The sequence below is a fragment of the Coregonus lavaretus genome (assembly GCF_964263955.1).
Source record: "Coregonus lavaretus genome assembly, contig: HAP1_SCAFFOLD_922, whole genome shotgun sequence".
Classification (NCBI taxonomy): domain Eukaryota; kingdom Metazoa; phylum Chordata; class Actinopteri; order Salmoniformes; family Salmonidae; genus Coregonus; species Coregonus lavaretus.
The window spans coordinates 1-57,500 of NW_028156249.1; the positions used below are offsets into that span (position 1 = coordinate 1).

Consider the following 57,500-nt stretch of genomic DNA (forward strand, 5'->3'; position numbering starts at 1 on the left):
TACAAAATGGGGTGTCCCTCTCATATGCACGCACAACGCCCTCTACAACCAGCAGGAGGGTACTGGAATGGGTTAGGGGAAACACACCATGCATGCATTCACATGCACGCACACACACACATGCGCACACACACGCACACACACACACACACACACACACACACACACACACACAATGGGCTACTTTAAACACCTTCTCACGTGATAAGAGGCCAGACAGAAGTCAAGTGGTCGAAGGGTACATTTACAAGAATACACACACTGGGTACAAAACACAAACACAACAACACACAAACTCAGAATAGCAAACAAGCATAGACTTCACACGACTTGGTGAATTCCAAAGTGATGGCAGAGCGTGGTCTGGATTTTTCTCTTAGACTTTGTCTTAGTGTTGAATGGAATCATACTTTAAAAATAGAAGACCTTGCTGTGTCTCATTCAACTGTTAAGTGAGACATGTTTCTGTGGGCACACACGTACACTCCCCTGGACCAGGTCCAAATATGACGCTTTGCCTTGCACAACCTCTTCTTCCACCCTTTTGCCTCTAAAAATGACACGTTCCTTAAAATAGGGCAGAACAAGTCTTCCGGTGGAACTTTTATGGGGTGCCTCCTCTCCCCTAACAGCTTGGTGGAATAAGGTAATTCCCTGGAGGCAGCAGCAACGACAATTGGAGGACACTTTGGACTCGCGGCCCAGTGTGGTCGCGCGGTTACTGTGGTGACAGAGCGGAGGTATAATGGCCGTTGTGTTGCTGCTGTCTGTGTTTGGTGACCCTTGTCATCGGCAGTTTGGCAGTGGTCTGGTCTGGGGCGGGCAGCGAGATGGCGTGAAGCAGTGTGTGTGTGTGTGTGTGTCTCACCTCGATGTCTCGGATCAGGAGCTGAGTGGGCGTCTCCACGGGTGCTTTGGTGTCGATGACCTTCTGGACAGCGCAGGCCCAGTGCACAGCCTCGTTGAAGTGCTTGGTGTACAACCTGTAGCAGTGCTTACGCCCATACACTGTGATGCACCAGTAGCCTGAACACACACAGGCACAGGGAAGTCAGTCATCAGTGTATCGTGCAATGAATGCATGAATAAACATGAAAAAACTGAAACTGAACTTTCAAAGAACAAGAAAGCTATAGAGAGGTCCTAAGTGGTCCTCTGTAGCTCAGCTGGTAGAGCACGGCGCTTGCAACGCCAAGGTAGTGGGTTCGATCCCCGGGACCACCCATACGCAAAAATGTATGCACGCATGACTGTAAGTCGCTTTGGATAAAAGCGTCTGCTAAATGGCATATTATTATTATTATTAAGAGAGCAGAATCCAAGGCCTATACTTATGTAATAACTGTGGTTTCAGAAAATAAGGAAGCCTGCTCCACTCTCTCTCTCTCATGTGGTCTGGACATGGGACACTCCACATATCTGGTGTGACTCCTGCTCACTCACTTCTTCTCTGGGTTTCACTGAGGTCAGCGGTCATCCCGAGAGGGGCTCCCAACTTTATTAGCCACTAAGCCCAACCAAAACACAATGACTACAACCAAGTCAGGACAGAAGGGAAGTGCTAATCCTTCGGTGTGTGTGTCCTCTCCTGGCACAACAACCTGGCCTCCTGTAAGAATAGAGAAAGCCCTCTCTCTAACTGTACTAGACATGCTATAGGCAGTGTGGACCCCCAGGCCAATCATAACCTGAGTTTGTTACCATGTGATCTCCTGCTAGCTACGTGACTTGGCATACTGATTTACTTTTGTTTAGCCAAGTGAGGCTAAAGTGTGTGTGTTTGTGTGTGTTTGACCCCATTCACTGCTATCGCACAAGTGAACATATGTGAGATAGAAAGGTGGAAGTAGATATTGGGTCAAAAAGGGGAACTCTCCCCCCGCCCCAACTCCCCTGGTAAGGAGATAAGGTGGAAGCCGTTAGGTCCATACCACTCTGCCGGGACAGATTTACTCAGTGGCTCATAGAGAAACACAGACAGAACACACAGCCACCAGTGAGCTGTACTTAAGACTGAGGGCAAGACAAAACAGGCCAAAAAGCAAAACAGAGTACACACTTCTCTGCAGGAAAGTCCCAGAGCAGATTTAGGGGAATAGTTGGGTTAGGTTTTTTTTCTCCTGGAGGTTTTAAGTGGTTGTCTAAAGTCAGCAGGCGAAGGTACAATCCCCTCCATACAGACACAGAGGGCCCTGTGTGTGAGTGTGCGTGCGTATATCGTGGGTGATTAACAGAAAAACTCCTAGTCCGAGTCATCCCCCTCTCTCTCTCTCTCTTCACACAACAATAGCCTTTCACCTGTACTTCCTCTCCGATTCCTGTCATTCAGGGTGTTAAATGGTAAAGGGCCATTCTGGTGCTGATGACTCAAAGCAGAGGGTTCCAGACAAACCCAAGTTGTGGAGAGAAAAGTGGACTGGGATTTCCAGACTTCCTCTGGGTGTACTGGGCTCACAGGAACTGAGAGGAGACCGTAAATCCTCACATTACGACCGCTTTGAGATCTTTACCAATATTTGATAATTGAACCGCATAAGGATAGGGGACCAATCAGGGAATTTGGGATGGCATGGAGTTGGTGTGTATGAATCAGAGAGAGAGAGAGAGAGTGTGTGTGTGTGTCTATACACGCCAGAATGCATGTGTCTGTCTGTGTATTCATGCTCATGTGTCTGTCTGTGTGTATGCGTGTTCATGCTCATGTTTCAGTGTGTGCGTGTGTGAGTGGCACTCACCCGTCTCCTTGAAGGTCTGTTTGTCTGGCCAGATGACAGAGCAGAGGTTGGTGAGTACCAGTGTTCCCAGTCTGCGGGCTCCTCTCTCTGAGCTGCTGTAGTAGTCTAAGGAGTCCTGGCTCAGTACAAACCAGTAGCACCGCTGCTTGATCCAGCTTCCACGCACCTCCCGGAACAGCCAGCCTACACACACACACACACACACACACACAAAGAAAGGGGACATTTCTTGGATATTACATGACTAGGTTCCCACACAGTTGACGTCAGAACATGATTTACATTTACGTCATTTAGCAGACGCTCTTATCCAGAGCGACTTACAGTTAGTGAATACATATATATTTTTTTAGTATTTTTTTTTTTTCAAACTGGTCCCCCGTGGGAATCGAACCCACAACCCTGGCGTTGCAAACGCCATGCTCTATCAACTGAGCTACATCACTGCCGGCCATTCCCTCCCCTACCCTGGACAACGCTAGGCCAATTGTGCGCCGCCCATGAGTCTCCCGGTCGCGGCCGGCTGCGACAGAGCCTGGATTCGAACCAGGATCTCTAGTGGCACAGCTAGCACTGCGATGCAGTGCCTTAGACCACTGCGCCACTCAGGAGACTGATTATTTCAGTGTGTGAATGTGTGTGAGAAAGAAAGATGTTATCAAAACGGTAGCCTAATAATAAAAGATCTGCACATGATAGTGTGTGTGTGTGTGTGTGTGTATGTGTATGTGTGTGTGTGTTTGCGCATGTGCACCTGTGCACCTGTGCACCTGTGTGTGTGTGTGTGTGTGTGTGTGTGTGTGTTTGCGTGTGTGCACCTGTGTGTGTGTGTGTCTTATTGGGTTGAATTGAAGGGTTAATTAGTCTGGGCTGAACATAATCACTAAGAGGTTGAACCCATCAGACATCAAATATGTATATAATATGCAGAACAGGTTAAAAATAACAGCTAATGGTATAGTCAGACATTAAGGCCTGGATAATTACAGCTGGAAGAAAGACTGAAGGAAGAAAGCCGGGAGGTTAGAGAACAGTTCTGGTGGTGGAGTAGCAGGAAGAGATCTTACATTAACGCCCAGAGAAGGAGGGAGGGAGGGAGAGAGAGAGAGAGAGAGAAAGAGAGGCTGATACATTCTCCTGGCTCCCTTCACCTCCATTCCACCCCTATCACATAAACATCGCCCTCAGAACTGGGTGGTGTTCAGTAGGCACAGAACGAGACAAAACGGTTTGAAACTTACCTGAATAACTGTTTGTGTTTGGTCACTACTGAACAGGACCCTGGTCTGCAGTGTCCAGCTTTACATGAAGTGGATGTACACTACATGGCTCGTCGAACATCTCATTCCAAAATAATGGATATTAATATGGAGTTGGTCCCCCTTTTGCTGCTATAACAGCCTCCACTCTTCTGGTAAGGCTTTCCACTAGATGTTGGAACATTGCTACGGGGTCTTGCTTCCATTCAGCCACAAGAGCATTATTGAGGTCAGGCACTGATGTTGTGCAATTAGGCCTGGCTCGCAGTCAGCGTTCCAATTCATCCCAAAGGTGTTAGATGGGATTGAGGTCAGGTCAGGGCTCTGTACCACTTCGCGGCTGAGCCGTTGTTGCTCCTAGACGTTTCCACTTCACAATAACAGAATTTACAGTTGACCGGGGCAGCTCTAACAGGACAGAGATATGATGAACTGACTTGTTGGAAAGGTGGCATCCTATAACGGTGCCACGTTGAAAGTCACTGAGCTCTTCAATAAGGCCATTCTACTGTCAATGTTTGTCTATGGAGATTGCATGGCTGTGTGCTCGATTTTATAAACCTGTCAGCAAAGGGTGTGGCTGAAGTATCTGAATCCACTCATTTAAAGGGGTGTCCACATACTTTTGTATATATAGTGTACTACCCATGTCCAGAAGGGGAAGCAGCTGTAGTGTTACCAAACACCAGGCATGTAGCACCACACTGATTGTGTCCCAAATGGAACACTATTCCCTATGTTGTACACTACTTTTGACCAGGGACCATAGGTCTCTGGTCAAAAGTAGTGCATTATATAGAGAATAGTGTGACATTTGGGACGCGGCCTATGTGTACAAATTGTTCCCTCTAAATATTTAATCTCACAGAGCTGAGGGTAAATAAACCGGTTTGGCCAAGCTCCAGCTAGGGGCTGCCCGAAGAGAGAGAGGGACAGAAAGCGAGCGGGGAAGAGAGAGAGAGGGATGGAGAGAGAGGTGGCAGTGAGAGGGAGGGGTAAAATGAGAGAGCAGTCATGGTCAGAGGTCAGAGTTCACAGTGAGGGCTGATGGATAGGCTGGCAGAGGGCCCTGGCTGGTCACCTGGCCCAAACCTGGAGCAGGGAGCTATGGTGAGGGCGGGGAAAGGGTTATGTGGCTGTGCCATCCGTTGAATGTGTGTGTGTGTGCATGTGTGTGTGTGTGTTTATGGGTACAGCAGTGCCATGTTCATTGGGCTAACTTCTTAGATCAGCGTCACAGCTTCCTCTGTGGTTAGCAAGCTGCATGCCACCTGTCAGATCTCCCTCGCTTTCCCTACAGCTCTTTTCTCTCCGCTCAGTCTCTCCCTCTTTCATCTCTCCCCCCGCCCCAACTCCCCTTTTTCTTTCTCTTCTCTCTGCTCCCTTTCTTCCTGCCTTAAAGTGGGTTTCCCTACATGCAGAGCCCCCATTGCTACCATCCCCCATGTTACAACCCATAGACCTGGAGGGGGCCAGTCAGAGTGGGAGTCTACACACGTCTCATTCTGTTTCCCCTTTCAGAGTGGCTCAATATGATCTTAGTGGCAGCCTGGAACACACTATAAACCCACCCAATATAGTCCTGAGCACAGGACTCTGAGGTAATTAACACCACATCAACAGGAGCATAAAAACCAACATGAAATGGATAAATAAAACTATGAGGTAAGACAGGACGGGATTGGGTGGGGATGATGACGGATTGGGTAGGGGGTTGGAGGGGTCTGGGTGGACTGGTTAGCGGAGAGACACCTTTGTCAGTCACACAGGATGTCCTGCTGCTGCTCTTTTTGAGACAGTGAGATAGAGAGACGGCCTACTTTGGAGGGAGGGAGAGAGGAAGGAGAGAGAGAAGGAAAGAAAGAGAGAGAGAGTGAGAGAGAGAGAGAGAGAGAGAGAGAGTGAGAGGAAGAGGGACAGAGGGAGTGAGAAAAGTAGAGAAAGAGAAGGAAAGGCAGTGAGGAGAAGAGAGAGAAAGACATCGCAAGAGAGAGAGAGAGAAAGGGTGAAAGAAGAGTCCCGGTCAGGACCCTCTACCTACCCCTCCCCCCCACGGTCCTCCATCTGGATCCCATCTCTCTGGCCTGCTAATGCGTCTCATGGGGGCCACGGCTCGCCCTTAATTTGTTTCATTTGTGACCCCAGACCCCTAACACTGGCCCTGTCCCCTTAAACGCAGACTGAGCAAACACTGGAGTCTGTCTCTCTATGGTAGTGTTCTGTCCTTCTATCTCTGTGTATACTTTCTGTTTGTTTTAGAGATTTGGGGGAGATTAAAAAGTATCTGATAACAAACAGTCATCAATAAGGGCACAGAGCTTTAATGAGCTTCAACACTAGGATTATGGGCTGAACAGAATTAGACAGAGATCCAAACAGAAAAGGAAACGATTGCAATGGAGTAGACTGAATCACTTTCCAAATTACTGGAGTACTGGCCACTCTAATGTCATATGTAGCTAAAATTGTTCAGTTTGACTGTGCATTAAAAAACAGGGGAATGTAATTAATGCTCATTACTGCATTCTGTCTAGGAGTTTCTCGCTCCCTCGCTCCGTCAATCTCTCTCTCTATATATTTTCCTCTCTGTCTCTCTCTCTCTGTCTCTGCACGGTTGGTGGCCTATTTTAGACAGCGAGGCAACACTTGGCCCCAGTTGCCTGAGGATGTCCCATTGAAAACCACACCAAATAGCCAGGGACACCCTTAATGGAGGGAGCATTTGAAAATGTATCCGTGCACACAACAAGGGCACGGGGAAAGATAACAGAACAAGGCCTTCACATGTCCTGGAGCGTCTACAGTCTACACAGTGGTGGTGGAGATGGCGGGGGTTGGTGGGGAGGATGGCCCGACTGAAGAGAAGGAATGCCAAGGCACATAGCCACCCCAGGGGCCCAGGGGAAGTATCCATCCTCCGATTGGGAAGGAATGCACCCCCCGGTCTCAGACATCGGAACAGAGGGAGGAGGGGTGCAGCCAGCCAGCCAGGGGTGCTGCATGGTAACTGCTGTCAGAATTAGCCGATCAGGCTGCCGCCATCCCAAAGAGGACGTAACTTATCCAAGCGCTGGCATTTTACTGCAACCGCTTCAGTAGCAGGAAAAGCACACATGAATAGCCTGTGAGATCACTCCTTGAAAAGCGTTAGACACGCAAGGCTCTTAATTCTGCTGATGGTCATCATTACATGATTACTGGGGGCAGAGTGATGTGTGTGTGCGTGTGAGGGCTCAGCTGTGGACCGTGAAGTGTACAGTACAGTAGTACAGTATGGTCTACTTATTCAGCGATAACACCTCAAACATGCACTGAGCTAAAGCTTGGCTAATGCTCTTGGATGAGTGAACGTTATCATCACACACACACAACTGTTATTACTGTACATGCAAATCACTAGAACTGGAACACGACAGCTACACAAAGAGAAAAGAGAGAGAGAATAGAGGGATGGTGTAGAAGTGTGTCAGGCAGGCAGGCAGGCTCACCTTTGACCAGCAGCTCAGGGTCTTCCTCCAGGCCCATCTTGCTCTTCTCTATGATCAGACTCTTCATCTCATCAGGAACCTCTGACAAACTGTGTCTGGGTGAGACAGACAGAGGTGGTAAATAACTGCATCGTACACCCCCACAGTCAAGGCTGCACCCCCCCCCCCCCCCATACCCTATTGGCTCTGAGTCGAGGGGAGGAGGGTAACCACACACACCCAACCCCAAAATGACTCTCTGCCAACACTAAGCCTCTCTGACACTCTAAGTGAGAGAGGAGAGGGGGACAAGTTGAAGTGCTGTGAATATCCTTCTCTGCATGCATACCACGCCACTGTGGACAGCTCGTCTCTTTTATATTGGTTGGGCTGGCGGGCATAGCGGAGTGGAGAGAAGCGGAGGACTGAAAATAAACGTGACAGAGCGACGCCGGACTGACTCAAAGCCAGCCAGGCAGTCCCAGGCCAGAGAGAGAGAGAGAGAGAGAGAGAGAGTTCAAAAGGTCACACTGTTGTCAGCTAATCAGCTAATCAAACACATAACGAACATCAAAAACATCTGGGAATTATGGGAAACTGTTGTGAAATGCTCTCTCTCCTCTCTCTCTTTCTCAAGGGCCACTGTCGAAGAAGCCTTGTAAAAAGAAAAGCCACCACATGGTGGTGGCGAGGACTTTGGACTGTAAAGTGACATTAGTTTCAGACATCTGGCCAGGCAGGCAATGTTTTGGACGACTGAGAGCTCTGCTTGTAATCGCTGGCCAAGGCCCATTTCCAGCCCATTCAATTGTTTATAAAGGTTTATCTATGCTCATTTATTTATCTAATTACTTGTTTATTTTCTCTATTTCCTGCGTCAAACCAGCGTGTGAGGTATGAAGGGACAAACCCGCCTTCCTTCCTCTGAAAACACCAGGCAGGAAATGAGTTCTAGCAGGCGGCCCTCCATCCCCCCATGTACAGTCTTAGATAGCGTTTCTCTGGGCTGTAATTATTGATCAGATGATTGTGGAAGGTTATTCCTTATGGAAGGCATACCTAATCAATGAGTCTGAATATATCCTATCCTGCTCAACTCAGCTTACAGGACTGTGCTGACTGTTCATCTAGAATACATGACACCTGCTCAAAGTGTCTCACTATCCCACTATCCACTAGTTGATTCTTGTGTCAATACGTTTGCCTGTTTCAGACTGTACAGCAGTTGGAAAATCTGTGTGTGTATCAGTCTCTAATTTAGGCTGATGCTCAGACACACAGGGAAACACTATACCACACTGGCCCTGACAGTGTATGACTGATTCAGCAGGGGAAATATCAGAGAGACATCAGAGGGTCAGAGCCCTGTCATACTACACCCAGTCTACCTCTGCAGCTAAGCCCAAGAGCGACTGCAGCATTCAAACAGTAACGCAGTCCCGTGTATCGGAGCATATCCCTCTTCTCTTAAATACATAAAAATACATCCAGAAATCTGAGGACGGCTCTTTTTGAGCTCTTTTTGAGTCTGCGAATAACCCTTGCTGCAGAAACAGATGCAGACAGACCTATATACAGTCATTTAAATGGAGAACTCAATGCACTGATTTGGATCTATAGAAAAAGCCAACGCAGCCAGCTAGGGGATAGCGTGTTGGTATGTGGGGGTCTTGATATCAAAGCCTAGGATCATTTTGTGCTATTGTCTGCATGGGGGCAAACGTACAAACTCTGGAAAGCACCGGTACAAACCAGCCCTGGATTGGTACCTCTATAGTTTTGGCCTTGCTCAAGGGTACAAAAGCAATATGTTAGCTATGTTCCTCCCAAAACATAAACCAGCAACCTTCTAGCCTTGAAATGGGTCAATTCCCTAAAGCTATAGGCTACTGTATGTATGCACCAGGGTTTCCGTTAGGAAATAGTGGCGCCGGACAACGTGACTGGGAAGATTTTAATTTACCGGCTATTTGAGAAATATAAAGGACACATATGCATTGGGTGTTTAACCCATTAGGGCATCCACCCACATGCTCAGATTGACAGAAATCATATTTATATTATGGTAATTCATCTTAACAAAACATGCAACTCCTGTAATGAAGCAGCCAATAAAACGTCATTTTCAAACATTTGCCAAAATGCAATTTGCGGGAAAAAGGGAAAACACCATTCTAAACAGTGCACCTGATGCAAGCGGTGTATGACAGAAATGAAAATCTCAGTTAGAAACTTAGAAAGAGTGTGAATCTAAAGATGCAACAAATAGGATGGGTTGCTAATATGACTAGGACTGTCTATGACTAGGACCACTTAAAAAGATGAGAGAGGCCTGTAATTTTCATCATAGGTACACGTCAACTATGACAGACAAATTGAGAAAAATAAATCCAGAAAATCACATTGTAGGATTTTTAATGAATTTATTTGCAAATTATGGTGGAAAATAAGTATTTGGTCACCTACAAACAAGCAAGATTTCTGGCTCTCACAGACCTGTAACTTCTTCTTTAAGAGGCTCCTCTGTCCACTCGTTACCTGTATTAATGGCACCTGTTTGAACTTGTTATCAGTATAAAAGACACCTGTCCACAACCTCAAACAGTCACACTCCAAACTCCACTATGGCCAAGACCAAAGAGCTGTCAAAGGACACCAGAAACAAAATTGTAGACCTGCACCAGGCTGGGAAGACTGAATCTGCAATAGGTAAGCAGCTTGGTTTGAAGAAATCAACTGTGGGAGCAATTATTAGGAAATGGAAGACATACAAGACCACTGATAATCTCCCTCGATCTGGGGCTCCACGCAAGATCTCACCCCGCGGGGTCAAAATGATCACAAGAACGGTGAGCAAAAATCCCAGAACCACACGGGGGGACCTAGTGAATGACCTGCAGAGAGCTGGGACCAAAGTAACAAAGCCTACCATCAGTAACACACTACGCCGCCAGGGACTCAAATCCTGCAGTGCCAGACGTGTCCCCCTGCTTAAGCCAGTACATGTCCAGGCCCATCTGAAGTTTGCTAGAGTGCATTTGGATGATCCAGAAGAGGATTGGGAGAATGTCATATGGTCAGATGAAACCAAAATAGAACTTTATGGTAAAAACTCAACTCGTCGTGTTTGGAGGACAAAGAATGCTGAGTTGCATCCAAAGAACACCATACCTACTGTGAAGCATGGGGGTGGAAACATCATGCTTTGGGGCTGTTTTTCTGCAAAGGGACCAGGACGACTGATCTGTGTAAAGGAAAGAATGAATGGGGCCATGTATCGTGAGATTTTGAGTGAAAACCTCCTTCCATCAGCAAGGGCATTGAAGATGAAACGTGGCTGGGTCTTTCAGCATGACAATGATCCCAAACACACCGCCCGGGCAACGAAGGAGTGGCTTCGTAAGAAGCATTTCAAGGTCCTGGAGTGGCCTAGCCAGTCTCCAGATCTCAACCCCATAGAAAATCTTTGGAGGGAGTTGAAAGTCCGTGTTGCCCAGCGACAGCCCCAAAACATCACTGCTCTAGAGGAGATCTGCATGGAGGAATGGGCCAATTACCAGCAACAGTGTGTGAAAACCTTGTGAAGACTTACAGAAAACGTTTGACCTGTGTCATTGCCAACAAAGGGTATATAACAAAGTATTGAGAAACTTTTGTTATTGACCAAATACTTATTTTCCACCATAATTTGCAAATAAATTCATTAAAAATCCTACATTGTGATTTTCTGGAATTTTTTTTTCTCATTTTGTCTGTCATAGTTGACGTGTACCTATGATGAAAATTACAGGCCTCTCTCATCTTTTTAAGTGGGAGAACTTGCACAATTGGTGGCTGACTAAATACCCCCCCCCCCCCCCCCCACTGTATAGAAAGGGAGGCAGACAGGTGGAGTAGAGAGATTAATGTTATTGAAAGAACCTGAATTTTCATCAGTATATTTTCTACAATTTTTAATGTATTTTTACTTTGTTGACAATGGAAGTTATAGGCCAACAGCTGCATTGGCCATCTCTGAGTTCCATGCTCTCATTTAGGCTATTTAGCCTCCAATGATCACGGTGTATCAATGTGTCATATGGCAGAGGCTGGTCCTCTTGCATTAGTTGAATTTTAACTTTTATAATTTTGTTTTTGTTTGTTTGTTTGTTTTTTCACCTTTATTTAACCAGGTGAGCCAGTTGAGAACAAGTTTAGGTTTATTTCACATCCATCATTTACGAGTTGTCCATTTTTTCCTTGTCTTTTGTTTGGAGTGATCCATGTGAGCAATGAGCATGGGTCTGTTTTTTTGGTCTTGTTAATGTTGAGGGAGCTCAAAAATTAAGATTTTTATGATCCACGTGACAATGATTTAGAGAACCGAAAACATTATTATTGAAATGAAACTGTTCCATGAAAATGCACATATGAAAATCATAACTGACCAACAGATTGGTATAAATGGTAGGATAAATTGTAGGCCTATGCTTCCCCAAACTTTAAACTCACGCACTGCCTATAAAGTCTTTATCAAATAATTGCCTCCACCTTTCTATGGTCAGATTTTCAAGCAAGGTAAGACATGCCTCATAATATGAAGTAAGACATTCAGGTTTCAAACAATTAAGTATGTTTTCAAAATGCATACTGCCTCCAGCTCACATTGTAAAGTGGTGGGTGACACGCTGATAGCCTTCCTACCGTTGTTTTTTCTCCCGGTCAATTTGGCCAGCAACAATTTTATTTATCTGCTTTTTAAAATGTATTACATAACAACCCTGAGGAACAATATTGTGTGGGAGGATAACCCTAACCACTAACCAGATATGGAAAATTACTCATTTCAAAACTAGCACGAGGCAGGTTTCAAGAGAGATCATTTGAAAGATTTAAGTTGAGGGAAACGAGGGAAAAGTGGAGGGAAATGGGAGAAAGAAAGGAGAGGGGCGGGCTCAAACCCTCCAGAAAACCTTTTACTCTGTCTCTGTCCAAACAAGCCTGACCTTCAACTTCAATCTGGGTCCCCAGGCCAATCTGCCTTTGTGACTTACTGTAGACACAGGCATTGCCACATCAAAGTCCAGAAGACACAGGGGCTTGTTATAACGTTGAAGCCCATATGCTATAGGTTTGGGAGGTAGGCAACTTTGTGTCGAGGACAATAAGTTGGGTGGGTGGGTGTGAGTCTATGACATTTTGGTAAGCAGAGGAGGCTATCCAACACATTTCTGTTAGAAGTTCAAACATGGGCCACCCGAGTGGCGCAGCGGTCTAAGGCACTGCATCGCAGTGTTGAGGCGTCATTACAGTCTGGGGTTCGATCCCAGGCTGTGTCACAGCCGGCCGTGACCGGGAGTCCCATAGGGCTGCGCACAATTGGCCCATCGTCGTCCGGGTTAGGGGAGGGTTTGGCCGGGGGGCTTTCTTTGGCTCATCGCGCTCTAGTGACTCCTTGTGGCGGGCCAGGCGCCTGCAAGATAACTTCAGTCGTCAGTTGAACAGCGTTTCCTCTGACACATTGGTGTGGCTGGCTTCCGGGTTAAGCGAGCGGGTGTTAAGAAGCAGCGTGGCTTGGCGGGCCATGTTTCGGAGGACGCATGACTCGAAATTGGGGAGAAAAAGTGGGTAGAAAATAGATAAAAATAGCTAAATGATCCATGGTATGACCATCTTAAAACAATTCCATATGTTAGCTCAGTAGAACCCCCGCCCCAAAAAAGCTTAGACTTTTAGAGGTTTTAACAGGCAGATCTGCGCCCAGCTGCCCACACTGTCCCAAAGTAGTGCTTAAACTCTGCTAATGGACTAAAGAGGGGCTTGTGAATGAGTGGTGTGAACCAACTATCCAAAACAAGCTTCCATGGCTGGATGGAGGGGGGAGTCGGGGCTCAGGTGTGGGGGGTTAGTGGCCCAGGCTGGTTTCATTTCACGGGAGAGAGCCCTGGTGGTGGGTGGGTGCTAGTTGGGTGGGTTGGTGGGTGGAGGGTAGAGGGGGTTGGGTGTATAGCTGTAGTGCAGCTGGGGGCACATGTTGGCACTCTGACAGATGAGGCTCTGTGGTTTCCACAGCTGTCCAGTAGCCCCTCTCCTCCTTCTCCCCCCACCACCGCGTTCCCAGAAGCCCCGGCTGAGGCCGTGACGGAGGGGCCTTGAGTGCTGACTTCCTGTGGAGGCCAGGAAACAATTTGACACAGGGATTAGACAGCATGGAGGGAGAGCAGACGAACAGAACCCCCCCCCCCCCAACACTACAATACACCCCCGTGGAGAGAACAAGACACGGTCAGGGAGGGCTGAAGGTGGGAGAAGAGACTAGGAGACAAGACACTCCCATATTAACCTGCTCATGTTTCAGGTTTTTCAATTGATTTGTTGTTGTGAGTAAGCAAACTATGGTCTGACGTGTAAGGCACCACTCCAGCATTGTCCTGAGGAGGGTTTTGTGTTTGAGATGTCAGGAATTTGGTAAGAGAAGGAAAAATACCCTTGTGGTGCTTTGTTTACGGAAGTGTAAGGGAACACATGGAAAAGTCCTGCAGCTCAGATGGCATATATCTCTCTCTCTTTAAATCTCTCTCTCTTTCTTTCTTTTTCTCCCCCTCTCCACTCCGGTCTCTCCACTGTAGGCCAAACACCAGCACGCTAAGCAAAGCCATCTGTTTGCCCCACATAAACGGGAAGCTAACTAAAGAAAGAGAGAAAGGGAAGAGAGAGGCGTAAGTAGAAAGAGTAGGAGAGAGGGGGAGAGAGGGGGGGAGAGAGAGGGGGACTGAGGGAGATGGAAATTAATAATTATCTTTTGGGTGAATGCAAATATGCACATTCCCCCATATACTGTACTTCTGATACACAACTTAACAGCACACATTTCTTATCTCTGTGTATTTGTGTGTCTGTGTGTAAATACTTTATGTGTGTGTGTGTATGTGTGTGTTGTCTCATGTGGCTGAGTAAGAGTGGGCGGACAAATATAAGTCTGATTGACTGCTCAACATTCTATTTGATCAGTGATTATCACCACCACTGGGCTCTCTCTCGCTCTCTCTCTGTGTGGCCTAGTTTCAATCTCACGCTGCCACTCTCTTTCACAATCACTCAACAGGAAGGAAATAAAGCAACTGATCAGATCCAGCTGACAAGGCATCCTCAATCCTGATCTGAGTGGACAATATACATCTCTGTTATGCTTCATATTGATGGAAGACACACTAATATATACGGAAGTCCAGAGAGGCCATATTATAATTTTTTTTAATGATCTCGTTATGTTGAGATTACAATTTATTTATCTCATGATCACAACATAACAAAAGTTGTTTTGCCGAGATCACAAGATAATTTTCTCATAATCATGACATAACAAAAATGGTTTTGTTGAGATCACGAGATAAACTCTATAAATAGGAGGGGACGTATTGATGATAGAGTAAGAGTGTGGCTGAGGCGGCAGAGCCCACAGTGGATCAGCGCATACGTTTTTATTGATTGCTACACTAAGGTATGGTACATTTCATGCTATCATGCTTTCATTTGTGTTTGGAGCTTATTATCATTTTATAAATTAGAATGTTAACGAGCTAAATGTCCCTTACCTTGAGCTAAGAGCTAACTAGCTAGCTCACAAGACAAGCCAAATTAGCTGTGTTGTTCCTTGCATGCGATTGGCTGTGGTCTTGGGTGCGGCACGCAGCCTGGGAGACAGTGCTACCTGTCAGGCATCGTTCAGGGCTTAAATGCCCCACGAGTGCATTGCGATCAACGCAGTCACAGGGCTCCTTGATGAGGTGGTTATCGTGCATCTGAACAAATTAATGGATGATGCTTGGTACTTTTGATTATCTCGTGAAAATAACTTTTGTTATGTCGTGATCATGAGATAAATACGATGTGATCTCGACATAACAAGGGGATCTTGTTTTTTTCATGTCCTCTCTGGACTAAATATTTGAGCAGAGGGATTGGGCGTTCTGAGTCTGTTGAGTCTACCATTCAGTCAGACTCGTGGAGGCCTGAGTAGCCGAGCTGATGAGTAATTGATTTTGGTTCAGATCAAATTAAAGCAACGAGATGTTAATTAAAGTTGTAAAAACATAGTGTCCTTGCTCTGGGGCTTGGAGGCCAGTGGTCAGAGCCAGACTGCTGGTCTGCTCCGCTCCGGAATACAAAGTGCATCCTTATGAACATGGCTTGCGTCCCAAATGGCACCCTATTCCTTATGTAGTGCACATCTTTTAACCAGGGCCCATAAGGCTGTTCAAAAGTAGTGTACTATATAGGGAATATGGTGCCATTTGGGACTAACCACGGTTGCCCGATCAAAGCCCTCTCATGCAGGGTTATGTTACATCAGTCGCTGAGTAACCAGCCCAGGAAATGACATGGGAGTTGAGATTTGTGATCCGAGGGGTCAAACGTCCAGATAAGGCTAAATGGGGGTGTAAAACAGCCGCAGTGCACAACACACACGGCTATGATGAGCTCAACCAGGAGGTCAATGTCCAGCTTTAAACCATGGCTCATATACAGTAGTGAAAGCGATGCAAGTTACCCAGACTTTTTTAGACATCTGAACAAACACATGAGCAACTGTCAAATAACACAGAGGCTTTTTAGACAAACACTGGTCTCTGGGGAAACCTTCAAATACAGTAAGGGAAAAAAGTATTTGATCCCCTGCTGATTTTGTACGTTTGCCCACTGACAAAGACATGAGCAGTCTATAATTTTAATGGTAGGTTTATTTGAACAGTGAGAGACAGAATAACAACTAAAATATCCAGAAAAACGAATGTCAAAAATGTTATAAATTGATTTGCATTTGAATGAGGGAAATAAGTATTTGACCACTCTGCAAAACATGACTTAGTACTTGGTGGCAAAACCCTTGTTGGCAATCACAGAGGTCAGACGTTTCTTGTAGTTGGCCACCAGGTTTACACACATCTCAGGAGGGATTTTGTCCCACTCCTCTTTGCAGATCTTCCCTCCAGGACCTTAATGTGCTTCTTCTTGAGCCACTCCTTTGTTGCCTTGGCCGTGTGTTTTGGGTCATTGTCATGCTGGAATACCCATCCACGACCCATTTTCAATGCCCTGGCTGAGGGAAGGAGGTTCTCACCCAAGATTTGACGGTACATGGCCCCGTCCATCGTCCCTTTGATGCGGTGAAGTTGTCCTGTCCCCTTAGCAGAAAAACACCCCAAAGCATAATGTTTCCACCTCCATGTTTGACGGTGGGGATGGTGTTCTTGGGGTCATAGGCAGCATTCCTCCTCCTCCAAACACGGCGAGTTGAGTTGATGCCAAAGACCTCGATTTTGGTCTCATCTGACCACAACACTTTCACCCAGTTCTCCTCTGAATCATTCAGGTGTTCATTGGCAAACTTCAGACGGCCCTGTATATGTGCTTTCTTGAGCAGGGGGACCTTGCAGGCGCTGCAGGATTTCAGTCCTTCACAGCGTAGTGTGTTACCAATTGTTTTCTTGGTGACTATGGTCCCAGCTGCCTTGAGATCATTGACAAGATCCTCCCGTGTAGTTCTAGGCTGATTCCTCACCGTTCTCATGATCATTGCAACTCCACGAGGTGAGATCTTGCATGGAGCCCCAGGCCAAGGGAGATTGACAGTTCTTTTGTGTTTCTTCCATTTGCGAATAATCACACCAACTGTTTTCACCTTCTCACCAAGCTGCTTGGCGATGGTCTTGTAGCCCATTCCAGCCTTGTGTAGGTCTACAATCTTGTCCCTGACATCCTGATAGATGAATTTGTATGTTTATTTTAATGACTAAAGTGTTCCACCCCGATAGTGTATAACTGTGTAAACTGTGTTAGAGTTATAAGACAATAGAACCACTAACAGGGAAGATGTTAGAAACTGTTGGAGACGAGCATTCCATAGTAAGGGGACCTAGAAACTGTTGAAACATTCTATACTGTGGAAAGTTACAGGCCGCCTAAAGGTGGGCGGAGCAAAGTCCTTTTTGTGGACGCGTATAAAAAGGCTGTGTGTGTTTTTAGCGCCAGAGCGCTCTCATGAATAAAATGGCTGATCCCTTGCAGACTGGAGAATTTGTTTAATTCATTCTTATCTAGAGTCTTACACCCTCTGGGGATTATTTAAAGTTAGAAATTCTCGTGACACATCCTTGGATAGCTCTTTGGTCTTGGCCATGGTGGAGAGTTTGGAATCTGATTGATTGATTGCTTCTGTGGACAGGTGTCTTTTATACAGGTAACAAGCTAAGCTTAGGAGCACTCCCTTTAAGAGTGTGCTCCTAATCTCAGCTCGTTACCTGTATAAAAGACACCTGGGAGCCAGAAATCTTTCTGATTGAGAGGGGGTCAAATACTTATTTCCCTCATTAAAATGCAAATCAATTTATAACATTTTTCACATGCGTTTTTCTGTTTTTTGTTGTTGTTGTTATTCTGTCTCTCACTGTTCAAATAAACCTACCATTAAAATTATAGACTGATCATTTCTTTGTCAGTGGGCAAACGTACAAAATCAGCAGGGAATCAAATACTTTTTTCCCTCACTGTACAACACATACTGTAGGTAGGTAATGAGCAATCACAGATAGTCTCTTTGTGGTATCTGTGGAGGGAGGGAAGAGGCCCATCTTTCTCTCAAGTCCCCATCCTATCCTCCTCCCCTCTCCATCTCCAGTGTGCATTGCTGGGCCTCTGTCTGAGCTGAGACGGAGGGGGCTGGTGGGAAAATGGGAATGTGGTGATTAAGAGTGGGCCTATATGACCTCCCAGCTCTAAAAATACACTGTTTACTCAAGACCACTGCCAAGGAATTCTGGACTAGGCAGAGGGGAGTGCATAAACGTGTTTCGGGGGAAAACCGGAGGGAGAGGACAGGAAGTGTGTGTGTGTGTGTTGTGTGTTTGTGTGCTTGTGAGGGCATGCATGCGTGTATGTGACATTGACAATGTGCATGTGAAGGAAGGGGATGTCTTGAAAGGAGGAAAACAATGCATTTCAGGAGCATGAATAAGCTGCATTAACAAAGCCTTGATAACTTGGCACTTGAAGCTGCACTGCCGGTCAACTTAATAAACCTGTCATGGTTAGATTAGTGGAGAGCTGACATAAGAGCTCCTAGTTCTGTCTGAGTACTGACACACACAGGCAATTACCACACAGACCACATCCAAGGACTTCTTGGAACACACAGATACACACACACACACACACTTCCAAAGACAGTCGTAAACACTGTCTCTTTCAGTCTCTTCAAGCCATCATTGTCTGGCATCCCACAGCAAGAGTCATGCTCTTGACAGAGAGAGTGTGTTTCATTGAAGGGAGAACAAAGAGAGGGACAGAGAGAAAGAAACCGAGACAGAGAGAGAGAGAGTGGGGTAAAAAAGCTAGCGAGAGCTGCCCTCAGTGGTCCCACTGTGTTCTGCCTCCTGTGTGTCTCCTAGCCTCCCACTCCTCTGTCTGTCTCTGGGCTGCCAACGAGGGGCTCAGTTGAGGCGGGAGAGGGAAGTAGTGGGGAGAAAATAGAGATGATGTGAGACAGATATGGATGCATGTGAGCGAGAGGCTCCTGTCCTGTTTGATGGGCAGGCAGTAGGCTGATAGGCACATTTAGGCCATGGAGGCATTTCATAAAGGCACCAGACAGACTGTATGGGTTAAGGTTGTATGACAGGCCTCTGTTAGACATCATGGGCCTGACTGCTGCTGACACTGAGCTTGGCACCACATGCTGGAATAAGGGGGTGTCTACGGTCTGTCTACTGTCTATCTACTGACTCTCTACTGTTTGTCTACTGTCTCTACAGTTTGTCTACTGTTTGTCTATTGTCTGTCTACTGTTTGTCTACCGTCTGTCTACTCTGTACTAGACAGGCACCATGGGTGAGCTGCCACTCTGGGACAGTAGGGCAATGCAATGGGAAACTAACACACAACACCTAACCTGATATACAGTACCAGTCAAAAGTTTGGACACACCTACTCATTCCAGGGTTTTTCTTTATGTTTACTATTTTCTACATCGTAGAATAATAGTGAAGACATCAAAACTATGAAATAACACATATGGAATCATGTAGTAACCAAAAAAGTGTTAAACAAATCAAAATATAATTTATATTTTAGATTCCTTTGCCTTGATGACAGCTTTGCACACTCTTGGCATTCTCTCAACCAGCTTCACCTGGAATGCTTTTCCAACAGTCTTGAAGAAGTTCCCACATATGCTGAGCATTTGTTGGCTGCTTTTCCTTTAATCTGCGGTCCAACAGACAGTGTCACCAGCAAAGCACCCCCACACCATCACACCTCCTCCTCCATGCTTTACGGTGGGAACTACACAGGCGGAGATCATCTGTTCACCCACACCGCGTCTCACAAAGACACAGCGGTTGGAACCAAAAATCTCAAATTTGGACTCCAGACCAAAGGACACATTTCCACCGGTCTAATGTCCATTGCTCATGTTTCTTGGCCCAAGCAGGTCTCTTCTTCTTATTGGTGTCCTTTAGTAGTGGTTTCTTTGCAGCAATTCGACCATGAAGGCCTGATTCACACAGTCCCCTCTGAACAGTTGATGTTGAGATGTGTCTGTGACTTGAACACTGTGAAGCATTTATTTGGCCTGCAATCTCAGATACAGGTAACTCTAATGAACTTATCCTCTGCAGCAGAGGTAACTCTGGATCTTCCTTTCCTGTGGCGGTCCTCATGAAAGCCAGTTTCATCATAGCGCTTGATGGTTTTTGCGACTGCACTTGAAGAAACTTTCAAAGTTCTTGAAATGTCTTAAAGTATTGATGGACTGTCGTTTCTCTTTGCTTATGTGAGCTGTTCTTGCCATAATATGGACTTGGTCTTTTACCAAATAGGGCTATCTTCTGTATACCCCCCTACCTTGTCACAACACAACTGATTGGCTCAAACGCATTAAGAAGGAATGAAATTCCACAAATTAACTTTTAAGAAGGCACACCTGTTAATTACATTTTTACATTTTAGTCATTTAGCAGACGCTCTTATCCAGAGCGACTTACAGTTAGTGAGTTCATTCATTAAAAAATAAATACAAAATCATACTGGCCCCCCATGGGAATCGAACCCACAACCCTGGCGTTGCAAACGCCATGCTCTACCAACTGAGCTACATCCCTGCCGACCAGTCCCTCCCCTACCCTGGATGACGCTGGGCCAATTGTGTGCCGGCCCATGGGTCTCCCGGTCGCGGCCGGCTACGACAGAGCCTGGATTTGAACCAGGATCTCTAGTGGCACAGCTAGCATTGCGATGCAGTGCCTTAGACCACTGCGCCACTCGGGGAAATGCATTCCAGGTGACTACCTCATGAAGCTGGTTGAGAGAATGCCAAGAGTGTGCAAAGCTGTCATCAAGGCAAAGGGTGGCTATTTGAAGAAATGAATGAGTAGGTGTGTCCAAACCTTTGACTGGTAGTGTAGACCTATGTTGCCCATATGGGCACATGCCAGCCTTCCCATCTGATCCCACACCTGTCTCCTCTCTCTCTGCGGTATCACAACTCAATCAACCTAGCGAACCACAGGCTTTGTTCACTTCACACTAGACACTGTGGACGTGAATACACATGTAACTACGCCCACTGAGCTGCTCTGGAGAAGCTTTCTAACCGCAGAACAGAACATGCTCACAGTGAAGCCTGCAGGGCTCGTAATGAGTAATAACGACTACATGACATGACTAATCATGTTCAAATTGAGGTGCTATAAAGGTTACTGCACACAGACGGAGGTGTGGGATGTCCTGTTGGAGCCTATACTTTTCATATTCCGGATGACCATAAATCTATGACGCTCACTTGCAGAATAGTACAAACCCTCCACATCCCTTCAATATTACAGTGCTTTTCAATACAGATGTATTCTGCTTAGTCTACATTCACTTGTGACTGAAATTTCTAAATTCACTCTCAATGGGCCCCTAAAAAACAAATTAAACTGGTCTAATCTGTATGAATAAATGTGAGATAAATCTGACTATATGTCACAGTGTCTCCTGCCTGCTTTGAAATGGGCCATTAGATAGGTGTGGCCAGTGGCCAGGTAATGGTTGAGTACCACATCACATTATTCTTAGTGTGAAGATTATAGTCAGTCAGTTATTTAACACACTCCCTACAGAGCCAGCAGTAAATCACCTGTGTGACAGCTCTGAGGCCTCCCGCTCTTCTCTGCTCTGTGGAGGTGGCAACACACACACACACACACGCTTGCGCCAGCCTCGCCCCTCCAGGGTGTGTTCCTGAAGTGAGATTGAGTCACCTCGCTCACCCTGTCTTCCCTCCCCCTCTCGCTCCCTCAGGAGGTTGCATGTCCCGTCTGACTCGAGGCTCACCGCTCCCTCAGCCCTCCTCCCTCTCCCTTTCCTGTTTGAGTTGTCCTCTTGTAGCGAGTTGTGACATTATCAGGCATGTATACTGTTCATCAGCTATGTTATACAGTTGAAGTCGGAAGTTTACATACACTTAGGTTGGAGTCATTAAAACTAGTTTTTCAACCACTCCACAAATTTCTTGTTAACAAACTATATTTTTGGCAAGTCGGTTAGGACATCTACTTTGTGCATGACACAAGTAATTTTTCCAACAATTATTTACAGACAGATTATTTCACTTATAATTCACTGTATCACAATTCCAGTGGGTCAGAAGTTTACATACACTAAGTTGACTGTGCCTTTAAACAGCTTGGAAAATTCCAGAAAATTATGTCATGGCTTTAGAAGCTTCTGATAGGCTAATTGACATCATTTGAGTCAATTGGAGGTGTACCTGTGGATGTACAGTGAGGGAAAAAAGTATTTGATCCCCTGCTGATTTTGTACGCTTGCCCACTGACAAAGACATGATCAGGTTTATTTGAACAGTGAGAGACAGAATAACAACAGAAAAATCCAGAAAAACGCATGTCAAAAATGTTATAAATTGATTTGCATTTGAATGAGGGAAATAAGTATTTGACCCCTCTGCAAAACATGACTTAGTACTTGGTGGCAAAACTCTTGTTGGCAATCCCAGAGGTCAGACGTTTCTTGTAGTTGGCCACCAGGTTTGCACACATCTCAGGAGGGATTTTGTCCCACTCCTCTTTGCAGATCTTCTCCAAGTCATTAAGGTTTCGAGGCTGACGTTTGGCAACTCGAACCTTCAGCTCCCTCCACAGATTTTCTATGGGATTAAGGTCTGGAGACTGGCTAGGCCACTCCAGGACCTTAATGTGCTTCTTCTTGAGCCACTCCTTTGTTGCCATGGCCGTGTGTTTTTGGGTCATTGTCATGCTGGAATACCCATCCACGACCCATTTTCAATGCCCTGGCTGAGGGAAGGAGGTTCTCACCCAAGATTTGACGGTACATGGCCCCGTCCATCGTCCCTTTGATGCGGTGAAGTTGTCCTGTCCCCTTAGCAGAAAAACACCCCCAAAGCATAATGTTTCCACCTCCATGTTTGACGGTGGGGATGGTGTTCTTGGGGTCATAGGCAGCATTCCTCCTCCTCCAAACACGGCGAGTTGAGTTGATGCCAAAGAGCTCGATTTTGGTCTCATCTGACCACAACACTTTCACCCAGTTCTCCTCTGAATCATTCAGATGTTCATTGGCAAACTTCAGATGGGCCTGTATATGTGCTTTCTTGAGCAGGGGGACCTTGCGGGCGCTGCAGGATTTCAGTCCTTCACGGCGTAGTGTGTTACCAATTGGTTTCTTGGTGACTATGGTCCCAGCTACCTTGAGATCATTGACAAGATCCTCCCGTGTAGTTCTGGGCTGATTCCTCACCGTTCTCATGATCGTTGCAACTCCACGAGGTGAGATCTTGCATGGAGCCCCAGGCCGAGGGAGATTGACAGTTATTTTGTGTTTCTTCCATTTGCGAATAATCGCACCAACTGCTGTCACCTTCTCACCAAGCTGCTTGGCGATGGTCTTGTAGCCCATTCCAGCCTTGTGTAGGTCTACAATCTTGTCCCTGACATCCTTGGAGAGCTCTTTGGTCTTGGCCATGGTGGAGAGTTTGGAATCTGATTGATTGATTGCTTCTGTGGACAGGTGTCTTTTATACAGGTAACAAGCTGAGATTAGGAGCACTCCCTTTAAGAGTGTGCTCCTAATCTCAGCTCGTTACCTGTATAAAAGACACCTGGGAGCCAGAAATCTTTCTGATTGTGAGGGGGTCAAATACGTATTTCCCTCATTAAAATGCAAATCAATTTATAACATTTTTGACATGCGTTTTTCTGGATTTTTTTGTTGTTATTCTGTCACTCACTGTTCAAATAAACCTACCATAAAAATTATAGACTGATAATTTATTTGTCAGTGGGCAAATGTACAAAATCAGCAGGGGATCAAATACTTTTTTCCCTCACTGTATTTCAAGGCCTACCTTCAAACTCAGTGCCTCTTTGCTTGACATCATGGGAAAATCAAAAGAAATCAGCCAAGACCTCAGAAAAAAGATTGTAGACCTCCACAAGTCTGGTTCATCCTTGGGAGCAATTTCCAAACGCCTGAAAGTACCACGTTCATCTGTACAAACAATAGTACGCAAGTGTAAACACCATGGGACCACGCAGCTGTCATACCGCTCAGGAATGAGACGCGTTCTGTCTCCTAGAGATGAACGTACTTTAGTGCGAAAAGTGCAAATCAATCCCAGAACAACAGCAAAGGGCCTTGTGAAGATGCTGGAGGAAACAGGTACAAAAGTATCTATATCCACAGTAAAACGAGTCCTATATCGACATAACCTGAAAGGCCGCTCAGCAAGGAAGAAGCCACCGTTATGTTTGGAGGAAAAATGGAGTTGCTTGCAAGCCAGAGAACACCATCCCAAACGTGAAGCATGGGGGTGGGAGCATCATGCTGTGGGGGGTGCTTTGCTGCAGGAGGGACTGGTGCACTTCACAAAATAGATGGCATCATGAGGAAGGAACATTATTTGGATATATTGAAGCAACATCTCAAGACATCAGTCAGGAAGTTAAAACTTGGTCGCAAATGGGTCTTCCAAATGACCCCAAGCATACTTCCAAAGTTGTGGCAAAATGGCTTAAGGACAACAAAGTCAAGGTATTGGAGTGGCCATCACAAAGCCCTGACCTCAATCCTATAGAAGATTTGTGGGCAGAACCGAAAAAGCGTGTGTGAGCAAGGAGGCCTACAAACCTGACTCAGTTACACCACCTCTGTCAGGAGGAATGAGCCAAAATTTACCCAACTTATTGTGGGAAGCTTGTGGAAGGCTACCTGAAAAGTTTGACCCAAGTTAAACAATTTAAAGGCAATGCTACCAAATACTAATTGAGTGTATGTAAACTTCTGACCCACTGGGAATGTGATTAAAGAAATAAAAGCTGAAATAAATCATTCTCTCTACTATTATTCTGACATTTCACAAAGTGGTGATCCTAACTGACCTAAAACAGGGAATGTTTACTAGGATTAAATGTCAGGAATTGTGAAAAACTGAGTTTAAATGTATTTGGCTAAGGTGTATGTAAATATCCGACTTCAACTGTATAATTCTAGGGCTTTTCACTCACTCCAAACTGTCTGTGCTCTGAGAGGCCTGAGATTGAGATTGTCTGGGAGTGAGGTGGAAGTGGGGAGGGGGTAGATATGGATGTGATGCCTGACTGATAGTGTGGTGCAGGCCTGAGGACTGACATCCCTCATCTCCCCCTCCACCACCACCATCCCACACTGACGTCACGTCTTCAGACCGCCACGACCTCTGCTGCTGGTGGAGGTCAAGTGGTCCGTGTGTGTTTGTCTTATCTTGCACCCGGGTGTGAGAGTCACCCTGTCTCATGCTGACACATGGCCTGCAAATCTGGTAGTGGCGCGTACTACAGATATAGAATCTTAATTTGATCACCCTGTTGCAGGAGAACTTGTAGTGTATTTGAGGTTTAAAAGGCTTCTGAAGTCTGTAATTTCCACTTTGAGACTTGATTTTCCCTTACGAAAAATGTATCAACCCCTACAGAAATGACCATTCATTATAATCCACATAATAATTCACATTTCTTGTTGCTGCAGGATCATAATAATAATAATAATATAATATGCCATTTAGCAGATGCTTATATCCAAAGCGACTTACAGTCATGCGTGCATACATTTTTGTGTATGGGTGGTCCCAGAGATCGAACCCACTACCTTGGCGTTACAAGCGCCGTGCTCTACCAGCTGAGCTACAGAGGATCATCTTTCTGCTGTAGCAAATTGGCTCAAATTAAGATCCTACGTGTACTTCTGCATGTGTGTGTGTGTGTGTGCGTGTGTGGTCAGGCATACTATATGAGAAACCCCATGAACCAAGCTCTGTAGAGGGAAGTAAAAAATAAAGAGATTGGGTACTAATGATGTCTGTGCTTGGTGACGGATCATTCTACACAGAATCATACACCAACATCAAGAGCTATAGAGGAACTTCTGACGTAAACGTTCTGAAAAACTGGAACACTGACTTCCTAAAAGCAGCACAACATGTGCTCACTCAGGCATACACAAACACACAAACACACACACAAACAACTTACCCGTTTGTCCCATTGGCTGTGCGAGTCGGCTGAGAGAGAGTCACCTCAAGTGGACCCTGTGAAAAAAAAAAAAAAAAACACTTAACCCAGCTAGCACATTTGGTTCCTTGAAAGTTGTGGACACGTACGTTTTTAGTTTCCCATTGGTTCTGGGAACGAAGTCATACGTTTCCTGACCGGTAAAACTGATGTTTTTTAACGTTCTGAGAACGGATGTGAACATTTCGCCTGTTCTGGTGGGAACATTCATATTTAGGTTGCAGGGAGGTTCTGAGAATGTTTTACCATGGTTCCCTGAACATTTTCCTGAGAGGTTTTATTAATGTTCTGAGAACGGAAATTATAGGTTGTTTGAAGGTAATAAAAATAATGTTCTGAGAACATGTTTTAATAAGACTTTTAATAACCCTGATAGCTTAGTTTGGGTTAACTGTCCCACAGAAGAACGTTGTTTCTTAACATTCTCAGAACAATGTGAGAACATTACTTTAAATAGAACCATGAGGAAACCTGTAGGAAACATTAATGCTGAAGTACTGAAATTCCCACAGAAGAACGTTGTTTCTTAACGTTCCCGGAACAATGTGAGAACATTACTTTAAATAGAACCATGATTCCTAATGTAGGAAACGTTATTATGAAACTACTGAAAATCCCACAGAAGAACGTTGTTTCTTAATGTTCTCTGAACATTCCTAGAACATTACCAACATTTAAATTAAATGTAACCATGTTTAAACTTTTAGGAAATTAAATACCAAGATTCCTGTAGATTTTTTAAAGTTCCTTAAATGTGCTTAGAATGTTCCAAAGCCAAGCAATTATCCTGCACCATTCAAATAAGGTTTTGGGAAGGTTGTATGCAAAATAACCATAGGGCAACCACCCTCTCACCAAGATCTAAGAAACATTTGGATCTCATAACGTTATGTGCTAGCTGGGAAGAGTCTGCATTCTGATTACAACATACATGTTTAATGAGGGGTGATCTGAGAGAGCTACAGACCCATCAGTTCAAGGTAGATAACCCTGTAGAGAGTTGATGTAGGCTAGTTAATGTGCTATGACAGTTAGCATGGTAGGCAAATCATGCTCCCCACAAAAAAAGTAGTTCACAGGTCAGTTCTGAGGTAGTCTAGGTCTAGATGTGGTGATTGCCCACCTGAAGGTTTTCCCCCCAGACAGCCCTGTGTGTTACAGTATAGCATGCAGCCTGCCTTTCCTGGCAGCCACACCAGGCACATAGCTGCTCTGTTCTTGTAATGGTTGGCTTTCACATGCAAGTGTGAGATGGTGGGGAGAAATATGGCATGCAAAAGAGGCTCATTTAACAGGAGCCAGAAACAGAGGATGATGTTGTGCTTTAGCTCAACACACACCCTACACCCTTTTATACACATCCAGCCGTTTCTGTGAAAAAGGCGACTAACATAAAATGTTATTTGTGGTCGGTCGCACTCCTATCTCACACAGCTGTATGAGTCTTTCTTTGTTTAACCTCTGAATTATTGTTATATAAACACACAAATGAGAAAATGATATATTCAAGTTCCATAAGACTAATGTTGGTACAGTGTCAAAGTAAACCAACAGAAATAAATCACTTTTCTGCTTAGCAAACACTTCTAGCCAGAGCACTTGAACCTTTAGGTCACTTGACCAGCCAAGGCTGTAACACAGTATAGCCTACCCTCACATGCTAATGGCACTCCTCTGTCAGAGATAGACAGAGAGACAGACAGACAGAGACCGAGAGAGAGAGAGAGGCCAGACCAGGGAGACAAACAGACTAGGCCCATAAATGAGGGTGTAGACAGACTCCTGTTTCTACTTTAACTGCACTGATGATTAAGCAGAGAGCTTTTTTTCATTTCCTGGAAAATCACAATGAGGGGCCAACATCATTTCACTGTACAGTACTTTTCCTCTTAAACAGCCGTATATCCTCACCCCTCTCTCTGCCTTGCACTGAGAGACATGGCTGTTTTACAGTACATTGTTGCAGTGGCTACTAGCTTGTTGTTTAGGAAAGAAACAGCTGGACATCGATCACAACTTATACCCACATTGAATGATATACAAAATCCAATCCGTCTGTAAAGTAACACTCCTCTCACCAAGTTGGTCTTATGGGAGTTGAGGTGGGCTGTGTCAACTGAATACACGGAGCCCCTGCTAGCAATCAAGTTAAATCAATTTTCACGGTGGAATAGTGGACTTTAAATTCTGGTGTGCCCTGTGAAGCAGCCATTTTTTTTTTACTGCGTATGGGCCCTTAGGATTCCTAGCCTGACCTTGGAAAACCTCATCAGAGCTAGCCTGTGATCCAGTTGGCCCGTGTCCGTGGTGCGCTGTGTGTTTCTGTGGCCTGTGTTGTTGTCTCTGAGGAGTCACAGCCTTGAGGGAGGCCCTGCGGCGGCCCGGGGTTCTGGCCTACCTGAAACACTATCCAGGTCAGCTCTGGGCCCCTCGCTGTTCAAACACCACATTTTACTGCTGGGTCTGTTAAGTTTAGGACTCTGCCTCTGCAAACACACGCTGCAAAGTGCTTCAGAAAGAATGACAAAAAATGGGTAAAGAAAAACCCAACTACTACTTTACAGTACTACTACTACTCTGTATGAGGGTACTTTACAGTACTACTACTACTCTGTATGAGGGTACTTTACAGTACGCGCTCTGTATGAGGGTACTTTACAGTACGCACTCTGTATGAGGGTACTTTACAGTACTACTACTACTCTGTATGAGGGTACTTTACAGTACGCGCTCTGTATGAGGGTACTTTACAGTACGCGCTCTGTATGAGGGTACTTTACAGTACTACTACTACTACTCTGTATGAGGGTAGACGCCGGGCGGAGGGCCGGAGGTCAAATGAAAGGATAAGAAAAAGGTGTGGGTAATATGACTGAGTTAAAGTTTAACCCAGGGAGAGGTACCGTAAACGTCAGACGAGCCCGACAGAAATGACTGAATGGTGTCGTAAAGCAATTTGTGAATGAGGCTTGAGCGGGCTGTGGCCCTCCCCTGCTCCTGGCTCTGCTTGGCCCTCTTGTCGACCCTCAACTGTCTGGCCAAGTCCCGTTCTCTAGACATTCTGCTCACACCATGGCACAGCCTGAGCCTGCCATGTCTGACAGAGAGAGAACTGGTGTCTGAACTGATTGAAGTCACTGTTTGTCAATTGCCATATGGCAAGTCTGCTTATAAATCCAATAAATAAATCCTCCACAGTCTTATTTTGAGTAGGTACTCTCTAAGAAAAGAACACTGTCACTGAACATTATTACCCCTGTCTGTTTAACTAGGCCAGAGGCTCCCAAACTTTTTCACTCAGGAAGATTCTGCAGTTTTAAAGCTCATTTTCATGCCATTCAATACATTTTGCCATGTCTAATGTGTATTCATGTGATATTGGAGTGACTCTAACATTACAACAAAATCTATGGGCTAAAAACCATAGCTAAAAAACGTTAGCTGACATGGGCTAGTTGATCTGGATATTTCTGACAAGTTAGAGATAGCTCTCTAAGGTATGCAATGACTGACATGACAAGAGGAAAACTGATGATGCATTATCCAATTTCGAAATTGCACCTTGTGCATTCCACTATTACAACTTTCAAGAGTAAGTTGAAAGCGTCCCCCCCTGTCGATCCTTTGTGCACCCCCCCAGTTTGGGAGCCACTGATCTAGGCTACCTCTTTAAATGCATAGTCCCAAAAATGATAGAAGGAGAAAAAAAGGAGGGAATGGCTATTCAGAAGTCTGGCAGAGTTGATCTCGCTGGAGAGAGTAGACAGAGTGGAAGAGAGGGCAGGCAGGGGATGAATCATCCGGACTGGAGCGGGGCCGGGAAGGAGGGAGGGAGAGATGCTGTGATGTATTCGTTCCGTGGCTCACTTCCGCTCTCCTCTGGCCCCCCTCCACCACCAGCCCCTCCTCCCTCCTCCCCCTGCAGCTCTCCTGGGAGGCTGAGTAACCAGGATGAAATGTTCGGGCTCTGCCAACGCCAGCCTGAGGACCAGATGTGTGGCCTGAAGGTGGTGAGGCCGCGACGCAACGGAAACCAAATATAAACCAGTGTACCGTAACACCTCTGAAGACTCTTTTTTAATAAAGAGGGGGGAGGGGAGGGCAGGGGCATCGCCGTAGCCCGGTTAACGGGACCCACATTCGGGCAAGCCAGGGCCTGTTTCTTCCCGGTAACGCTGGCAGCTGTCGTAGACGGGCGCGTTGCCCGGTGGCAAACATAGCTAGGCCTAACTTCACATTGCATCTAGCAGAATGCTGAGATTTAAGTGGAAACCTGGAAGGGAGAAAGAATGACGGATGTCCTCTCCTTAGTGCCCTGGCTATCTCAACACTGGATGCATTCAGCTCAGTCTGCCTGACTGTTTGGGCAGCTGTTGGGAGAGCAATTTCTTTGAATCCGGATTGTAAACATGCAGGGGAAAGGTTCTGAACTGGTCCAGGCAGGGACCGCTCTGCCAGCCAAGCCTGCACAAGCGTCACAACTGACTCATGCCTCCAACCTCAGCTGGAGCAAAGGCCGGGTACAGCGCGTCACTCCATGGTTTCAGTATTACGGCTTTTACACTTCACAGCCCTTCTTGGCACCACAGAGGAAAACGCCGACGTAGGAGATGGTGGTGGTGGTGAAGATGTTGGATGGATGTATCTGGAGCGGAGGGGAGACTCCTCACTCCTCCACCAGGCCTGTGGGTAGCTGTGGTCATCCCTGGCAGCAGCAGGGACCATTTAGCTAACAGGCTTTTACAGAGAAAACGTTCCAACACACACACACAGGGAGGCCTGGGAGGTCTGACCTCCTGTCTCAAAGTGCGGCTTGTCAAACGCTGGACGTAACTGAGGCCACTGTGTAAACAGTGGAACTTCCCTGTAGGGCTTTCCCCAGACCAGGACTCATCTACAACACCCACCCTCCGACCCCACCCCCAAAACCACCTTTGGAAAGTGTGCTGTAGTGGTGCATGCTTAGTCTGTGTCAGCTGAGGTCTAATGGTTGGCTCAGCAGGTAATATTGACTGGTCGTTTCTATATCCAGCACACATCAGTGAGAGGGGGCAGGCCGGGAGGAAACAGGATTAGGAGTAGGCAGGAAATCAATAATCAATATTTTCTAGGAAGTTGTGTCCGGTTGTAGTTAAGGAGCTGATAAAATCCCAAGTGGGAGGTTAGGGCTACTGTTGTAGAAAAGGGTATGAACACACGATAACCTATGACCACACAATAAACTATGACCACACAATAACCTAAGTCACTGGAGCAAACCAAAGGCAGTGGTATGTACAATAGGCCAAACCCCCATCACCACTCATTCACATAGCCTATGCTCACTGTAGTCCAGATAATACAATATGGATGGCGACACAATTAATGTGAAATTAGATCATTATTGATTTGAACAGGGATGTTCTTTAGAGGGTACTCTCTTTCTTCTCTTTTGGGAAAGGAAGTGTGCAGCGCACTATTGGTGTCACGCCCTGACGTATGGAACTCTTGTTTGTGGAGTCAGGGTGTGTGAATCTATGTTTTCTATGTTTAGGATCTAGAGTTGTGTTTCTATGTTTGGCCGGGTGTGATTCCCAATCAGAGACAGCTGTCGCTCGTTGTCTCTGATTGGGGATCATACTTAGGTAGCCCAGTTGCCTACTATGTTTGTGGGATCTTGTTCTGTGTATAGGCTTGTATTGTGTATAGCCTTGGACGTCACGTCACGTCACGTCGGTTTGTTTTGTTTTGTGTTTAGTATTAATAAACATGTTCGCATACCACGCTGCACCTTGGTCTGACCCGTCTCTCAACGATCGTGACAATTGGGTAAATCCATATGACAGGGTTGTCAAACAGGGTTGTCAAAATATTTAATGATTAATTGCACAAAAATGTTTTGAATAGACATTTTCTTTTAGCTTGAATGTAAATGATCTAAAAACGCGTAAACTCCGATTTTTTTCATATTCGCATATGTTGTAGCTTAGACGCAACTTTACATAATCTGAGGTTTTAGTGTTGTGCCCGCCATCGGCTGAGACACAACACGCTGTTGAATACAGGGTGGGTGTCATTTCAATAATATAATTTTAAGTTCTAATAACTACCACAAAGATGGCCGTCGGTCCACCTACCATCGAATGTCAACTGGTCATGTATATACTATTATCTATCCTTCAATGATTTCAACAGATTTCCTATGGAGGATTGACAGTAGGCTCAAATGTAAAACAACATATTCCCATTCAAGTCAACATTCTCTGATGTGTGGACCTCCAACCATCTTTGTGGTATTATATGAATGTTAAAATGTCTATTTGATTCCCATTTTAGTACATTTATCAGCCAAAACATTACACCCACCCTGTATTCAAGAGCATGTTGTGTCTCAACCGATGGCCGGCACAACACAAATACCTCAGATGATGTAAAATAGGGTCTAAGCTACAACATATGCGAATATGTAAAAAAAAAATCAGTTTTGAGATAATTGACGATTAAGGTTAAAAAATGACTTCTTCTTTTTTTTACAGATATTAGAAAACAGTTTGACAAACCTGTTTGCAAGCTTTTACATGATATCAATCTCAACCATTGATATTTTCCAGTTATGAAGACATGGATGTCTCATGGTATGGTGGGATATGCAAAATAAGTCATTTTGAGCACCTCTTGAATGTTTTGGGATTCAGGTCCAAAAAGTCACTTTCTGAGTACTTCTACAATGGGCAAATATGTATGGAAGGTTTCATTCAAATCAAAAGGGATGCTGTCAAAAAGTGAGAACTCAAATGGATTTACCCTCCTGTAAGTCACAAGTCACAAAGGGGTAAAGTGAGAAGGCATGATTGAGGGGCTAAGGGGTGGTGACAATTTTTGGGCTGGAGATGCATGGCTAGGTTTGGATGGGGGGGTTATGCTACATGGTGGGAGGTGGAGCACAGGAGGTTGGTGGCACCTTAATTGGGGAGGACAGGCTTGTGGTAATGGCTGGAGCGGGATTAGTGGAATGGTATCAAATACATCAAACATGGGTTCCATGTGTTTGATGCCATTCCATTCGCTCCTTTCCAGCCATTATTGTGAGCCGCCCTCCCCTCAGCAGCCTCCACTGAGGTGGAGAGTGTCTTACTTTAAGCCCATCAGGCGGACTTAACTGAGACATACTACTATAACCCTGCATTGATTGAGGAAATGGACCATGGTTGGAGTTTTATTAGCTATCACTGCCAGACAGATGGTGTATAATGATCAAGACATGGGATGTTTGCCAAGAAGAACAACTCTCCAGTACTGACACCTCTCTGGATCCCCCTGAGCACCAGATGTTCCTCTTATCTCCAGACCAGACGTCTGTTAGTGCAGTTGGACTGCTGGGAAGAGACCTGCCTATCCATCGCAATTCAAGACCATTTTCATAAAAACTTATCTCTCTCAAGTTTCTAAAACAAAAGTGTGTAACAGCTGGCAGACAGAAGGGATGATATGAATGGATATAGACTTTCACTCATAGCATCTTCAGAGGTGAACAGGAGGGGAGAGTGGACTATTCTGCTGGATGGGTGTTTCAGTTTGTGATAGATGGGAACATTTTCAAACCATGTTCTTGGAGTGGTTAGCTAATGTTGTGCAAGAAGATATGCTGCCCAAGTCAAGCTAAGCACTGCAAGCAACACAGAAAATATGACTGAAAGCGTAACATGAAGAAATATTGAATTAGGCCTACAACTATATGGCTTGCTAAGCTGCGGTCAATAATATTGACTTTGACAATAAATTCTAGGTAAAGCTCCTTTTTAATGGACATGTGAGGGTACAGTACATTGTGTCCTAGATTGACGTAAAGAGGTTACCTCAATACAAGGCAACAATGACCCCTCACAAGTGGGCGGACAATGCTGAACTCTCTGTGCCCGATTAGATGACTAACATTACTGAGAGAAGACAAGGCCACAGTCTTGTTTGCCATAGAGTGGACGGACGCCACAGGATCGATTCCATCCAACACTGGGCTTTATTGGTTGCATCACACTGTGTGGGATTGCTCAATGTTGCCCAGGCTTCAAAGAACAGGCCAAATACAGGGATCAACACACATTATGTCTGTCTGTGTGCACTGTATCCATGACAGTGGGATTGTATTTTATTGTGATGGAGGGAGCAGATCACATGAATGACCTGACACACTCCCTGTATCCTGGAAAAGGAATCTGTCAGGTCAGCATGATGGTAGTGGTACCACTTCAAAACTGTAAATGTGGGCTCTGTGACAAGGCTGACCTACTACAACCTCTAGGCTAGGCCTATCTTTATGCACATAGGCTGCTCATTCCTGCCTATGTCTGTATGTTACCATGTGTATCAATCTTGGATAGGATTCTAACGTGGAATATGGTTCTAATCAAATGTTTTTTTTGCATGGATAGACCTTGCCCTGGCCCAACTCTGCTTCCTTTTCCTGCTGCTGAATCCATAGCCAGCAGTGAGTGTATTCATGAGCTGGTGCTCAGGGCAAAATTAGGAGGGTGGGTAACTAGGGTGACGAAGAGTAATGTAGCCAGCTATACCTCTCTGTGTTGAGGAATGAAATTGGTTCATCAACTTATAGCTGCCACTTATGTGTTGTCCTTCAAAGCAAGATGCACCATGATTTATGCTGGCTATGTAGCCTATGCTTAGTTATAACTATGTTATACAATTTACAGGTGTCAGTAAGCAATGAGATTAAAATACAATTTCTACTTTGTGTACTCTCAAACATGTTCCATACAGGTTAAATGCTTGATTACATTTTATAAACATGTAGCGTCAGCCTTTATGGTGTGTTATTATAAGGCATTTAATATGTTAACTCTCCCTATGTAGCAAATTCCCAACTGACTGACATATTGGCTGTTATTTAGTAGTCAGGAAGATGGAAAAAATACATTATAAGGTGGTCATAGGCTATGCATAGATGTGTATGACAAGTCTTAACAACGCAGTATAACTGCATCATAGGGGAGGAGGGGGCATACAAATAATATTAACATGGTAATACTAATTATGCATGCAGATAAGGTTACTTACACGTCTGTTGCAAGTCAGGTCCTCCTTGTTGCGCAACTCAAAAGATTCTTCCTCCTCTTTCTCCCCATAGTCCCGTCCGAGCAAATTGAAACCCTGCCTGCAGCACAGAAACCAGCTAAATCCTTGCAAAGGCATTCAAATCGGGTAAAGTTAGGTGTTTTCGACTATTCTTGTCGTAAAGTCAACATTCAACGTCTGGCCTCTGAGGGTACGCTTGTACGTCTCACAGTACGTAACTAAATCCAGAGTCGCGTGAGGATAACATCCAAGTTGAACAGCTTCTCTCCATAGACTTCCAGAGAGGGAATATGAGAAACAGACTCAGACGCCAAGACAACAGTCCAAAACTAGCCTATAGAAGAAACATAGAAGCTATCCAAGAGTTCAACCTGGTGAAAATTAGTCTGAAAGTTGTGTCAAATCTGTCCTTCCAAAATTATAGTTGTTGCCTTGTCCCAACACCTTGCTCGTATCTGAAGTCGTCGCGCACGTTTTCACAAGCTAACTAAAATGCCAATGTATTTACTCTTCAAACGTAAATACAACTACTGGCTGACAAAACCATGAACATTGTAAATAAGAGCCGTCTAAAGAAATCAATATGAAGAGCGAAATTCTTGTTGTCTGCTGCTATTCACATATTACAGTGTAGTAGCTAAAGGGTAGGCAGGCGATTATGACTGACTTGATTTGAGTTTGAACAAAAGCGTGCAAGAGATCAGCCAGCCTTGAATGGGCGGGGCGAGCCGTCCCCTCATGTCCAATGCGAAATATTACCGGCTGGACTCTAACACGCCCAGGCAAGGCACGCCCATCTTGTCACATGCACGCGCACACACATACACACGCACACCCCAACAGACTATTGCGTCACATGCCTCTTTGATGACCTACCACTTTAGCATCCTTGCCCATCATTCTTGAGAAAATAACTTTCGGCAGAGTAAGTGGGATTGCATATTTCATAGAAAATGCTTGAAACACATCCTACAACAACCCAAACTCCATGAAACATTCGCTATGCCTTCTTGATGAAGAGATTCCATAAAAACAAGCCACTTTGATACAGCTAGGACTGTTTCCTATCAGGTTAGGAGAATTAGATTAAGGTTGGGAAAACAGTTAGGGTTAGCAAAAATGCTCTCCTAACCTGCTACGAAAAGTCACTTGTATCAAAGTGGCATGTTTTTAGGGAGTCCCTATGTTTTCTTACCACATATCTACTTCATGTTTGTGTGAAGGCTACTGTAAATACTGTGTATGGCAGGCCTAAGCCAGTGCTTGTGTAATTGTGTATTTTCTGGCTGTTTTTTCTGGTTGATTTAGTGTGTGAGTGTGTGTGTGTGTGTGCGCGCCTGAGGGTGATGTTAATACAGGCATTTGCTCTCGGAAACACAGGAAATGCCTCGATAGGAAGCAGATGGACTCTCTCCCTTTATTCTCTATTCCAGGAAACTCCTTTCAATTACTTCACAGACAGTTATGGTGATCACTGATCACTAATAGACAGAGCTCGTCTTCCCAAATGTTGTTAACAAAGGTAAGCCTGTCTGTGACTTTGTTTGGGTTTGTACTACAAGAAAGCATTTTTCTCTACTTGTGATATCAGATGGAACTCATGAGTATTACTTTGTGATCGGAACTTCTTTATCATGACTACCAGATTTAATCAATTATATCTAGATGTGTTTTTAGCCAATATGAATTTGGCAAATTATACTTGGTGTTTTGTTCCAGAGTGAATATTGATCAGTAATTACCAGACAATATAGCTTTGACATTAGACTAATAATATACTAGACTAGTTTATGAAATTAGCTTTTAGAGCAATTCAGGAGAACTAGAAAACAACCAAAACCTCAAAAAGTCTATCCACATTCCCCTCACTTACATAGGCCTACAACCTCTTACAATGGTCCACACACACACAGTCGTGAAGAAGACGCGACAGTGCCTCTCCCCCTCAGGAGGTTGAAAATATTTGGCATGGGACCTGAAATCCTCAAAAAGTTATACGGCTGCACCATTAAGAGCATCTTGACTGGCTGTAACTGCTTGGCATGGCAACTGCACCGCCCTCCATCACATGGCGCTACAGAGGGTGGTGCGGAGAGCCGAGTACATCACTCCCTGCCATCCAGGACCTCTGTATCAGGCGATGTGAAAGGAAGGCCCGGAAAATTGTTAAAGACCCCAGCCATCCAAGCCATAGACTGTTCTCTCTGCTTCCACACGGCAAGCGGTACCGAGCAACAATTCTGATACCAACAGGCTCCTGAACAGTTTCTATCCCCAGCCATAAGACTGCAAAATAGCTAACAAAATGGCTGCGCAGACTATCTACATTGACCCTTTAATTTTATTTTTATTTTTGCACTGACTCTATGCACGCCCACAGGACTCCACACACCCACTCACACACACACACACACACAAACACACTTCATTGGTTCACACACATAACACGCACACACATTCATACTGACTCTACACACACGCACGCACACACACTCACATACAATCATTATATACGCTGCTGGTACTCTGTTTCTCATATATCCTAATGCCTAGTCACCTTACCCCTATACATATCTACCTCTACCACTCCAGTATCCCTGCACACTGTAAATATGGGACTGGCACTGACCCTGGAACTGACCCTGTATATAGCTACTGACCCAGGAACTGACCCTTTATATAGCTACTGACCCTGGAACTGACCCTGTAAATAGCTACTGACCTAGGAACTGACCCTGGAACTGACCCTGTATATAGCTACTGACCCTGGAATTGACCCTGGAACTGATTTGACCCTGTATATAGCTACTGACCCTGGAACTGACCCTGGAACTGACCCTGGAACTGATTTGACCCTGTATATAGCTACTGACCCTGGAACTGACCCTGGAACTGACCCTATATATAGCTACTGACCCTGGAACTGACCCTGGAACTGATTTGACCCTGTATATAGCTACTGACCCTGGAACTGACCCTGGAACTGATTTGATCCTGTATATAGCTACTGACCCTGGAACTGACCCTGTATATAGCTACTTACTTTCTCGTGTTCTTCTTATTTCTATTTCTCGTGTGTTTTTGTCCTACTTTACTTAATTTTATAGTACTACGGATATTGATTTCTTAATTGTTGGGAAAGAGGTTGTAAGAAAGGTATTTCACTGTACTTGTGCAAGTGACAATAAAACATTAAAATCTTTCTACACCATAACACTCCACCACTGTCCAACCCAAACTCTAACTCTTATACTGTCCTTTTGATGCCCTCAAACACACACAGAGACACACACACACACACGCACGCACCCGCGCACACATGCACGCGCACACACATACACACACACACACACACACACACACACACACACACACACACACACACACACTCCACAATCCTCCCCCACCTTTCCCTCTTCCACTTTGCTGAGCACTCTGTAAAGGTGCAATGGTAGGAGGCAGAGTGACTGGTGCTAAATCCAGACACGTGATATCTCTCTAGACCCCTCGGCGCTCACTCTCATTTCTCCCTTAATATCCCTTCATTTCCCCTGCGCTGCTTGGAGCAAACTCCCCCATGCACATACACACACACACACACACACACACACACACTTCTGTCACCCCAATGCTCTGTGAACCCCCCACCCCTTCTATAACCCACAGGGCTGTGAGGGATGAACTCTCATTATTGTGTGCAGCACAGCAGCTCAATAAAAGCCTATGGGCGCCAGGGCCACGCTGCACAGTGTCATGGACCATAAGCTCTCTGTCTGCCTCCCTCCCTCAGCTCCCCAGGCCACCCCCAGCCCAGTACTATGAGAGGGGAGAGGAGAGGAGCTGCTCACTGTTTTACAACAACTGTACCATGACACAGACAGAGCGAGAGAGTGGGGGGATGGCTTAAAATGCGGGTGTGAAGTTTTTGTTCTGTTTATAGTGAGTATATACAGTGGGGAAAAAAAGTATTTAGTCAGCCACCAATTGTGTAAGTTCTCCCACTTAAAAAGATGAGAGAGGCCTGTAATTTTCATCATAGGTAAACGTCAACTATGACAGACAAATTGAGAAAATTTTTTCCAGAAAATCCCATTGTAGGATTTTTAATGGTCCCATGCCAAATATGGTGGAAAATAAGTATTTGGTCACCTACAAACAAGCAATATTTCTGGCTCTCACAGACCTGTAACTTCTTCTTTAAGAGGCTCCTCTGTCCTCCACTCGTTACCTGTATTAATGGCACCTGTTTGAACTTGTTATCAGTATAAAAGACACCTGTCCACAACCTCAAACAGTCACACTCCAAACTCCACAATGGCCAAGACCAAAGAGCTGTCAAAGGACACCAGAAACAAAATTGTAGACTTGCACCAGGCTGGGAAGACTGAATCTGCAATAGGTAAGCAGCTTGGTTTGAAGAAATCAACTGTGGGAGAAATTATTAGGAAATGGAAGACATACAAGACCACTGATAATCTCCCTCAATCTGGGGCTCCACGCAAGATCTCACCCCGTGGGGTCAAAATGATCACAAGAACGGTGAGCAAAAATCCCAGAACCACACGGGGGGACCTAGTGAATGACCTGCAGAGAGCTGGGACCAAAGTAACAAAGCCTACCATCAGTAACACACTACGCCGCCAGGGACTCAAATCCTGCAGTGCGAGACGTGTCCCCCTGCTTAAGCCAGTACATGTCCAGGCCCGTCTGAAGTGCATTTGGATGATCCAGAAGAGGATTGGGAGAATGTCATATGGTCAGATGAAACCAAAATATAACTTTTTGGTAAAAACTCAACTCGTCGTGTTTGGAGGACAAAGAATGCTGAGTTGCATCCAAAGAACACCATACCTACTGTGAAGCATGGGGGTGGAAACATCATGCTTTGGGGCTGTTTTTCTGCAAAGGGACCAGGACGACTGATCCGTGTAAAGGAAAGAATGAATGGGGCCATGTATCGTGAGATTTTGAGTGAAAACCTCCTTCCATCAGCAAGGGCATTGAAGATGAAACATGGCTGGGTCTTTCAGCATGACAATGATCCCAAACACACCGCCCGGGCAACGAAGGAGTGGCTTCGTAAGAAGCATTTCAAGGTCCTGGAGTGGCCTAGCCAGTCTCCAGATCTCAACCCCATAGAAAATCTTTGGAGGGAGTTGAAAGTCCATGTTGCCCAGCGACAGCCCCAAAACATCACTGCTCTAGAGGAGATCTGCATGGAGGAATGGGCCAAAATACCAGCAACAGTGTGTGAAAACCTTGTGAATACTTACAGAAAACGTTTGACCTGTGTCATTGCCAACAAAGGGTATATAACAAAGTATTGAGAAACTTTTGTTATTGACCAAATACTTATTTTCCACCATAATTTGCAAATAAATTCATTAAAAATCCTACAATGTGATTTTCTGGATTTCTTTTTCTCATTTTGTCTGTCATAGTTGACGTGTACCTATGATGAAAATTACAGGCCTCTCTCATCTTTTTAAGTGGGAGAACTTGCACAATTGGTGGCTGACTAAATACTTTTTCCCCCCACTGTATGTCAATGTATGGATGTGTTTTTTTCGGAGTATTTTTTCGGAGTATTTCCCCAGCAGCTCTCCTCAGTAATTCTCTCCTTGTCTCAAGTGAAAGGCCCTCCCCCACTTCCCCTCTATCTGTATCCATTCTCAGTTGTCTCTATCTTTCTCTCTCTCTCTCTCTCTCTCTCTCTCTCTCTCTCTCTCTCTCTCTCTCTCTCTCTCTCTCTCTCTCTCTCTCTCTCTCTCTCTCTCTCTCTCTCTCTCTCTCTCTCTCTCTCTCTCTCTCTCTCTCTCTGGGGAGGACAGATCCTCCCCATCCTCCCCCATCTCCCAAAACAATACCCCAGAGGCCCAGCTCCCACAGAACTGCAGGAACATATGTTTTATTTTTAGAGCTCACTCGCTCAGCCCACGCCAACGCAATAAAACTGAAAGAAATAAAGGCCTCTCCCTCCAATAATGGTTTAAGAGAGTTGAAGTTTCACAGAAAGTGAATGGCTGTTATTATGATTACCCTCATAGAGCAAGATAATTCATAGTCAGAGTGTCTGATTTGTTTTTCTTTGTTTGCCGAAGGAAGGAGCATCCAAAATATTCAATATTCCTCTTTCTCTGTTTGCGCCAACACAAAGAGATTGATCCCATTCATTTGCAGTCTCTTTCCAAACTGTTACTCTCACCCAGCCCCCCTCTTTCTTTCTTTCTTTCTTTCTTTCTTTCTTTCTTTCTTTCTTTCTTTCTTTCTTTCTTTCTTTCTTTCTTTCTTTCTTTCTTTCTTTCTTTCTTTCTTTCTTTCTTTCTTTCTTTCTTTCTTTCTTTCTTTCTCTCGCTTCCCCCATCTCTCCCCTTCCCCCTTCTGTCTTCCTCTCCTCCTGCTCTCCTCCTTCAAGCCCCCCTCTCTCCTGCCTCTCAGTTTCCCGCAGTTGAGATATGATGCTCCATTAACACATGCACACACAGTCACTCACACAGGCTAATCTGATACAGTGTGTCAGGCTCAGGCACCGGATCAGGAGCAGGGGGTGGATGAGGGGGTTAGTTAGCAGGCTAACCTGATACAGCGTGTCAGGCTGAGGCACCGGATCAGGAGCAGGGGGTGGATGAGGGGGTTAGTTAGCAGGCTAACCTGATACAGCGTGTCAGGCTGAGGCACCGGATCAGGAGCAGGGTGTGGATGAGGGGGTTAGTTAGCAGGCTAACCTGATACGGCGTGTCAGGCTGAGGCACCGGATCAGGAGCAGGGGGTGGATGAGGGGGTTAGTTAGCAGGCTAACCTGATACAGTGTGTCAGGCTGAGGCACCGGATCAGGAGCAGGGGGTGTATGAGGGGGTTAGTTAGCAGGCTAACCTGATACAGTGTGTCAGGCTGAGGCACCGGATCAGGAGCAGGGGGTGGATGAGGGGGTTAGTTAGCAGGTTAACCTGATACAGCGTGTCAGGTTGAGGCACCGGATCAGGAGCAGGGGGTGGATGAGGGGGTTAGTTAGCAGGCTAATCTGATACAGTGTGTCAGGCTCAGGCACCGGATCAGGAGCAGGGGGTGTATGAGGGGGTTAGTTAGCAGGTTAACCTGATACATCGTGTCAGGCTGAGGCACCGGATCAGGAGCAGGGGGGTGGATGAGGGGGTTAGTTAGCAGGCTAATCTGATACATCGTGTCAGGCTGAGGCACCGGATCAGGAGCAGGGGTTGGATGAGGGGGTTAGTTAGCAGGCTAATCTGATACAGCGTGTCAGGCTGAGGCACCGGATCAGGAGCAGGGGGGTGGATGGGGGGTTAGTTAGCAGGCTAATCTGATACAGCGTGTCAGGCTGAGGCACCAGATCAGGAGCAGGGGGTGAATGAGGGGGTTAATTAGTAGAGAGTTAGAGTGGGCTTGTGGATGTGGTAGTGGGCCCCCTAGTGCAAACACAGGCCAGCCCTGCTCCTCTCCTCTCTAGCCTGGTGAGTGGAGAACCATGTCTGTGACCCCACTCTCCAAGGGTGCCTCAGGGGGAGTGGGATATGCATTTTCATTATGGGATATTTCCATTTCACACACTTGTACAGCTTACACACTTGTACATGTGTGAAACAGGACAAATATAACCACCCTCTATCTGACCTTTTTGATGTGTGTCCCTGTAGTGAGAGATCAGAGAGGGGGGGGGGGGGGGGGGGCTCTGTGATGATGGGCTGGGGGTGCTACTTGTTTGGTATGTATGAGATTGGGATAGCCACTGCTATCCCTGGAAAAAGACCATAGCTGTGTAGGAGAGATTGCCCTAGTATTCATAGTCATTTCTGGGGAGGAGGTCCACACAGGGAGACAGACAGGGTAGGGGTCGTCTTCTAAAGCCTATAAGAGTCTCACATAAAGACATTCTGAGATGTCTCTTACTCTTGTTTCCACTCGTTCTTCCACCCACTCACTAACTCTCTCTCTCCTGGTGGGGTATTAATAAAATACTTTCCCCAAGCCTTTCTGTTGGCTGATCCCACCCACTTCCTGTCTTCCTACCTCTCCGCTCCTGTCTTTTTCTCTCCACGGCCGCCCCAGCCCATTTGTTGACATTGGTGGTTTGGTGTTTCCAAGGGAGACGTTTTGTAGAATAGACCCAAGTCACATATGTCAGGCTGATGGGAGACAGAGCAGAGCAGGCCCTGTTGTTCACAGTCTCTCTGTGCACCATCCAGTTACATGTAGGATTACTGCACAAGTCTTATGGGGGTGTACTTGACTGATTATTAACATGAATGTTTCCGTGAAGCTTTAAAAGTCAGTGTAAGTTAGTGGACCCTACGGTCTTGTAAGGGATTGGAGCGGTTGGTAGGTTAGGATTGGAGAAGGGTAGGCATATTTATTTATTGGTGCAAAATGGTGGTATTTACTTACAGGTGCAGAAGTTGAATAAAGTTGGATCCATTTAGATTTTCAACAACAAACAATAAATGGCCAATAGCTGAAGCTACGACTGGTTGATGCTGTGAGAGGGGGGAGGGGGGTTCCTTTGGAAGGAGATCTATCTTTGAAGAGTTAACTACAACCATCATCTTACAGATGCAGTCACAGTGTTCAAAGGTCAGGGGTCATCTCATTCCTCTGAAATAGGGATTTAGACGATCTACTTTACCCTATTGACCTCTCAACCCAGTCTCCCACAGGATTTCCTGAGTACCCACTGGGTCAAGCATTGAACTTAACTCCCATCTCATCCCTCCACCCCTCACCCCACTGCTGTTAGGTATGGTGGAGGTTTACGCTATGAGGCTACAGTTAGTTGGTGAATAGAGGGCTGTTGGGCTATTGGCCCAACATGTACTGGATAGTGGATAGTGGAGCCCTTTAACTACAGTACCTGACCTGAAGTTCCCTCTGAGGAATATCTTGCTTTATAAATGAATACTTTGTGACAGAAAGGCCATGTAATGGAATAAAAGATCATTAAAGGAATGACGATGTGGACTGTGAGTATAATCAGCTCTTGTCTCGTGTATTTTGTGTGTGTTGTGTGTGTGTGTGTGCATGTGTGTGTGTGTGTGTGTGTGTGTGCATGTGCGTGTGTATGTGCATGTGTAACGCATGCTTGTACGTGTGTGTGTACTGCAGGTCTCCCTGGACAGCCTGAGGGGTCATGTTAACTAGCAGTGGAGGATCATGGTGTTTTGAACCGTCGCCGCGGGCACATCTGTTCCCAGAGAGAAAGGGAGACCAGAGGGACTGGTGTCAGGGCCAGGGCAGGGCAGGCAAGGGAAAACATTCCCAGTTTAAACTTCTGACCCCCTCGCCCCCTCGCCCCCGTTAACCCACAACCCCTCTCTGGCTCCAGTACAGTATTAATACCCCTAGCACTACCATCCTGTTACACTGAGCACACCTGCCTGTCACACTAGTATACTCCTCAATCTGGACTGGGAGAGACTTTGTGTTATACTGTGTTACTGGTACACTGGTAGTGTTGTGTTGAGAGATGGGAGTTTACTGCGTGAGGAATGTTTTGTTTTAAAGAGCCTCTTCTGTTTTAGCAGGCCACTGTCGTGTATGTGTGTGCACAGGAGGTCAGGAGCTGAACTGACTGGCTGTGTGCGTATTGACTGAGCATACACAAACTAACCAAGCGTTGTGCTACCTCACTCTCTGGACAATAAAACAAGGGACAGTTTAGAACTTATAATAGAAATCTCTGACCCCACCCTCCGCTCCTTCAGTCAGAGTAGGGAACATTTAATACTTTTCACTGGGTTCTGTTTAGCTCTTTTAGGAGTCTGGAGACATTGATTTATCTCCTTTTAAACTATATTCTCCTGTAAAATAAAAAAGCGAATCTGAGTTTACAAAACATATGCTTCTCTGAGCTGAGTTACATATGCCTATATGTATACAGTGCTGTATGTCTTTCGGATGAAGTATAAGGTTATACCTAGGACACTAGATGAACCGAAGACGTTCCCTCAGTAGAATGACATAAAGGACTTTACACCATTACCGTCCGTTACTCATAGATAGATGAATATTCCATAGGCACTAATTCCTCAACTGACCAAAAAATGAAAACAGGACAAGAAACAACATCTTTCATCTTTAAACCAAACAACAGGCAGGAAAGAACTTCACAGTCCTGAGATGAAACGAGGGAGAAAAAACAGGGAGATAGGAGATGGGGAAGGAGGGATAACGGGATAGGAGATAGGGAAGGAGGGATAAGGGGATAGGAGATAGGAAGGAGGGATAATGGGATAGGAGACAGGAGATAGGAGATAAGGAAGGAGGGATAAGCAGATAGGAGATAGGAGATAGGGAAGGAGGGATAACGGGATAGGAGATGGGGAAGGAGGGATAAGTGGATAGGAGATAGGAGATAGGGAAGGAGGGATAACGGGATAGGAGATAGGAGATAGGAGATAGGGAAGGAGGGATAACGGGATAGGAGATAGGAGATAGGAGATAGGGAAGGAGGGATAAGGGGATAGGACAGATGAGGGGCTTGCGATGAAGCAGTAGAAGACAAAACAAGGATAAAGACAAACAAACAGTGAGGAGAGACAGAGGCCAGACACCCTCATTTACATTACATTTACATTTACATTTACGTAATTTAGCAGACGCTCTTATCCAGAGCGACTTACAAATTGCCTGGTATTTTCACATTAAAGGGGAAAGGCAGGAGAGATAAGGCTTGATGGAATGCAAACTGCGCAGTTCAATACAGTTACTCTCCGTCTGTTATGTCCTCGGGCAAGGCTCACTGCTCAAAAGCCAAAATGGCATTTTGAATCGTTTTTGGAGTTAGTGTGCTTGCATTACCACTCTTCCGTGCATGGTGGACATTGGAGAGGTAGAAAGAGGCAGTAAAACTGAGATTTTTTGAGAATCAAGGGAGGGTAAAAGGCTCAGTGTTTGGGAGAGAGGAGAGAGGAGAGAGGAGAGAGGAGAGAGGATAACTTATCGAGAGTTAAGGGACTGGGCAGAGGGCCAGGGTCCTAGAACTATTTTTAGCTCTTCGACTGTGTTCAAGTACTCAGAATACAGAATGTGTGGTACTTTGCCAAACTAAAACTCTGGACCGACCTGTGTGTGTGTGTTTGTGTGTGTGTGTGTGTGTGTGTGTGCATGTGTGTGTGTGAGCATGCATATGTGCGTGTGTATACTGTAAGCGTGTGCATGACTGTGTGTGTGTTTGCGTCTGCATGTATACGCTGTGGGGGAATGTGTTGACTGGCAGTCACAACAGGGCGTTGCTGGAAGATGGACATGGCAGAAACATTGGCAGAGTCAGTGGAAACCCTAATACGATGCCTGTGTGTCTCTAGTTGGTTTTGCCCTAGTTTCCTGTGTTTAGATATCAGCCTTGAGAAGGCCTCTTAGCAATACAAGCAGTATAATTATTGAATGTGGGAAAAAAAGTGGCCACTGCTGTACCTCAAACTTGACAAAGAACCTTCACAGAGGACCTTTGTAAACTTCTGCTCCTTTGATTTGACTCTGCCTGTAGGAGTGTTTAGCTTAATGTATCTTAGTGTAGGTTTCAACATGAGGCGGGTAGTAAGGTTGAAAGGCACGTCAGCATGTCTTCCATCTGTATACTGTAAGTGTGTGTGTGTTGTCTCAGCTCTTCTGAGGCCCAGATCCAGACTGTTGCTCGGTGCCGTGACCTCCAAAAGCAACAGTTTCCTGGGCGGAGGGTGAACCCTGCTATGTGCGGGACAGTATTTTATTACTGCACCCTCCTCCAAACACACACACACCACACACCACTGCCATCTCCTTCAGGAACCGCTCATGGGTTAATTCTGTAAATGCTAGGACCAACATCCATCTCATAACGTCCCCACCAATCAATGCTGATGACCTTATTTCTCTTTGGTTGACCAGAAGAGTCAGAATGACCTCAGTTCACTGTGAGGTCTCTCTCTCTCTCTCTCTCTCTCTCTCTCTCTCTATCTCTCTCTCTCTCTCTCTCTCTCTCTCTCTCTCTCTCTCTCTCTCTCTCTCTCTCTCTCTCTCATTCTCTCTCTCTATCAATCTCTCCCTCTCTCTCTCTCTCTCTCTCTCTATGTCTGTCTGTCTCTCTCTCTCTCTCTCTCTCTCTCTCTCTCTCTCTCTCTCTCTCTCTCTCTCTCTCTCTCTCTCTCTCTCTCTCTCTCTCTCTCTCTCTCTCTCTCTCTCTCTCTCTCTATCATGCAGGAACACAGACTGTAATGTCAGACATTTAACACAAACTCAATGTGGGTTTGATCTCCGAACAACTGGTGCATCACAAGCCTGCTTGGATTAGAGAAACATCACATGATTACTTTCCATTTAAAATCATATTCTGCCACTAGTCTGCCTGCCCTGCTAGGCCTGATAGAGGAAAAGCAGCTGATCTAGAGAAGTACTCCCCACTCCCTACACACACACACACCCTGACCCCCACCCGTGTGCTCTGGGCTCAGTGGGAGCCATCTGCAGCACTGAGAGGACAGGCCGTACTGCCAGAGGTACTTTGCTGGAGCTCAGCTCTCAGCTCCAAGGAAAAGGAATCAGCACCGGCCCAGGGGGAATGAGAAAAGGGCTGTAGGACTGTCTGGCCAACTCTGTGTGTGTGTCAGTGTCTGTGTTTGTGTATGTGTGTGTGTGTGTGTGTGTGTGTGTGTGTGTGTGTGTGTGTGTGTGTGTGTGTGTGTGTGTGTGTGTGTATGTGTGTGTGTGTGTGTGTGTGTGTGTGTGTGTGTGTGTGTGTGTGTGTGTGTGTGTGTGTGTGTGTGTGTGTGTGTGTGTGTGTGTGTGTGTGTGTGTGTGTGTGTGTGTGTGTGTGTGTGTGTGTCTAGGGTGGTTTGAGGGGGTTGGTGTGGGAGATTCCAAGTAAATATGTTTGGTGGACCCATGGATCAACTCAAGCCTTTCTGCTTTGAGTCTCATTAGTAACATTGAGGTTGAACACATAGTGTTAGTGAGACCAAACTAAGTGAATCACAGGGTTTCCAACCTCATTGCGTCTATTATCTAAGATCTTGTTTTACAGGCACAAGGTGTCCTTTGTGGACGAACTCCACTGGAAACACTCACATACTGTACACTCAGACTCATTGTTTGTGTTGTGTTCCCATCACTCAAACCAGTCCTTTCTCACATTCGGTCACCTGATCTGATCTGTTTTCATTTACCCTCCCGTCCCAGCTGCAATTGTCAAGTGCTACAGTCAGCAATAAACATCAAACAAAAGCCAAGACAGGGCAACAAAAAGAGAAGTCAGTGGGCAAACAAACTGGCAGACAGACTAAACATGTATGGCTTGTCTGGTGTGTGGGGAAATATAGGACCAGGAGGGGGGAAGTGTGCATGAGTCTGTGTGTGTGTGTGCGTGCAAACATGCATGTGTGTCTGTCTGTGTGTGGGATTGGCAGCAAACAGTGGGAACAAAAGAGCCTCAGCTCTTGCTCCTGTAGGCCACAGCTGTTGGTATTTAAACACAGTGCAGGTGCTGCCGTCTTTGTGAAGCTGCCGGTGCGTGTCTCCATCGTCTCCTTGTGTTTGAGTGTTTGTTGGAGATGTGTGTGTGAACGGTTAATATGGGTTTGCGTGTGTGAAAGCGTGCGAGTGTGTAAGAGAAAGATGATGAAGTGGTCCTTCATTGTCCTTCATTAGCAGTGTGTTGGTGGAGGCCCAGTGACACCCAGACAGTGTTCACACTCCCCAGTCACATGACCTGAGTGAACCTCACGATGCTGCTGTCATGGCACTTCAACATAGTAAAGTGGAATGTGATGATAGAGCAGTGAATACTGGCCAAGGCTTATTATAACCCTACCTCTACTGCTCCGGCTGAAAAGACAAAAAATGATTAGTTCCTCTCAGTGCCATTGGGGAAACTTTACTTAGGGGGAAGTTATTTCACGTAAGAGGAACTTCACAAAGCATTTTCAGGAAGTTGCTGGAGATGCAGTTGTGAGATATCTGTTGCATTGTACACACAATTTCTTTAGGACGGTTGGGAAATCACTCTTTTAAGTGTGTTAGCTGTTTACTTGCTTATCTCCACTCTGTCCTGAGTGTTGGAGTGGGCTCAGCTGTCCAGGAGGCACCAGTTGAGCTAACAGTGTGGCTGTACCAGGAGTGGGGCAGACACCAGGTGGGATCCCAGTCTGGATGACCCCTGCTGGGCATGCTCTCAGCTGGGACTGGGTCATCCCGGTGGAGGTCACACAGGTGGATGGACAACAGGCCACCAGTGTGTGGGGTCCTCGTGGCTCCCATGGGTGGTGGCCGGAGAAATGCCTATCTACAAAAAGCACCCAGATATCATGTGTAGTACACTTCAACATCATAAAGAGAGACATTCAGTTCTCTGTGAAGGAAACACACTCACTCACAAACACACACACGCACAGGTCCTCTTCAATTGACTGTAACTTCATTGTTTGTTTGACACACAGTATACACATATAAATCAAGAAAGTGCTCACCACACAACGTTTTCCCCTCCATCTATCTTCATGACATCTAGCACTCATCGATGATAACAGATCAGCGAAACTATCTCTAGGGAACATTTGCATCAGGACTTGTTTGAGTCCCCGGTTGTGTATTGTGTGTTTTTGTGTGTGTATTTGGTATTTTATTAAGATCCCCATTAGCTGTTGCGATAGATGCAGCTACTCTTCCTAGGGTCCACCCGAAACATGGCATAATAGAGAACATTAACATTCTAGGTCTACATTTATCATTTACATTTGAAAATATTACATTTACGTTCAGTAGCATCTAGGCTATCAGTTACACATACATATCAGTACATACCACAGGAGGTTGGTGGCATCTTAATGGGGAGGACGGGCTCGTGGTAATGGCTGGAGCGGAATCAGTGGAATGGTATCAAATACATCAAACACATGGTTTCCAGGTGTTTGATGCCATTCCATTCGCTCTGTTCCAGCCATTATTATGAGCCGTCCTCCCCTCAGCAGCCTCCACTGGTACATAACAGTATATAAAAACAAAATATTTAGGTGAAATAGGCGAGAGGCGTTGTGCCGTGAGGTGTTGCTTTATCAGTTTTTTAAAGACAGGTTTGCTGTTCACTTGAGCAATTTGAGATGGAAGGGAGTTCCATGCAATCATGGCTCTATATAATACTGTACGTTTCCTTGAATTTGTTCTGAATTTGGGGGCTGTGAAAAGACCCCTGGTGGCATGTCTGGTGGTTCGTTCTAGATTTGGGGACCGTGAAAATAAATGTCTGGTGGGGTAAGTGTGTGTGTCAGTGCTGTGTGTAAGTTGACTATGCAAACAATTTGGAATTTTCAACACATTAATGTTTATTATAAAAACAAGAAGTGATGCAGTCAATCTCTCCTCAACTTTTAGCCGAGAGAGACTGACATGTATAGTATTGATATTAGCCCTCTGCTAACAGCGAAGAGCAAGATGTGCCGCTCTGTTCTGGGCCAGCTACAGTTTTTCTAGGTCCTTCTTTGCAGCACCGGACCATGTGTGTGTGTGTGTGTGTGTGTGTGTGTGTGTGTGTGTGTGTGTGTGTGTGTGTGTGTGTGTGTGTGTGTACTCAGCTTGTGTCCCTTGCCTTGTACAATGGCACCCCTATGGAAAATACACACTTGGCCAAAGTACAATCTGATCAAAGATTCCCTGTGAGAAACAAGGAGACATTGTGGTGTGTGTGTGTGTGTGAGAGAGAGAGAGAGAGAGAGAGAGAGAGAGAGAGATAGAGAGAGAGAGAGAGAGAGAGAGAGAGAGAGAGGGAGAGAGAGAGAGAGAGGGAGAGAGAGAGAGAGAGAGAGAGAGAGAGAGAGAGAGAGAGAGAGAGAGAGAGAGAGAGAGAGAGAGAGAGAGAGAATAATCTTAAAGTATAATCTTAGAAATATGTAATGCTTACAAGAAAGGTAACTTGGGATTTTGAAGTTGGCACATAGCATATTGACCCAGTAGCTATTTGCACATTATTCATCGAGTGTGTTCAGTTTTCATACATTTCCTAGTGGCAGTAAAAAGGAACATTTTAGAGGGGGAGAAAAACGTCTAGTGATGAATAGACAGGGTGAGACGTGGACAGCAGCAGTCACAGCCTGTGTCCTTCAGGGACTGAGCTTTAACATTGAGCCTCAGGTGACATCTAGTGGTCAGTTGATGTATAACACAAGAATGTAACGTTCGATCCTAGACTGACATTATTTTCAACTAATTAATGCTATACTGAAATGTGTCTTCCGCATTTAACCCAATCCCTCTGAATCAGAGAGTTGCGGAGGGCTGCCTTTATACAAATGAATACATTGATCAAGTAAATCGTAGTCGATTTCAGTAGGCAGTATAACTGCATTCAAAACATATTTTAGAATGCTGATTATTTCATATGATGTCCTTGGAGCAACATTTAGGTATGATGTCGGTGGGACATTTAGGTATGATGTCTGTGGGACATTTAGGTATGATGTCTGTGGGACATTTAGGTTTTATGTCGGTGGGACATATAGGTCTGATGACGCTCTATGAAACGGTTTGTTAAGCAGTTGATCCATTACTTTTAAGAACTGTGCCATGTAACATAGAGTGTAAAGTCCCTATGGTTCAATTAATATCCACTGGGCCAGTCATAGACCAGTATATTACACTGAACAAAAATATAAACGCAACATGAGAAGGGTTGGTCCCATGTTTCATGAGCTGAAATAAAAGATTCCAGAAATGTTCCATATGCACAATTGTTTACATCCCTGTTAGTGAGCCTTTCTCCTTTGCCAAGACAATCCATCCATCTGACAGGTGTGGCATATCAAGAAGCTGATTAAACAGCATGATCATTACACAGGTGCACCTTGTGCTGGGGCCAATAAAAGCCCACTCTAAAATGTGCCGTTTTGTCACACAACACAATGCCACAGATGTCTCAAGTTTTGAGGGAGCGTGCAATTGGCATGCTGAATGCAGGAATGTCCACCAGAGCTGTTGCCAGAGAATTGAATGTTAATTTCTATTTTAAAAAAGCCACCTCCAACGTCATTTTATAGAATTTGGCAGTACGTCCAACCGGCCTCACAACTGCAGACATTGTGTATGGCGTTGTGTGGGCGAGCGGTTTGCTGATGACAACGTTGTGAACAGAGTGCCCCATGGTGTCGGTGGGGTTATGTTATGGGCAGGCATAAGCTACGGACAACGAACACAATTGCATTTTATCTACGGCAATTTGAATGCACAAAGATACCGTGATGAGGTCCTGAGGCCCATTGTCGTGCCATTCATCCACCGCCATCACCTCATGTTTCAGCATGATAATGCATGACCCCATGTCATAAGGATCTGTACACAATTCCTGGAAGCTGGAAATGTCCCAGTTCTTCCATGGCCTGCATACTCACCAGACATGTCACCCATTGAGCATGTTTGGGATGCTCTGGATCGACGTGTACGACAGCGTGTTCCAGTTCCCGCCAACATCCAGCAACTTCGCACAGCCATTGAAGAGGAGTGGGATAACATTCCACAGGCCACAATCAACAGCCTGATCAACTCTATGCGAAGGAGATATGTCGCGCTGCATAAGGCAAATGGTGGTCACACCAGATACTGACTGGTTTTCTGATCCACACCCCTACCTTTTTTTAAGTTACACTACATGACCAAAAGTATGTGGACACCTGCTCGTCGAAAATCTCATTCCAAAATCATGGGCATTAATATGGAGTTGGTCCCCCCTTTGCTGCTATAACAGCCTCCACTCTTCTGGGAAGGCTTTCCACTAGATGTTGGAACATTGCTGCAGGGACTTCCTTCCATTCAACCACAAAAACATTAGTGATGTTGGGCAATTAGGCATGGTTCGCAGTTGGCGTTCCAATTCATCCCAAAGGTGTTCGATGGGGTTGAGGTCAGGGCTCTGTGCAGGCCAGGGAAGTTATTCCACACCAATCTTGACAAACAATTTCTGTATGGACCTTTGTATGGACCTTTGTGCACGGGGGCATTGTCATGCTGAAACAGGAAAGGGCCTTTCCCAAACTTTTGCCACAATGTTGGAAGCACAAAATCGTCTAGAATGCCATTGTATGCTGTAGCGTTAAGATTCCCCTTCACTGGTACTAAGGGGCCTAGCCCGAACCATGAAAAACAGCCCCAGAGCATTATTCCTCCTCCACCAAACTTTACAGTTGGCACTATGCATTCGGGCAGGTAGCGTTTTCCTGGCATCTGCCAAACCCAGATTCATCCGTCGGACTGCCAGATGGGGAAGCGTGATTCATCACTCCAGAGAATGCATTTCCACTGCTCCAGAGTCCAATGGCGGCGAGCTTTATACCACTCCAGCTGACACTTGGCATTGCGCATGGTGATCTTAGGCTTGTGTACGGCTGCTCGGCCATGGAAACCCATTTCATGAAGCTCCAGACTAACAGTTATTGTGCTGACGTTGCTTCCAGAGGCAGTTTGGAGGACAGATGATTTTTACGTGGTACGCGCTTCAGCATTCAGCGGTCCCGTTCTATGAGTTTGCGTGGCCTACCACTTCGCGGCTGAGCCATTGTTGCTTCTAGACGTTTCCACTTCACAATAACAGCACTTACAGTTGACTGGGGCAGCTCTAGCATGGCAGAAATTTGACGAACTGACTTGTTGGAAAGGTGGCATCCTATGACGGTGTCACGTTGAAAATCACTGAGCTCTTCAGTAAGGCCATTCTACTGTCAATGTTTGTCTATGGAGATTGCATGGCGGTGTGCTCAATTTTATACACCTGTCAGCAACGGGTGTGGCTGAAATAGCCAAATCCACGATTTTGAAGGGGTGTCCACATACTTTTGCATATATACAGTACATGGTGAAAGATGTCTTCAAGGATCACACCTTTGATCACACATGGGATAAAAATGTATGCTAATTTGATGTTCAGTCACTTTTAATGGGTAGTGCAAGTGTATTACCTAATGTGAAAACAGTCTAATGAACTGTAATTTACAGTACTGTAGCATACTACATTCAAATAGCAATTTTGAAACATTTACCTTACATTTTTCCTATTGGATTAACAGGTTGTTAAAATAACTACATTGAGAAGGTATCATTATGTTGTGCTTTGGTGATTAAACCAATGTACTCATTATATTTCACAGTAAACTTATATTTTGGATCAATGGTTGTGTGGTGAAAGATGTCTCCAAACAAAATGAATGCACAATGAAAGGTTTTGAATGTAAGGCCGGCTGCGTTACCAAGTGTTAACCGTTTGGAGTTTTGTACTAAGAGTTTTGAAAATTCACCACAAACTGTAAGAAGAGACAGGTCAAGGTCACCCTGGAAACAGATGGTAATCAAGATGGATGTTGCATTCAGTTTGACCCCTGACCCCAACCTGAATGTATACGCCTGTGTGTGAATGAGAGAGATTAACGCTTTCTAGTGTGTGTGTGTGTGTGTTTGTGTTTGTGTGTGTGTTATTGTTTTTCATTGATTACTTTTAGGTTTGATCTAATCTGCCTTGGCCGTATGGCCCATACCTCTATTTTTCTCACTGTTGTTGACAAACTCGGGCTGCTCCCGAGTGGCGCAGTGGTCTAAGGCACTGCACCTCAGTGATAGAGGCGTCACTAAAGACCCTGGTTCGATTCCAGGCTGTATCACATCCGGCCGTGATTGGGAGTCCCATAGGGCGGTGCACAATTGGCCCAGCGTCATCCGTGTTTGGCCGGGGTAGGCCTTCATTGTAAATAAGAATTTGTTCTTAACTGACTTGCCTAGTTAAATAAAGGATAAATAATTTAAAAAATCAATGTGACATGCATTTTGAAACCAAGATGATTATTCTTTATACAAGCAATTAGTGGGAAGAAAACAAACTCTAGACCTCTATTACTTCTCCTCCTCTTCCTCCTCCTCCTTATCTTCTTAGAGGCTTCATATATTCAATTTACAGAGGTATATAGTATGTTATGGTATTGCTGGGGGAGGTGGAGGCAGAGAGATTACAAAATGCCAATCTGATTTGATTGAAAATGCAAATCCCACGCTGGCCTCGACGTCCAATCTCACCCCATCCCGGCACTGACACTGCTGCTGCCCACTGTCCCATAAACCCATTTCTTAATCTCAAAGCCTTTTTAGTTCATGGCCAGTGTGCCACGCATGTCATAGATAAACCCGCTAGTCAATCCTACCACCCCGCCCCCACCCTGTCCTCTCTGCCTATGCCTGTCTCAGCATCAGCCACAAACTGGCAGTCACTAAACCTGGGCCACACATCATCAGTCTCCTGTAACTTTGTTGGTACCTATTCAGGACCCTATTGTAGGTCAAGGTCAGTCCTCCACATAACTGGTTGTGGTGTAGCCTTCTGTAGGCTACTCTCTCTTGTACAGTACAGTATTAGTCTCGAACACATTATTAGGGAGCAACGACAGACATTGTAATCGTTATTATAATCGTCATCTGACTTTTGGTCTCAGGGGAGGAAGAGGCTTTTGACCAAATTGATGATGCTCTCTGATAGGCTCAGTGCTCCCATGACCAGTGCGAGGCCGTGAGAAGTACCGCATGCCAAGCCCACTGATAGAATATGGGAGATGCCAAACCAAAGCAATATGCGAGTGTAACGATGCGGGAAAGGAACAACCTTATTCTACGACGGTGAAACGAATCGCATAAATCCTGGGTTACTAAACTACTGACTAGGTATATTTGCGGAACTATTGACAACAAAGTCAAACGTATAGCATTCAAGTTCTCTACTGGGAAACAGAAGTAGCCTGCTGGACCCAAAAAGTTTTTTTTTCATCCACCCCTCCCTTCCTTCCCACCTTCCTTCCTCTGGACCAAAAACTACGCGGAATTCTGAAGGAGCTACTGAAGTCACAGTGTCAAAGCATGCGTTGCCAGTATTTCACATCCATAAAGTGATCACAATGATCACTTGGAAATGTGTCCCCTATATGTGACCGTTATTAAAAACAATTTACATAAAATATAGCCTAGCAGTGCGCGCTCTCGGTGAAGCGCAGCATCAGCACCAGTAACTGATGCGCGTCCCCGTCCCCGCAGAGGCTACCCGAGATCCCGGGAAGAGGAGTTGGAACTGCGCGAGTTAAAGTTGGGAAAAGGGGGCTGAAAGGATGCTACCGTGCCCTGTGGAGAGGAGAACACAATCTACGATCTAATTAACATAGCATGTGCGGAGACGCTTGTCCTCTGTAAAGGATGATTTGCAAAATATTGAGCATAAGCCTTTTATTTTTGGGTTTTCAAGAGTGCTCATCACGTAAGTCTTGTGAAACAGTAATGGTCATTTCGGTCAGTGTTTTGTCCTTTCTTAGCCAATTGCTGTCAGATGAATTAAATAGCCTAAGCCTGTATATGCAGCATATTGATAACAATATTGACATAAAAAGGGATTCATTGTAAAAATGTGAATCAAGATAGAAGTGGCTAAAAGCTCTGGGCAATAGGTGCATATAGTCTTTGAAGGGCAGAACATCTGATTTAAAATGACCAATAATCATCAAAACATTGTATAAGGGTTCACGATGGCTGTTATGTTTTACACAGTTGCATATTCTATATATTTTTGCGTTGAATTCTGAGATAAGTCAAGTGGCATGGTTCCTGTGGACTGAGGACGCGCGACGGTTACAGTCTCGCACAAGGCTTTCTGCATTGCAGTGCTTTCTCGCGCCAGCGTGCAAGTTTCTGCATCGCATGGTTCATTTCCCGCCCACCTCTCTAGCACTCTGTTACGGTCATGACAAATAACCAATGTGTCGTAGAGAATATCCCAAAATGTATGATAATGATGGCTCTGAAAATGTGGTTTCTTATCTGTAAAAGCAGCAGGAATTAATAGAGCCGTGTCCTGACCTGCCTGCCGCGTGCGGGACCACCCCACTGCAGTACTTTCGCAGAGTGTGTGCTCATCACCTGTCCGCGAGCCCAACGTCCCCTTCATCTAGGAACACGCATGACGCGGCAAAAATTCCTAATAGGAATTCCGTGATCAATGATGTATATTGTTTTTAAATAGTCGCTTTTGATGTGGTTGTACAGCAGGGTATAAAATGCAATGTCATAGGAAGATGGATTTGAGATGCATGTGGAGAAAAAACTTGGTGGTGTGTTTATCCATAAATCAATGTCGAGACGATTACCTCAGCAAATCTGAACTGCATTGAATTAAAGGCTGCAGCGTGACTTATCACCAAGCTGTTTAAAAAAGAAATAAATAGATAGGGTGGTGGCGAGGGAAAGGGAGGTAGGGTGTAGGGAGAGAGGGGGGGACGGTGGGCTAGTACCACCTGACACCATGATATGTGAATGTACCATGTAAAGGTATAAACTTTGTTACTTCACTTCATATCACTGCATACAGTACAGTAAACAGGGCAG

At 45.4% G+C, this 57,500-nt stretch overlaps 2 protein-coding genes across 2 annotated transcripts in view; one reads left to right on the forward strand and one right to left on the reverse strand.

Moving 5' to 3' along the window:
* Positions 1-155: 155 nt before the first annotated feature.
* Positions 156-35,783, reverse strand: LOC311126557 (pleckstrin homology domain-containing family H member 3-like). The gene is made up of 5 exons (XM_084200550.1): positions 35,115-35,783; positions 26,025-26,080; positions 7,483-7,577; positions 2,736-2,918; positions 156-1,026 (listed from the first exon to the last, which is right to left on the reverse strand). The coding sequence occupies exons 1-5, from the start codon at positions 35,247-35,249 to the stop codon at positions 719-721; spliced, it is 777 nt and encodes a 258-aa protein (XP_084056676.1). The 5' UTR covers positions 35,250-35,783; the 3' UTR covers positions 156-718.
* A 20,535-nt stretch (positions 35,784-56,318) lies between these two features.
* LOC311126552 (contactin-associated protein 1-like) overlaps positions 56,319-57,500 on the forward strand; it is a gene marked incomplete at both ends in the record, with an annotated part of 20,453 nt that continues 19,271 nt past the window's right edge. Inside the window, one exon of the mRNA XM_084200543.1 lies at positions 56,319-56,379. Coding sequence (XP_084056669.1) covers positions 56,319-56,379 — 61 coding nt within the window. The remainder of the gene's footprint in view (positions 56,380-57,500) is intronic.

Coding starts and splice junctions, on each gene's coding strand:
- LOC311126557 (XM_084200550.1), bottom strand. CDS start 35,249: ATGCCTTTGCAAGGATTTAGCTGGTTTCTGTGCTGCAGGCAGGGTTTC. Junction 26,081..35,114: donor ACCTGACTTGCAACAGACGT/GTAAGTAACCTT, acceptor TTTTTTTCACAG/GGTCCACTTGAGGTGACTCT. Junction 2,919..7,482: donor CCCTGAGCTGCTGGTCAAAG/GTGAGCCTGCCT, acceptor GTGTGTGTGTAG/GCTGGCTGTTCCGGGAGGTG.